General features: G+C 41.7%; 1 protein-coding gene across 1 annotated transcript; it reads left to right on the top strand.

The window, feature by feature from the left end:
- Positions 1–18,206: 18,206 nt before the first annotated feature.
- Positions 18,207–60,097, top strand: CHST9 (carbohydrate sulfotransferase 9). Its single transcript, XM_042961566.1, has 4 exons — positions 18,207–18,272; positions 18,826–18,979; positions 31,015–31,052; positions 57,381–60,097. Exons 1-4 carry the CDS (start codon positions 18,207–18,209, stop codon positions 58,470–58,472), a joined length of 1,350 nt encoding a protein of 449 aa, XP_042817500.1. The 3' UTR covers positions 58,473–60,097.
- The last annotated feature ends 11,992 nt before the right edge of the window (positions 60,098–72,089 follow it).

Here is a 72,089-nt window from a genome sequence, read left to right as displayed (position 1 = left end):
CAGATATGCGTGGCTATTTTTTGTGAATGGAATGAAGATGGGTACCTCCCCTTGAAGAATGTGCAGTGTATCTGCGCAGCTCATGCGCAAGATTGCGTTTATGAGTTGACGTTAAGTCGCCTGGTGATGCGCATTTAGGTTTTTGGCCCCGTAAAAAGGAACGTTTAAGCGTCTTCTTACCGATATTTTACGTCATGCTTTTTTTTTTCCCAAAACCAAAAGCCTTTACTTAACATGTAAAATTCAATCTGCAACTAACTCCAGTTTCTCAGCCCACTTCTTAATTTGGGAAACTAGAGGGAAAAAATGCAATATTCCAACTCTGCTATGTGGGTATGTGTAAAAACAGGGGGAAAAGGGATCCTCCTGTGGCCTTAATCCATTTCCATCAACATCACAGAATTCTCCTTGCATATTTAAGGTTTTTTTTTTTTTTAGCTGACAATTGATCAGCATTTTGAAGAAAAACCAAAGAAGGGAAAGGCAGTATCTGTATTCTTTAAGATCACTTCATTTTTACATATGCTTTCTGCACTGCGGTTTAAGCATAGAATATTCTGGTTTCTGTTGTAGCCAATGGGTTGCTATGAAATAATTCCATGGCCTCTTTCACATCACTTTGCTCATTTTCTGCCCTTGGTAAAATATTCATTATTAACTGTTATAAATTATAAAATCTATTTTTTTTTCCCAGGAAAAGTCTAGACTTTCTTTTTTAACAGATATGGAACTGATAGGGCTGCTTGCCTGAGGCAGCACTACCAGTAATTGAATCTGAATGCTGAAGCAGTAACCCTAGGACTCTTTAGAGGAAGGAATCCCTACGTATAAAACAGAGTAAAAGCGGGTTGATGGAAAAGTGGAAATCCATTGTTGTGAAACTTCCTGATTCCAGCGTGTGAATCATCGAATAACTGAACATTATAGCAGGTGTTGAGCATTAATTCTGTCAAGATTTCGAGAGCAAAGAATTCCACTAATTCTCTATCTCTGTGTTTGGTAAATAATAATCATCGCCATTAGTTTTCTTCGTGGATCAATTTAATTACATAGTTGGAATAAACACTAGCTACTTGCAGTCACCAAGTATGTCCTGAAAATCTGTTATACTTTTAGGCACTAAGGATTATAAAATTAGTGAGATTTGCCTCTTGCCTTAAAAGAGCTAATAGTCTTGGGGCACCTGGGTGGCTTAGTCGGTTAAGTGTTCGGCTTCAGCTCAGGTCATGATCTCGAAGTTCACGGGTTCGAGCCCCACATCAGGCTCTGTGCTGACAGCTTGGAGCCTGGAGCCTGTTTCAGATTCTGTGTCTCCCTCTCTTTCTCTGCCCTTCCCCGCTCATGCTCTGTCTCTCTTTCTCTCAAAAGTAAACAAACATTTTTTAAAAAGCGAATAATCTTGTCTGGAAGAGAGAGCAGTAAATATATAGCTGTAATAAAGCATCACAAATATATGGTGGAGGGTTATATGGAGGTACACTGGAGGCATACTCAAGCTTGCCAGGTGAGAAGTGGTAGGGGAACAGAGAATGCTTCCTGGAGGAGGAAACATCTGTGCTGTCTTAATGGAGTCTTGACCAATGCTGGGATATAGCCTGGAAATGATAAAAGTGGATGCACCTTCCTTAAAAGAAATTGGTCAATGTATGTCAAGAGTTATAAAAAAAAAATGTTTAGACCTAGAATTGCCTTTCTCTGAATCTCTTATTTTAAAAAATCTGAAATACAGAAAAAAATATTTAAGAGTGTTACATAGTTTTTCGTAGTAACAATATTGGAACCAGCAATAGAGAGATTGTTTAGGAAATTTTTGAGTGATTTTTGAGTCACTTAAAGGACTGTGGAGTCATGAAAGAACTCGTGAAAGGACTCATGAAAGAATTTATCACAACATTTGGTGGTTTATTCCACAAATATTTATTGAGCAATCTATCTCAGGCACTGATCTAGGCCTGTGTACACGGAGTTAAATAGACACAGTTCCCAGTTGGAGGAATGTATGGTGAAATGGGGAACACAGAGGATTCAGTTAACCTACCAAAAGAAGAGACATGGACCCCGATGGTAGCCTAGGCATCTTAGTAGAATGCGCCTGAGGCCCATGTGATCCTATCAGCAGGAGGACTTGAGTTTTGAATGATAAGAAAGGAGAAATGAGATGGAAACATTTAAATTGTTTTAATTTTATGATGTTATGTGGGAAATAAGAGCAGACTCTAACATTGGATATACAATTTGACCACAACTATACAAAACCAACCAGCCAAATATATATAAGCATATGAACATACGATATAAGCATATATATAAGGAGAGAGAGGGACAAAAAGAGAAAGAAGACAAATAAAGTATTAACAGTGGATGTCTGAGGACAGTGGTACTATGGGTAATATTTTTCTTGCTTCTTTTTGGCCTTGTTCAAATATTCTGTTATGAACATATTGCTTTTATTTATTTATTTTTTAATTTATTTACTTATTTTGAGAGAGAGAGTGCAGGTAGAGGAGTGGTAAAGAGCTAGAGAGAAAGAGAGATGGAGAGAGAGAGAATCCCAAGCAGGCTCTACCCTGTCAGTGCAGAACCTGACTTGGAGCTCAATTTCACAGACCATGAGATCATGACCTAAGCTGATACCAACAGTCAGATGCTCAACCGACTGAGCCATCCAGGCACACCTAACATTGCTTTTATCATGAAAAAAAAAAAAAAGATGCATGAGGTTGTCAGCAGGAAGGTAAAAGGCACAAAGTTTTTGCATTTTATAAGGGAACGACGCATGGTCAAACTCACAACAAAACAGGATGGGCACATTTTCCAGGACACAATAGCACAGGACAACATTGCATTCCCTAATATACCGTCCTGTTCCTAAAACACACACACTGATATAAGATGTGTCACATAAGTCACCTGGAAAACTCTTCCTGTCTGCTAAAGACACGACTCTTGGATTCATCCCTGTGTAGAGAGCCCACTCTGCCTAGCACTGAGCTAGCTAGGCACTGAATCTGTCATTTACTAAGTGCATCAGTGCCTTCCATGTACATAACACTGAAATTTATGAAGCATTTTCACCAAGGTTTTATTTTTATTTTCTCTACAGCCCTGTGAGGTAGGTAGAACAGGTATTATTTTTCTCATTTTACTGTTGAAGAAAGTAAGACTTAGATGAAGTTTCTTGCCCCCAGTTACAAGGCTGGAGAGCAACACGGGAACCCAGATCGCTTAGTGAACATAGCGCCTGTTCCTCTGTGTCACAAATACCAAACAGTAGGCAACTCCTCCAAAACTAGCAAAAGCAGACCAACACTGGGAGAGGGCAGATAATAAGGTGGCTTATTCTTAATCTATGCCGGCGCCAGTGTCTAGGAGAGTTCTAGCACATGATAGATGTTCTGTAGTTTTTGTTGTGGTTAGGGCAAAGAACAAAAGAATTATTAATACTCTGACTTAATACTTAGTAAACATACAGTTCTTAAGTAAGTCATCCAAATAGATATTGTCATTTTCCTTTAGGAATCTACTCTGAAGTTCAAAAAAAAAACAAAGGGTATACATATACATATATATATGTATATGTGTATATATATGTATATGTATATATATGTATATGTATGTATATGTATATGTATATATATGCATATGTATATATATGTATGTATATGTATATGTATATGTATATGTATATGTATATACACATACCACTATCAGGAATAGGGGAAAGAAAGAGGGGTCAGTGAGGAAGAGTGAAAAGTAAAACATGGAGACAAAGAGATTCCTAAATTAAATATAGCAGAATAGTTTGTTATTAATTTCTGTTTTACTCCAAGGAAAACAAGTTGATACTCCACATTAAACATCATTTTACACTGGAGGAAGGAAGGATGGGGGAAGATAATGTCTTTGAGAATCATCCAAGCACATCTTATTTCTTACACATGCACACACCTGCTCTTCTCCTACCTGTGTCTAAAAAGGGGACTCATTTAGCATTCACTGATGAACTGGGAGAGCATTTTGGCACTCCTGCTGAGCTCCTGAAATTTTTTTAAAACTGATTAAGGTGGCACATGCAATCACGCCCTAGTGACTTCGGCTATATATGCCCTTTGAAAAATTTCTAAGGGCATGTTGGACATCCTGCATATAAATGTCACCACTTGGAATGAGATTCAGGCTTTTGGCTCATTGCAATGTTCTCTGCTTGGCTTCAGTGTAATATTATCTCTGATCTGGTGAAAGCAAATGGTTCTTCGTAACTCCCTCCTAAGTAATATTGCATATTCTTTTTCTGCTATATGTGTGGTGGTGGGAAACAGCTTAGCAATACACACAGGAACAATTCTGCTGATAGATAAGGATAGAAAATGAAATTGCTATCGTATGACTGGCCCTAGACCTTTTAGGTTATCTTCAAAACTCATCACTGCAACAGTGATTTCCCCCATATTATTTTTGACTAGCGTTGCAGATTTGGCTTTCTTCATATATAGGAGGCATCTTTAAAATTTTTTTTTTTTCAACGTTTTTTATTTATTTTTGGGACAGAGAGAGACAGAGCATGAATGGGGGAGGGGCAGAGAGAGAGGGAGACACAGAATCGGAAACAGGCTCCAGGCTCCAAGCCATCAGTCCAGAGCCTGACGCGGGGCTCGAACTCACGGACCGCGAGATCGTGACCTGGCTGAAGTCGGACGCTTAACCGACTGCGCCACCCAGGCGCCCCTATAGGAGGCATCTTTAAATCCATATACTTTTTTTTTTTTTTTTTTTTTACAAATGACCTTTGGAAATGATTTCCAATAACCACAGCCGACTTGAAGCTCAAGGCTTGGTAGTGAAAGGTCACTCTACATTTAGACTAAATGCAGATAGATTTGTACTCCCTGTAGCAGACTATTGCTTTAGGACCCGCTATTGTATTTGACCCAATCTTCGGACCTGCTATTGTATTTGACCCAATCTTCTTTCTAACCCAAGCATTTAGACAGCTTCCATATGGGTTTTATTTAAACTTCTTTTTTTTTAACTTCAGTACAAATTAAATAGCTTTATGTATTATATGTAACATATTTTCTTTAGAGATGCACATTTTCCTTAGAAATTTAAGAAAATAGAATGAAGTGTGTGTTTGTTGGACTCCCCATAAGACAATTCTGTGACTTTATATAGGATTCTCCCGGCCCATGCCAGCCCTGCGTCCGTGGTAAGGGCCTGCAGAGTATGCTCTAAGGTACCTGGGGCTCCTCAGATCCCTTGTTTCCCTTTCATTCTTCCCTTCAAATAAGACCATTCCTTTTAAGTTAAGGAGAAGGGGTGGATACAGCCTCTAAACTCAGGCAGCTCTGCATAAACACAGAGTTTCATGGTGGAGAGATAAAAAAAAAAAAAATGTTTCACCTTCTAAACTCTGGGAGCAATGCTCATTCTTGTGTCCCCAGCTTCTTCCCCTCACAAGGGCCTGGTGGTTTCCATTCATGTGCTATGTGGTATGTTTGTGACCCTGTCACACCACAAAGCCTCTAGAAATGAGTTACAGGGCACTTTTCTTCTTGTCCTACAAGAGTCTGTCCACAGTAAAGAAAGACTTCAACAATATGCAGAAGACTCAAACTTCTCTCCACGTCTGGGCAAGTTCCAGGACTGCTGACTGTCAGAGGACCCTCCCCCTGCCCTTCTGTCCTCACCTCATCCTTACCCAGAAGAAAAGTAAAGTTCCCTCCTATTGCTTGGTTATGTAGGGCCCTGGAAAGGACCCTGGGTGGAGCATCAGAGGACTGGATTCACACTCAAGGCCTGCCATTTGCCAGTTATGTGACTTGGGTCTACATCACTTGTCCTCTATGAGTGACTTTTTGTCTGAACAGAATGAGTTAATAGAATTAATTGCTATAAATTCAGTGAAACAACACCCAGCCTCAACCATGCCCCCTTTTGATAAATGAATGTCTTTATAGCAGATTCCCCAGGAAGAGTCAGATTCCTGCAGCTCTGATTCTGATTTCAAAGAAGGTGTTCAGATGAGTCAGTCTGCCCTAAGAATTCACTAGCATAAAATCATTTCTTATATTCAAAAAAACATTTGAAAAAATCTAAGTTGCTTTCAATTATCCCACTTACAGTAGCTCATGTAATCCTCCTGACTAGCATAGATTTGGGGCACGCTGTTGGAGTCCCTTCAAGTATTCTTGGCACCCTTCTGAGGATTGCCTCAGAGCACTGGGTGCTCTTCTAAGGTGGTGGGAGACAGCCCTTGTTGATTGGCCAACACAGAAGTGTGCGCGAATACAAAAGGCCAACTCTTTTGCCTGGAGGTGGAACAAATTCTGAGATGTAATTTACGCTCTAAAGCACCCCTCCCTCAAAAATCAAGCTGAGTCTGGCACTTCTGAAATCTCCCTTGTTTGGCTCCCTCCTCTTCCACACCCCGCTCTGCCATCCCTTACTTGCTTCTCCTGGGAGCCCGTCCTTACTACATCACTTGCCTGGGTGGCTCAGTCTAAGTGTCTGATGGGCTCAGGTTCTGATCTCGCGGTTCATGAGTTCGAGCCCCGCATCTGGCTCTTTGCTGTCAACGCAGAGCCTGCTTCTGATCCTCTGTCCACCTGCCCCACTTGTGCTCTCTCTCTCTCAAAAATAAATAAAACCTTAAAAAAAAAAAAACAGCAGATTTAAATGGCAGAGTTGACAAGGCTTTGTTGGTGTGTTCTCAAAAGACGCCTGTCTCAGTATCTCTGCTACTTAACAGCCCCATGGCCTGGAGCAAGTTGCCTGAAGCTCAGAGCCTCTCTGTCCTCATTTGTAAAATGAAAATAATAATACCCACTCTGCCTACTGATGGGTTCTTGGGAGGATAGGACTGTGAAGGTGTTCGAAAGCTGCCAGGGGCGCCTGGGTGGCTCAGTCGGTTGAGCGTCCGACTTCAGCTCAGGTCACGATCTCACAGTTCGTGAGTTTGAGCCCCACGTCGGGCTCTGGGCTGATGGCTCAGAGCCTGGAGCCTGCTTCCGATTCTGTGTCTCCCTCTCTCTGCCCCTCCCCTGTTCATGCTCTGTCTCTCTCTGTCTCAAAAATAAATAAACGTTAAAAAAAAAATTTAAAAAAAAAAGAGAAAGCTGCCAAACATAAGGAAACTTAACTTTTTAACTTAATACTAAAATCACAGGTAGGCTTTCAGAGGAAACCAACTCAAAGCTGTTTTAAGGTAGAGAAAACATGGGGCGCCTGGGTGGTTCAGTCAGTTAAGCGTCCAGCTTTGGCTCAGGTCATGATCTCACAGTTCCTGAGTTCAAACCCCACATCAGGCTCTCTGCTGACAACACGGAGCCTGCTTCAGATTCTCTCTCTCTCTCTCTCTCTGCCCTCCTCCACTCACGCGTGCTCTCTCTCTCTCTCTCTCAAATAAATACACATTAAAAAAAAAAAATTCAGAAAACATACTTCACACCTTACTCTCCTCCTACGTTTTTCCCCCCACATTCCTCATGTCACTCTCATCTAAATGTTTGTTCTAAGTAGCCCATCAGTGTACCAGAGAGTCACAAGAGAAAATAGGAAGTGCAGCTTTCGCCTCTATGTCTTAGCTACTAACCATTCTCGATCTGGTCGGAGAACTTTGCTGTGCCTACTAATGCCTACCAGTGTGTGCTGCCTATATCTAAGCCCTGATTTTCATTTCGTCACTCCCTCATTTCTTTTATTTCAGAATGTATTAGGCTTTAAAACTTCAAGAGGGAAATAGACTTCTCAGGGAGATCTGGGTCATAGATCATAGTTCAAATCTTATACTTCACATTTTGTGATATGGACACAAATTGATGGAACACAATATAACAGAGCCAAAAAAACATGTGGCCCAGATGGTGACTTGACTAGAAACATCTCAATGTGTCTCAAAGATCATGGCATGTGTGCAAAGTTTCTTTCCACAGAGGCCCTACAAGATTCATGATAAGATTTTATTTTTAATAAGGACCTAATTAGAAGGCTCAGCATGACAGAGTTAGGAGACATGAGTAGCCAGTACTGTTTGGTACAAAAAGTATTTGTCAAGCATTTAGGCGCCAGGGATAAAAGGAAGAATAATACATAGCCCCTGGTGGAGGAAACAGATACAAAAACAGATCATTAAAATCGAATATGGTGAGCGCTGAACATGCCCAGAACGATGGCATCCAGTCTGGGGTTCAAAACACACTTCGCCGGGGTGCCTGAGTGGCTCATTCGGTTGAGCGTCGACTTTGGCTCGGGTCGTGATCTCGTGGTTTGTGGGTTCGAGCCCCACATCGGGCTCTGTGCTGACAGCTCAGAGCCTGGAGCCTGCTTCGGGTTCTGTGTCTCCCTCTCTCTCCCCATCCGCTGCTCACACTTTCTCTCTCATTCTCAAAAACAAACAATAAGAAAATTTTTTTTAATAATTTAAAATTTTTTTAAGTTTTTAAAAAATTTGCAAAAATCACTTTACCATGTAAAATGTCACCTTCTCTAGTTTTTATGAAATACTTGAAAATCTCCTTCAATTCCCACAGGGCCTTTTTTCCACTGATCGAAGTCTTTGCCTCTTTGATTCCAGCTTATCCTTTGGGACTTTTCATTCATTCATTTCTTTGGGCACACACAAGTCAGGTACCTAACACTGCCAGGCGCCATTGTAGAAACTGGGAATCCCACTTAAGACAGATCCAAGCCCAGCCGTTTTGTCAGGGAGTTGACATTCTAGTGGTCAGAAGCAGACAACTAACAGAGAATTTAAACTGTGATGGAATTAATCATTGGAACTGCAGATTGTAAACGGAGCCATGAGGGAAGTACACAGGGGGATGGGACCCTGAACAACCAAGCGAGGACCCCTTAAGCCACGCAATCAGGGAAGGCCTCCCTAGTGTGAGACATTTGAGCTGAGACATGAGAAGGGTGCCCTGGGTGAAGGGAATGCCATCAGCGAGGCTGGAAAGAACTTGAGGGTAATCAAGTGACAGAAAGGAGGCCAGTGTAGTTGAAGTTAGTGAACCGGGTGTCAGAAGTTGAGGCTGGAGGAAGGCAGAGGCCATGGTGGGGGCCGTGGGAAGAAAGCAGATTTCATTCTCAGTGCCATGCAGCGTTTGAAACTAAAACCTCATTTTAAAACATGCACACACCTGAAAGTTAATCTGCAATCAGAGCCCATGGCAAGGAAAAGTGCCATCGGCCTGTGTGAACTGCCATCCGCCCTCTCCTGGAATACTGCACCAGCAGCCCTCTCCTGGAATACTGAACCTTCCAGTGTTCATTATGAAAGAAGATCCTTCTTGAAGTTAAATAAAATATGTCACTTTGCTCATCAAAACTCTGCCATGGCTCTCTGCATCGTTCAGAATAAAAGCCAGAATCCTTCCAGTGGCTTCCAAGGCCCCACGTGGTCTGGCCTCATCTCCTAGGTCCCTACCCATCCCCACCTGGCCCAGCCACACTAGCTTCCTTGATGTTCGTCAAACACACACAGATGCTCTCATTGTGGGGTCCCTGCTGCCCCCTCCATCCAGAATCCCCTTTCCTGGGTAACCTCCACTAACTCCTTCCCTTCCTTCGAGTTCTTACTGAATGGCATTGCTTCGATGGACAACCCAGCATATCCTGCACCCCTGCCTTCATCTCAACTACAGCCCTTTTTCCTCACTCTACCTATTCTTTCTCCATAACTCTTATCATCTTCTAACGTATTCTGTGGTTTACTTAACTTATTGTCCTTGTCCCCTTCTAGAGTCTAGAATTAGCTCCAAAAGGCAGACATCTTTGTGTGTAGCCATGAGAGCCATCCACTGACAACAGTCTCTCCTTCCAAGTCTACTGTGGGTGCCTATTTTCCTGACTATTTGGTGTAGATAAGGCTCTGTGCCCTTCCTTGGCCAATAGAAGATGAACAGAAAGGGTATGTGCCATGCCTGGGCAGCACACTCTCTGCCACATCCCCTCCTCCCTCTGACACAGCATCCCACACCTTTTAACATGGAGGCTACTCTATTGGGCTGGATCCCCAAGTGAGTGAGTTGAGCAAAATCCCGCTGGCAGCTATTGAAAACCACACGGTATGATCAGGAAGATGAAAGATGAAAGATGGCTTTCATCTCAAGCCACTGTGACCTGGTGATCTTTTCTTACCACATCACCTGACCTGATCTCACTGAGTCTCGTTTGTTCACTGATGCTTCCCAGGGACTTAGAACAAAGCCTGGTGTCCGCTATATGCCCAGTAAGTGTTTGCTGAGTGAATTTCTCTGTCCTTGTTCATAAGTTTTTATGTGGCATGTTTTGAATTTAAACATACCGAAGTCAATAGTATCTGGATATAGGATTCCACTAAGTGTCCTATGACCGACCCCCCACAATAATCAACATTAGGCACCTACTTCAAAGTGCCTGGGTGGCTCAGTCGGTTAGGCGTCCTACTCTTGGTTTCAGCTCAGGTCATGATCTGAAGGTTCATGGGATGGAGCCCCATGTTGGGATCTGCGCTGACAATGGGGAACCTGCTTGAGATTCTCTCTCTCTCTCTCTCTCTCTCTCTCTCTCTCCCCCACTCCCACTCTCCCTTTCTGCCGTTCCCCCCCCCTCAAAATAAATAAACTTAAGGGAAAAAAACATTAACCACCTTACTACATGAGCTAAGTCTTTCTTAGAGCCCCAGAGGAACACGCTACTGCATCTGTCTTAATGTGGTTGGCAGTCTCATTGCAGAAATGCAACAGGACAAAATCCTGTGCGCCACTGTGCAGCAGCCGGTGATACATCACAAGATTGTCTGAGACTTCAGATGTGGGGGCAGCCATTGAGGGTGAGGCTGGTTAGAGATGGGAATGGGAGGCGACCTCAGCTGGACCTTGAGGACTTGGACAGGCAGGGGAGAGCCAGGGGGAGAGTATCACTGCCTAGAAGAGTAGCATCAATCACACACAAGCAGGAATAGATTTTGAAATATTAGAAGGTAGCATATACCACCCTGGTCAGAGGCCAGAGTGTAGAGCTAGACCAGCTCCATTAAAATCCTGGCTGTGTATGTGCTGGCTCCTTGACTTCAGACAAGTCAATTAACTTCTCTGTGCCTTGACATCTTCATCTGTAAGATGACAATCACCAGATACTACCTACATCAGAGTGTTGTTGCGAGGGCTAAATGAATTAATAACATGCAGTGTTTAGAACAGCACCTGGCAGAGAGTGAGTGTTGATCTGGAAAGAAGAGTTGAAAATCGCACAGACCTCAGAGTTCGCAGGATCTTGAATCGGAGTTGATGAAACGTAGTGTTTCGTTCTGAAAGCAAAAATATTTTCCACCAGCAGTTCAAAAGCTTTTTTATCAGAAAACTGTAGAAGGTTCAAGTTACAGCAGGGTGAGCAGGGGTTGCAAAGTGGAGGCAGAGAGACCGCTCTGCAGGCAGATGCCATCATCTCGTTGTGGGAAGCTGAAAGCTTGAGCTCCAGTAATGGCTCCAGCACAGAAGAGACAGATGTTGAAGATGTCCTCGAGAAGGTGCTGGAGACCAACCGATGGGCAGGCTAGGTAAGAAAAGAAAGAAGCAGAACTGACCCAAAGGCTTCAGGGTCTGGGTGACTTTGAGATCTAATGATAACACTGACCGAAATGATGAAGGCCAGAGGGGAACAGATTTTAAGAGAAAGATAACAAACTCTATTTTAAACACTGAAGTATCAAGGTCAAGCTATGGAAAAGGAAATCAGATATGAAGCTTAACTAACTTAGAGCTATACTCAGATGTCACTCGGAAACCTTCCCCAAATAGCTGATCTGAGACACCTCCCTCCTCCCTCTCACCAAGTGCCCCCACCATAACTTATTTTCTTCATTCCACTTCCTGGCACTATCCTCAGAGTCGAGGACAGCAGCTGGCCTGCAGTCTTTCAAAAACTATCTTGTGGAATAAAACCATTTTCATCTGCAGGCAAGATTGCCAGATATATACTACCAACCAGAGGTCCTCTTCTGCCTGCATAGAGGCTTCCACCCCTTACATTATTTAGGAATTAATGGAGTGAAGGCAAGGGGAGAGGAGTAAAGAAGGAAGATGAGATGGTAAGGCATTAACACACAAAGGTGCACAAATTCAAACAAGAATAGACGAATAGTGAACAGAGCAGAGAGGAGCCCGGACCCCTTTGCTCAAGCACTGCGCCAAAATGAATTTCAAGCATATCAAAGTTTAAAATAAGAAGTCAAAAATAATAACGTGTGTAAGTACTGGAAGGAAATCAACTTTTTTAAACAGCCATGGATTAAGAAACATCTTCTAAGAACGGCAGGAAATGCACGCAGCATAATGGAACATGTAATCAGTTTACTTCCCAAAGAGTAGAGATGTCCATACAAAATGTATTTCCCACCATCCAAGTCAAAGGACAGCAGAGAGTTAAAAATTCTTCAGAATTTGCACATAAATACCTAGTGCCTTTAATGTGCAGTGAGCTATTACAAATAAAAAGTAGCTGTGGGAGACACGGACAACTGTCAGAAAGGCAATCACCAGTGACTGGTAAACGTAAAAGCATCAACCTCACTCATAATATTTTTTGGCACTTTTTTCCTCTCTCATCATTTTTGAATTCCAGTTAAATCCATGAGTTAGCAACGGCAATGATTTCAAAGCTCGAGAATGCTAAAGGCCGGAGGATGTAGGGAAAACATACGCTCGTGCCTTGTTAGTGGGGATGTACATTTGTGTAACCATTTGTACGGTCATTTAACAACCAAAATTTTAGTTGTTTTTTAATTTTTTTTAACGTTTGTTCATTTTTGAGAGACAGACAGAGACAGAGTGCGAGTGGGGGAGAGGCAGAGAGAGAGGGAGACACAGAATCGGAAGCAGGCTCCAGGCTCTGAGCTGTCAGCACAGAGCCCGACGTGGGGCTCAAACCCACAAACCGCGAGATCATGACCCAAGCTGAAGTCGAACGCTTAACCGACGGAGCCACTCGGGCGCCCCTAACAGCCAAAATTTTAAAGTTCTAAGGATTTAACCTACAGACTATACTTGCAGTACATAAAGATAAAAGAAAGTTCATTGACAAATTGGTTGTAATTTAGAAATTTCTAAATGCATACAATAGCTAACTGCTAAAAAAAAAGTGACGGATACTTTTCAGTAGAATACAATGCAGTTATTAAAAACAACAGGGTGTAGCTATATAGACTGACAAAGAGAGGTTTAAAATACTGGTTAAATGAAAGAAAAAAAGGGAAGTAGCTAAACACCACATATAGCATGGGCACATTGGTGGTAAAAAGCAAAAGGACAAATCTAAAAGTCCTTGCATGTGCAACAAAAACGTTCAGAATGCTGTACAAGAAACCATTAACTATGGCTTCCCGTGGGGAGTAGGACTAGGGAGTCAGGTGAGGCTTTTAATTCTCACTTCATACTTTCTTAATATTGGAAATTTTTTCACAGGGAATGTGACTACTTTTAGAATTTCGTACGAGAAAGAATAAAGCCCTCAACATTTAGTTTACACTATCCTTTCAACCTGTTCCCCAAAAGAGTGTATCTATAGCATTTGCTTGATTATTCCTGAGATTAAAATTATGTGAATCCTCAGGCTAGCCCAAGATATCTGCCACCTAGAACATTAGATTATGTAGCCTTCCAGAATCTTTTAAACTTCTGTAGGAACTTCCATAAATCCTTCGTAGAGAGGAACAATTACAGTCTTGTTTTCTTATCATCAGTGATCACCAAAAAACTAACCAGGGAGAATCTCAAATCCTAAAATAATTCATGGGCCTCCAAATAGCCAACTGCCCTTCACCTGTTTAGTTGATACCAACTCAGGATCCTTTCCAGCATCTCCAAGGGAACCAGGAAATTGATGGGACAGCTGTGAAGACATCCTGCCATAACAGGAAGATCTATGTTTAATTCCTTTGGGAGGCCGGACAGTTAATAAACAACTATATATGTGTATGTGTGTATGCACATGCAGGTGCGTGCAAGCGGATGTATATGTGGGAGGCAGAGCCAGATTCTAAACCAGTACCAGCATTTTATCAAGGACTCAGTTTAAATCAAGAAATACTGAATACAATATTTCTATTCCCACCATGTTGTTTCAAAAGAATTTAAGGCAGAGAAATGAAATTCTTTGAATCACCAAAGTACTAGGTCACTATTCTTTCAATTTAAAATGGATCTATACGTCAGTTTTAGAGTGTAAGACAAGAACATACTTTTTCAAGGCTTTGACTCACTTTTGCTGGGCCTGATTTTTTCCAAGGGTTTAAAGGAGACTTCTTTAGGAAAACTGAAAGTGTCCTATCGGTTATAGTTTATCTTTGCTTTTTTTTACAGCAGTGGCCATAGAAATCATAGCTTATATAAAGTATTTCAGGGGCGCCTGGGTGGCTCAGTCGGTTAAGCAGCCGACTTCGGCTCAGGTCATGGTCTCACGGTCCGTGAGTTCAAGCCCCGCGTCGGGCTGTGTGCTGATAGCTCAGAGCCTGGAGCCTGTTTCCGATTCTGTGTCTCCCTCTCTCTGACCCTCCCCCGTTCATGCTCAGTCTCTCTCTGTCTCAAAAATAAATAAACGGTAAAAAAAAATTTTTTTTTAAAGTATTTTTCATCTTTTAAGCTTGCCAAAAAAATCCTTACTAGGAATGATTAACAATACTGAATTCTCCTTACACTTGCCACGTTAAATGATCAGTTGGGTCCATCAGCTGGGAATGCTGGAGCCTTCGGAAAGAACAAAACAATTATTTGAAAAGAATAAAAGCAGCATTATGAATAAATTACGTATTTTGCTAACAGCCCGAGATAGATCCTATACGGTTGTTGTGTTTTCATTGCCAATCTCATCTCACTGAGTGATAGATTCAGAATTGCAGAGGGTTTTTTCCCACAAGGTTCATTTCTTCAGGATCTTTCCTTGTCCTACTATGGAGATGTTTCCTACCTGAGTCTCTCACTAGGTCTACCAGTCGGCCACAAGCCTCTCTGATCCCTTTGCACATATTCAGCATCTGATGGTAAGAGCTTCTTGCCATTGACTTTCTAGGTGCTTAGTGTTGTTGCAGGAGGGGAAGAGAAGAGTGAACGCGTAGTAAGCTCTTCTAGGCACTTGGCACACATTATTCATTTTGTCTTCGTAGCAACACCCTGAAGTCAATCCCATTATTATCCACATCTCTCCAATTTGCAATCTGTGGCTTAGAGATGTTAAATAACTTGCCTAAGGCTGCCCAGCTAATGAGTGGCGGTGCTCAAACTTGAACTCAGGCCTGTGCGTGCCAAAGCCTATGCTACAGGCCAGGGTCAAATTAAAGGGCAAGCCAGATGGCCTGCTGCCCAGGGGTTCCGATCTATAAAAAGCATGGAATGTCACTGGAGTAAATGAATAATACGTTGTCAGTTCACTCAGGTTTCCACACACAACTCTTCACGTAGTTATCAATTGGTTGCACTCCCAGCAAACGGACTGCTCTTGCAAGTGGAAATAACACTCCCTGGGCACCAGTACACGTTTCCTCACACCAGTACGGGTTCATTTTTGTGCAACACAGGGCGAGGTGCACAGTGCAGCTTCCGGCCGTGACCCACCAACCAGGTGACCCTCCTCACCTGAGGCTCAGCGTCCAGTCACAGCTCAGATTTTGAACCCAAATAATGCCTGGCCCAGTGCTATTAGTTGGGAGTGGTTCCTCATATTAAGTTTTACATTGTTTTAATAAGCTTCTCAAGAAGTCGTTTACTTTGGACAAGTAATGAAGGGAAGCAACAGATAACTCTTCAGAACATGAAAAAGGAGGTGTGCCTCTTATTTCCCAGATAAAACCTCCTGCCATCTTGACTCAGCATTACCTCTGACCACTAGACAGAAAGACCTCCCATATTACTTTCCTTGCACATTTGTTGGACCTCCTCTTTCTCATCCTGGTTGCTTTGTGCTCCCTCCTTGTGCAATACCGTGAAATACAGGCTCATTTCCTTTGGCCGTGTTCTAAAAGGGCACCACTCAAAGCCGCTCCTTCTTTAAGACAGGGCTTCCATCATTTCTCACATCACCACACACATAGAAAATGGTGTTACTGGTGTGGAATGCACGTACATTTGTGCGGTAAGCAGACAAGGCTGCTGGAGGTGGGAGGGTGAAGGGCCTGGAGACTTGGGATTTGGCGGGGGGGGGGGGGGGGAGGAGGGCAGCGCGGGGATTGGTAACTTAGCACAGCTGTTTCTCTTCACTGTGCCCTCCTGAGAAGCTCTGCCATAAGGAACACTAGATTTTCCATTACTATGATGTGGACCTAGCTTTGATTTTTCTCACTTACAGATCGAGAAAAAGAAAACACATATAAGTTATGTGCACTAAATGGGAAAAAGAAATTTGAAGTTTGAAATGATCATATTTGTTTCTGGAGGTTAAAAAAAAAAAAAAACTTGAGTGCCTTCTTCCCTTCTCTGTCTGTACTTGCATGAATACGTGATTGTCCTTTGCTGAGGTGCTAACCACAAAACCCTCTCAGCCCCCTGTCTGGGACAGGTGCAAACAGACCAAAACAGACCAAAGCAGAGGCAGCCAGTCCTTTCTAGGCACCGGTCCAGGAACCAGATGGGTGGTTGAGAACAAATGTACATTTTATAGAACCAATATCTTAGGAAGGCGGTTAACTGAAACATACAAGACGCGAACTGCGTCTAAGTAAACCTATAAATTTTTGCACTAATTTCTTAGTGGCTAAGTTAAATGTGAGCAATGGAATAAAGTACATGATATGGATTTAGATTTGTTCTCCAATTTTTTCCTCCTATTAAGAAATAATTGACATATATCACTGTCTAGGTTAAAGTCGTACGGCATGATGGTTTGATTTACATATATTGTGAAAGGTATATGCAATTTATCGGTGAAACCTATATTGCAATAGGTTCAGCTCACATCCATCCTCTCATATGGATACAATAAAAAAAGAAAGAAGAAAAAAATACTGCTCTCGTAATGAGAACTCTTAGGATTTAGTCTTTTAACAGCTTTCCTGCATATCAGACAGCATGTTACCTATAGACATCGTGTTATACGTTACATCATAGTACTTATTAATCTAATAACTGGAAGTTTGTACCTTTTAACCACCTTCCTCCAATCCTCCTGCCCCAACCATCACCACCCTTCTTTGTCTCTGGTAACCACCTATCTGATCTCTTTGTCTATGATTTTTGTTTTTTGTTTTTTGTTTTTTAGATTTACATTTAAGTAAGATCATATAGTACTTGTCTTTCTCTCTTCTCCAATGTTTATAAAACTTTAGAGCTTTATTGATTGTCATCGTACTTGTGTTAGCTACATTAAGATCTCAGTTGTGCTTCAATTTTCTTATGCTAAGTGAACTTTATGATGTCTCTTTAAATTTATCTAAAATTTTCTTCTTATAAAACCAGGGTTTGGCTGCCCTGGCTATAAATATTTAGGTTGTGCAGTCATTTCCACTGGCCTTCCTCCAATTGTGATAAGCAATACTGTGCATAATAAAAGTGGCTACATTTATTGAGCACCTACTGTGTGCCAGGCACATTGTGCTAATTATGATACATGCATTATGTCATTCATGAAAGTCAACTCATGAAAGCCTCAAGAGGTAGGTATTATTCTGATAATCCCCATTGTTGAGAAACAAGGTTTAAAGATGCTAAGTAAATTGTCCGAGATCACACAGCTGGTAAATAGAAGAGTTGTGGTACTGGAGCCCATGTTTGTCTGATACCCAGGTCTGTGCCGTAATCACTACTTTCTACCATCACAGAATATTCTTTACGTTGCAATAAGTGCATACATTTGAAGAGACACATAAAGAATTGTTTCACTTATTGTTTTAATGCTCTTTAAAAATCCAAGCTTAAATCTGTGCCGCCCGGCACCCTAGGGCTCCATGAAGTTATTCCATTTGAACAGCTGGGGGAGCTTGAAGGCAGCTAATCTTTTCATTCTCTGAGTTCTCAGAAATATACCCAATGGCTTGGTACTAAGCCACCAGCATTAGCTTTTATGACCAGTCCCAGTGATGACTTACCAGGCACAGACTTCTAGAAGCTTGGAGATACTTCCAGGCCTAACTAAAAGTGTGTGTCTGGAGGAAGACAAGATGTAGAAATGGAGCCAGAGTCTGTGGTGTCCCAGGAGTGGATCTGTGGCAGACGAGTGGATCTTTTAAGTAATTTATTCGTAAAATGAGAGTTTATCAGATACTTGAAGAGAGGCACCATGAGGCAGCAGAAAGCACAGGGCGTGGAGAGGTACACTGGTTGTGCCATATTGTGGATATTTAAAGTATTTACATGGTTCAAAGCTCACAACTATATTTAAATGAGCCTGGGTGGCTCAGTCGGTTAAGGGTCCGACTTCGGCTCAGGTCATGATCTGGTGATCCATGAGTTCGAGCCCCTCCTGGAGCCTGCTTCAGGTTCTGTGTCTCCCTCTCTCTCTGCCCCTCCCCTGCTCACACTCTGTCTCTCTTTCTCAAAAATAAATATTTAAAAAAATGTATTCTCAGAGAGGTCTTATTCCCAAACATATTCTCTTCCACGCAGCCCACTCACACCCTTCCCCATAGGGAACTATTTCCATTAGTCTCTGGTTTGTTCCCTCTACCTTCTTTTACAAACATAACCATACAGATATATACACGTTCTTATGTCACAGAGATCTTCTCTACTGTCTTTTTATAACTAAGTAATTCTATATTGTGTGGATGTACATACAGTTGTTTCTAATGGGTTATTTGTTGTCTTTTTCATTACTTATAAGGGTGTAACGAGCAATCATGTGCACATATTCTTTATATTACAGAGGTGTATCTTCAAGGGCGAATCTAGGAGTAGGAGTCAAAAGGTTGATTCAAGAGGCAACTTATTAAGCATTTTGTTAGATGTTGACAGTTCTCCTCCTGAGGGGTTGTCACTGTGCCCCGACTGCCGGCAATGTAAGAGTGACCGGCAGCAACGTAAGAGTGGATCTTTCCTGACTTGTTCATGTCCTTGATACCACACCCTTGTTAAATTTCTTATACCTTCCTGGCCCCTCTCTTTATCTTTCTGAGCACCTTTTCCTCTGATCACACGTAGCCCCATTTCTTCTCATTCTAGACATCTCATCCCTAGATGTCCCATAGTTACTGAAATGATGTACAAATCAGAACAAGTATTATCTTACCTTCTGAACCTGCTCCTTGGATGCCCCCACCATCCAGATAGACACCAAACTTGGAACCTGCTAATTGTCCTGAGTTCTCCCTCTTACTAATCCATCGAGCAGTTGCTTTTACCTCCTGCGCATTCCAGGAACGCATCCCTCCTCTACATCTCAACACCGCTTGTCCTCCCCCAGGACCTCCTTGCCTCTCCCCAAGAGCCCTGATATGGTGTTCTCACTTGTCCTCTGCCTCTACCCAGTCCCTCTGAAAATCATCTCAACAGGGTGGCCATGATGAGAGTTTTATAGATTTCAAATTTCTGCCTTGTTTGCAGTCAAGGGCATTGAATTAACTTTCTATAATCATTGCTGAATAGCTAATTCTTAAAACATACCCAGACTTCAGAAATGCTCTAACGTATGTGGAAGAAATCTTGGGTAGCAATTTAAAATGAGTAACTCACGGATTGTTTTCTGAAAGGAACCCTTCACAGGGTCAGTGTTATTAGAGAAGAAATATAATGTATCCAGTTATTTCAGAACAGCATCATGCTAGTTTTTATTTAGCAAATATCCTCTAAAAGGCAAAAATCTCTATAAGTAGGGAACATAAACAAAGCCAAGAAGAAGAAATGTTCTAGTTACATGAGATTGTGACTGGTGATTCAAACCACCAAAATATTATTGACCTTAACTTGGTTAACAGAGAATGACAGAATTACAAGACAGTGAGAGGAAGTAAATGAGCATCTTAAGTTCTTATTTATGCTGTTTGGTGTTTTAAAGGTAAGGAGCATTATATATACATATAAATATTTTTTTTTAAGTTTTGAGAGCATGCGCAAGTGGGGAAGGGGAGAGAGAGAGGCAGAAAAAGAATCCCAAGCAGACTCTGCACTGACGGCACGGAGCCTGACGCGGGGCTCAAACCCACGAACCGTGAGATATGACCTGAGCCAAAACCAGGAGTGGGATGCTTAACCAACGGGGGCACCCAGGTGCCCCTGTGAGGAGAATTATATTGATAGCACTCACCATAGTACTCGAGCAGAATTAATATTTTATTTACCTGCATCATAGAACTCTAAAGATTTATGTTCTCTGTTCTTTCAAGAAAAAAAATAATGAGATATTTTAAAAGAAAAAATCATATAAAAATTCATGTACAAAATGGTTTAGGGATTTGTGAGTGTGAGTGCCTTGTTCAAATTATGACTTTCATAGTAACAGCCAAACCTAACCAGAGATACATATTTTCCAAAGGGAAGAAAAATAACAAAAGAAAATTATTCTGTCACCATTGAGAAACAGAATAATCAATGTTTTCCTGCTAAGTGAAAAAAAAAAAATGGTGAGCTTTAAAACCCAAAAATCTTTTCTTACAAAAAGCAGGAAGCCAGGAATCAATTTTTATTCAAATGAATATTAAATGATTTCCCCCTAATTAATTTAATTATGTAAGTATCTGATTAAAGAAGAGTTTGCTATGGTACAACCCTAGATCTTGTTCAGTTTTGTTATTCCTACCCTTTCCTGGGTATTAAAAAAGGATTCCCACCACAGAATTGATTCATGACACCCTCTCTATGCTATCCTACTGTTCTCCCCGTTCCCAACCCCCTCACTCTTGACCCCCACTCCTGGGCTAGGAGGGGTGACTGGATATACTTAGGAACTACGAAATGTACAACAAACTAACAAATGGCAAAATTCCCCAAACTGCCAAAAAATACAGAAAAAGTAAGGGGAATGAAATAAACGTATAAAAATCATGAGCCTCTCCTCCCCAGTGGTATTGTACAGGATAATATCACATCGGTTGATACTGGGAAAATGGTGCCACGTGGAGCCACGTAAGAGCTGCCTGTTTACACCTGGTCTCTGGTGGCTGAACCACAGACCCACCACATGCCACAGCGTGACCCCAGATCATACAGAGGGACCACCGAAGAAAGCGCAGCCTTCACTTTTTCTCTCCACAGAACTGTAACCTACACTACCCAAACAGACTCTCTGGAGGTATGTTTACATCATGTACAGAGAGCTGGGAGATTGACTAACAATTACAGCACATTAACAATCCTTTCAGCTACTTCTAGCCTTAAGTGAGTAAGTGTTGATGTATGGAAAAGAGGTAATTGAAAAAAAGATCCATAAATACTGTCCGTAGTCTCTAAGACTCTAAAAGTTAGCTAAGAATAACCAGCTCGGTTCAGTGTTGCCGTTCAGTGTTGCTCTTTTTGAAAAATCTTGTTTGACTTAAGCTCTGTTTTGAATTTGAAAGAAAACTTCTTTAAGGGCAGTCACCAGCGGTCGGTGATTTCATCAGTTATAGCTATGTAATGCGACCTCCATAAAAAACCTGGAAGGACAGAGTTCAGAGAAATTCTAGGTTGCTGAACATGTGCAGATTCAGGGAGAGTGATATGCCCAGAGAGCCTGGAAGCTTCTGTGCCCCTTCCCACATACCTTGCCCTATGCATCTTCCATCGGACTCTTCCTGGGTTATATCCTTTTATAATAAGCCAGTAATCCAGTAATCCAGTAAGTAAAATATTTCTTAGTTCTGTGAACCTCTCCAGCAAAGTAATCAAACCCGAGGCGGGGGTGTTGGCACTTTGCGTCTATAGCTGGTCAGACAGAAGCACAGAAGACTACCTAGACTAGCAACTGGCATTTGAAGTGGGGGTTGGGGGGCAGTCGTTTAGGGCTGAGCCCTTAATCTGTGGGATTTGTCACTCTTTCCAGGTAGATAGTGTCCAGACTGAGTTAAATTTGTGAGATACCCAGGCAGCATCCATGGAGAACTGAGTTCATTGTTTAGTGTGTTAAAGAAAAAACACACGTTGGACTAGTGTCAGAATTCGTAGCCTTTGACTCACATCCAGGACCAGTGGATATAAGCTCTGAAACCAGACTTCTAACTTGCTAGTGCCTGATAGTAAATCCTTCTTTTGGCTTAGCTTAGTTTAGCTTAGAGATGGCGTCTCTTCGTGTTCATTGTGAACGATGTAAACTTTGAATTCCATTACCCGAGGAGGCACAAATCATTCAAATATAAATAAGTTACAGGGGCTCCTGGGTGGCTGAGTCGGTTGAGCGTCCGACTTCGGCTCACGTCACGATCCTGCGGTTTGTGTGTTCGAGCCCCGTGTCGGGCTCTGTGCCGACAGCTCAGACCCTGGAGCCTGCTTCCGATTCTGTGTCTCCTTCTCTCCCTGCCCCTCCCCTACTTGTGCTCTGTCTCTCTCTGTCTGTCAAAAATAAATAAATATATTTAAAAAATTTTTTTAATATAAATAAAATACAGTGTTTCCCAAAGTTCTGATTTGGTGTTTGTTTCCCTTTCTCTACTTGTAAAATGAGTCTTGCATCCTGGGCTCGCCCTGTCATCTCTCTACAGAAGATTGCCTGATACTGACCTCTTTCCTGAGCTCACTTTCTTCATCCTCTAGAATGTCTTACTGGTATTTTAAACTTAACCGATGAAGAACTGAGCTGATGATCCCACCTCCACCATTACTCACCAAATTTACTGCTTTAAACTGGCTCGATGTCCTTATTTCCACCTTTGCATGAAGCACGTCTTCTCCCAAGGAGCTAAACTTAAGATCTTGGCCATCTCTGGAAACTGACTAGTGTACAGAATTGTTGAATCATTATCAGTGTAGACCTGAAACCAGCATAACGCTATGTGCTAGTTATACTTGAATAAAAAAATTGAAAACAAAAAAATACACACAAAACAAGAATAGAAAAAAGATCTTGGCCGTCTTTAATTCCTTTCTTTCCACTCTCCCACTGCCCCAGAGCCCCCATCTGAATTGTTAAGGCTGCTCCACTCACCCAGTAAGTCACCTTCTACTTCTATTCTTGTCTGTGTCTCCTCCTCCTCCAGCCAAAGCACTGTTAGATTAATCTTTAAACAGGTTTGACCAATTTCTGGCTCAAAAATCTTCTTGAGCTCCCTTAGCAAACAAATGTCAAAATTTCTCCCTAAGTATTTAGGGCCCTCCATGATACTGGTTTATCATACAGGTTTTGCCTTGCCTCTTATTACTCACTAATATACATATAGACTCCCCTGAAGTCAAGTGCAACTGTTGGCTACTCTCTGTACATGCCCCATGCACCTCCTAGTTCTGTGTTTTTGTTCATGCTCTTCCTTCTGTGTGAAATACCTTTCCCCCAATCTGCTTCTGCTACTAACCTACCCAGATCAAATACTATTGCCCTATGAGGCATTCCCAGTTTTCCCCACCAAACATTACCTCTTCTCTTTTTTTTTAAAGTTTATTTATTTATTTTGAGAGGGAGAGCACGAGCAGGGGAGGGGCAGAGAGAGAGAGGGAGAGAGAGAGAGAATCCCAAGCAGGCTCTGCACTGTCAGCGCAGAGCCCGATGCAGGGCTTAAACTCACAAAACACGAGATCATGACCTGAGCCGAAACCAAGAGTCAGATGCTTAACCGACTGAGCCACCCAGGAGCCCCACCTCTTCTCTTTTTATTTGTGCCACTTCTATGGGAATGTTCGATCTCCCTCATTCTTTCTAGGGCCAAAGAATTTAAGTAACTAGAAACAAACTTAGAAACCATCTGTACCTAAAACATTGTCATTATGCACCAAAGACAAAGCAAAGACCAGAGGAGTGAAGTTATGTGCTAAATACTGTACAGCTGGACCAGAAAGACAAAGCCAAGACCTGAAAAGTCTGAAAGCGAATCCTTCCCCATTTCTACAGTATCAAGATTTAAATACCTTCTAATCTGAGTGCTTATACACTTTACTAATAATCCCTTACAGCTCCGTGATTTCATGGTGTTGCCTTTTTGTTTGGTCATCTTGTTTCCCCTACTTTACTTCTGGGTCTCCAGCACACAAACATATTGTCCAGAGTAGATGCTCATTAAAATATTGCTATAGGATCAAATGAATGAATTTTGCTAGAGTCAAAGCATCTCCAGGCTTGGGGATAATCTGAAAATCCTTTGGCCTGAAGCCTGTGGCTGTTGAGGGCTCATCCATTCTTGACTTACCCAACATTTTTTGAGCTTAGTTCAAATTACATCTTTAACTCATAAAATTTGAAAATGTAATTGAGTACCCCAAATATATTTAGAGACAAGGAAAGGAAACCAACATTAATGCATTCATCTCTTAGGCTGGATTAAATTCACTTTGATACTAGATTGTCAACTCAGACTCAAATTATTTAACTGTTATGGAGCCCTCACTCTAGCCATGTCAGACACTTTCTAAAATGAACTAAGAAGTAAGTAATAGCAATCTAATGTTTCGGCTTATACCAGAAAAGGTATCTGGGTACTTTTCTGCCTCTCATACAGGTGTGCGTGTATACACGTATGTGTGCCCACATTGACACAGCTCACACATACACACGCAATCCACTTGCACCACAGTTATCTTTGAAAAATGGATTACTGCAGCTCCAGAGGGAAATTCTCTGATGGTGGTGCAGAATTAAGTCATTCATTATTATGACAATTAAATTGTTATCACCATTGTCATTGTTATTGAAAGCCCTGATTGGGTGCCGCCTGCCTTTTTCTGAAGTAGAATTATAAACAATGAGTACCGATTTTTCAAGTGTCAAGAGATCAAGGTAGTAACTGTAATATGACTACCTGACGATCCGTCTTTCCAGATAGTTCTCAGTGGGGGGTAAAAAAAAAAGCAGTTAATAGCACTCTTTGGGACAAAGTGGAGAGAAACATGTCTACACTATATATATTGGTACATGGTCTTAGTAGGCATTTGTCACAGAAGCAGACTGACTTCAACCAACAGATTACATCAAACTCATTTTCTAGACAAAGAAACTGAGGCTTGACAGGGAAGGAAGTATTGGCCCAGGGAGAGGGGATCATGAGCTCCTGTAATTCACTTAGCCCCTAGGTTCCTGCACCCCTCATCCTTTTTCCTCTCAGTGTTTCAGGGCATTGTTCCTTCAGTTTGCACTAAGTTGGTTGGAGGTAGGCACCATAGGTTTGATTGATACAGCAATTTGCATCTCAAGGCATCGCTCGATAAATACAGTGCAATGAAAGGCCACTCTCTCACAAACCAATTTCCCCCTCTGGGCTGACTTTAGAAGCTCATTGATGTCACTTCCTTCCTCAGTCAGCAAGTGAATTTTCTTTAATTCTCAAGACCAGCTGTCCATGCTGTCAACAGAAAGTTATTAAAATTCCTTTAAAGTGAATAAAAATAGCCTAAAAGCAAATGTAGTTGGAAACAGGAAAGAATCAGTATGCAAAGTCCACAAACCTCTGAGCAAAATAATGTTGATCCAACCAGAGATTTCAAACATTGTATATTCAAGATGCTAGAAAAAATAATTAAAAGATGCTAAACCACATACTTCTTAATCTTTTATTAGCAAAGGCTTAGGCAGTTACAATTTATCCCCTAAATTCCATTCCTCTTTTTCAGATATGATTTGAATAAACTTGGGAATGACTTAGGTTTTCCTTAAGTGGGATTCCCTCCTTTTTTCTTGCCTTGGCCGGAGAACATTTACATCTCCACCAGCCTAAGACTATCCGTAAGCAAGAGAAAAAAAATTATCATTAGCCGCAATCATAATCACCAGGGCCACAAAATAATTATATATTTTAATTCATTAGAGTTTTAATAGCTCAAGGGAGAAGATGATTTTTCTTACATTTAAATAACTGTAACTCACAGAAATATCTGGCTTCTGAGCCCCTGTGATCCTCAGCCGACTACATGACCTCAGTAACTAGAAGCCTGCCCTGTTATCATCTGAATCAGCCCTTACCTTACCCCTCAATCTCCCAGCATAGCACCTGCCTTGTTGTCTGAACTGGACACGGCCTGGCCACTTCTCCCACCAACAGTCCCCTGCCTCTTCCTCATTCGGACAGAGGACACAAATCCTGGACTCAGTCTGACCCTTTGCCAAGGAGACTTGTGCCCAGCCTGTCTTGTCATCCCACGACACAGCCCAGGTTTGTGTCTTGGGTTCCTACGTGTAGCTGTAGCTGGGGCTTTCACAGATGTATTACTCCTAAACTTCTGGAAGTCAGACGCTCCAAAATGGTCTCACTAGACCAGAATAAAAGTACGGCAAGACTGCATACCTTCAGGAGGCTCGAGGGGAGAATCCACTTCCTTCCCTTTGCCCAGTCTGGAGGCTGCCCACATTCCTGGCTCGTGGCCCGTTTCCTCACTGCACCACTCCAGCCCCTGCCTCCCCTTCCCTCTCCCTTTGATTCTCCGTCCTCTCTCTTAGAACGACCCTTGTGATTATATTGGGTGCATCCCAATAATCCCAGATAATCTTCCCATCTCAAGACCCTTAACTTAATCATATCTGCAAAGACCCTTTGCCATGGAAGGTACCATATTCACAGGTTTCAGAGATTAGGATGTGGACATTTGGGGGGGGGTGGGGCGTTATTCTGTTTACCATAATTGCCATGTCAGTTTTCATAACATACAGATATCTTCACTTTAATCACGGGGACAAGCCCAGAGGGCTCCTCTTATAACTTCTCTTTACATTCTGTTCCTTTTCCCACTGTATGTTTGGTAATACCATTATCCACCAGCTCCCCTAGCTGAAAACCTAGGGATGCTCTTGCTCCCTGCTCCCATACTTCCCACATCCATTCTCCAGAATCCACCTCAGAAAGGCCACCAGCTCCAGGCATCCCTCCATCTCTGTTCTCCCTCCCGGGCTGAGACCCTCGTCACTCCTGCCTGCACTCTGGGCATGCCTGTTGCTCTCTCTGCCACCTGTCTGCCCCTCACCGTCACCCCATCCTCCACACCACCACCAAAACCATCTTTCTCAAGCACAGCTTTGGTCTCATCACCCCCTGCTGAAAAGCGTCTGCTGGCATCCCACGGCCTGAACACCCCTTCTCAGCCTCACGTCGTGCCAACAACATCCCGTGGCTGTTTTCTTACCTTCCTCCCACACTCTATACTTCCCACCTGCTGTGCTATATGCTTTCACTCCATTAGCTACTCAGAACACCTCGAGAGTCATCCAGATACACCCTCTTCTTGCCTCTGAGACTGTTCTTCCTGTCACAGTCCTGGGAATGCCCTTCGAATGCCCTTCACTTATCCTTTGCCTGCAAAATTTATTTTAGTCCTCACAAATCTGGAAAGGGGTAGGTATTATGAACTCTTTGTTACAGATGGCCAAACAGGCAGGGCATCAGTTAATGGGCCCCAAATCAGACATCTAGTAAATGGGAGGGCTCTAATTAGATAGGAGGTTGTTGTCTCCCCATTTGCTGGAGTCCAGTGGGCTGCTATATTATTACACGAAGATGATCTGATTGTTTGAGCTCTCATTCTTCTCTCAAATTCCTTCAGATTTCCCTTCGTTCCTAAGGAAACAAAACTAAGATTTTGTAGTGCGGCTGCCATCCCCAGGATCCCTGCCAGTCTATTCTGCAGTCAGCAACAAGAGTTGAGTGGTCTTGGAAAAATGCAGATTTGACCCTGCGATTCCAATGTCCCTACCTGGCCCAAATTTCCTTAATGGCTGACTTCCCACTGCTCTTGTAATGATCATAAATCTCCTCAAGGCGTCTACATCACTAGCTGCCCAGCGTCATCTGACATCACACACCCCGGCCCTTATTTCTCTACTCTGGCCTTATTGGCTTCCTTTCCAGGCCTTGGACCCCCTAGACTCCCCCTTGTCACATGGCTTTGCACATGCTGTTCCTTCTGCATGGATGTTCTCCTCCCTCTTCTTGGCAATACTGTTGATCTGATTCAAAAGGCCAAGCTTTTCTCACAAACCATGTTGCCTCTTCTCTAAACATTCGGCATATAATCCAACAAAGAATCTATTAACACATATCAGCAATATCTTATTGGGCAATGCCATTAAAAAATGAAGGAAATTGGTTCTTATTATCTAAGGACTCCAAGATTGGCCCCTGGCATTTTGTGACAGTGACATGATTAAATAGTCCACTCTTAACACCGTCATTCCATTTTGGATGCTCCTTATACTTATACTGTATCTCATGTACCACCTTGCCAGATACAGAGCACTTAGTAAACTTTTCAAATATACTTATTTTTGGTTGATTAATTGATGGGTAAATGTCGATTATTCATTACATGTCTTTAAAAAAAAAAAAGTCTGGCGTGTTTTCTTAAACAACTAAACATGCAGCTACCATAAAATCCAGCAACTGCACTCCTGGGCATTTACCCCAGAGGAGTAAGGACTTGCACTAACCAAAAAACCTGTACACAAATGTTGATAGAAGTTTTATTCATAATGGCTAGAAACTACCCAGATATCCTTCAATGCGTGAATGGTTAAACACACTTTGATGTTCCTCCACTGGTGAACGGATAAAGAAGATGTGGTACACACACACACACACACACACACACACACACACACACACACTGGAATCCTACTTGGCCATCAAAAAGAATGAAATCTTACCATGAGCAACAACATGGATAGAGCTAGAGTGTATTACGCTAAGTGAAACAAGTCAGGCAGAGAAAGACAGTTCTCATGATTTCACTCATAATGTGGAATTTAAGAAACACAACAGGTGAACATAGGGGTAGGGAAGGGAAAAAAAGATAAAAACAGAGAGGGAGGCAAACCATAAGAGACTCTTAAATACAGAGAGCAAACTGGGGGTTGTAGGAGGGGAGATGAGTAGGGGGATGGGCTAAGTGGGTGATGGGCATTAAGGAGGGCACTTGTTGGGATGAGCACAGCGTGTTATATGTAAGTGATGAATCACTGGGTTTTACTCCCGAAACCAGGATTACACTGTATGTTAACTAATTTGAATTTTAAAAAAAAATAAATTTTAAATAAATAAATGCATACATCCATAACATATGTTTGTACATCCATACTATGGAATACTACTCCTCAGTGAAAAGGAATGAATGTACAGGAATACACACAGCAACGTGGTTCTCTGGAGAACCCTGCTGAGAGAGAAAAACCTATCTGAAAGGTTATAAAATGTATGATTCCATTTCTATAATATTCTTGAAATGGCAAAACGATAGAAATGGAGAACAGATTAGTGAGTGCCTGGGGCTAAGAGGGAGGAGGTGGGAGGAAATAGGTGTGGCTATAAAAGGACACCTTGAACTATCTCTGTGGTGTCTGAAATGCTCTATCCTGGGGCGCCTGGGTGGCTCGGTTGGTTAAGCGTCCGACTTCGGCTCAGGTCATGATCTCACGGTCCGTGAATTCGAGCCCCGCGTCGGGCTCTGTGCAGACAGCTCAGAGCCTGGAGCCTGTTTCACATTCTGTGTCTCCCTCTCTCTCTGCCCCTCCCCTGTTCATGCTCTGTCTCTCTCTGTCTCAAAAATAAATAAACGTTAAAAAAAAAATGAAATGCTCTATCCTGACTGCCTCAATGCCAGCATCTTGGTTGTGATACTGTGCTATCTATCACTCTTCCAGATGTCACCACTGGGGGAATCTGGGTAAAGGGACACAGGATCTGTCTGCCTTATTTCCTGCAAATGCAAGTGACTGAACAATTATCTTAATTAAAATTTTAAAAGAATCTGTTTAATAAAGTATGTATCCTACCAAGATGTTCACAAGCCCAGAATACCATAGTGCCATAAAATTTCTTCTCTTTATTTTTTTTTTAAGTTTTCTTCACATTTATTCATTTTTGAGAGACAGAAAGAGACAGAGTGTGAGTGGGGGAGGGGCAGAGAGAGAGGGAGACACAGAAGCTGAAGCAGGCTCCAGGCTCTGAGCTGTCAGCACAGAGCCCCACGCGGGACTCGAACTCATGAATCGCGAGATCATGACCTAAGCCAAAGTCAGATGCTTAACTGACTGAGCCACCCAGGTGCCCCTCTTCTCTCTTTCTTGATGGTTGTTTGTTATTTATTATTACTAAGGATTTTTCTTCCCTTTTATTTAAGACATGTACAACACTGATCACGTTCAGGCTGTTTTCAACATGGAGGTTTATTATTTTATTTATTTTAATTTTTTTAAGTTTATTTCTTTATTTTGAGAGAGAGAGCATGAGCTGGGGAGGGGCAGAGAGAGGGGGATAGAGGATCCAAAGCAGGCTCTGCACTGACAGCAGCGAGCGTAATGCAGGGCTTGAACCCACGAACCCTAAGATTAAGACCTGAGCCAAAGTCAGACACTTACCTGACTGAGCCAGCCAAGCACCCTGGAGGTTTATTATTTTAACGTCTTTATTCTTTACACTCCCTGTTGCCTTTCATACATTACTCTGTGTTTTGTTTTCTTGTCCTGACCAAGATACTTTTATAAACTGTGGGTTTTCACTTTATTCTCTGCAGTACTGTAACAACAAAGTATAATAATGTCTTTATTATATTCACAGGTGAGGGAAAAGTTTTTAAAAGTAGCACCTCTGCCACCTGCCACATTAGATGTCCTTGTCTAGTCTTCAAGGTTCCATGAGCTCAGTGTTAGTATTATACTTGAACAAGTTGTCATTGTTTGAAAACCTTGGACTGGCTGTTGTTCAAATTTTTATTCGGTCCTTTTCATCTCTTCACTTCTCCGCCAAAGTTTAATACATTCTTCTGGTATCACCCTTACCGGATTTCCACTCTGTTTTCTATTACCTTTGCCTCATGTGGTTTATGTAGGATTTGGCTTTTTTTTTTTTTTCTTTCTTTCCAATTATGGGAGTGATTGTAAAAGTCCATATTGTAATACAAATGTTTTTTCAGAGAGCCCGTGACTGCTTTGGAATTTTGAGGGAGAATAGAGCAGGATCAGTACTGCATTTAATTCCTTTTCACACTTTAATGGGACATTTATTTTTGCTTTCTCTTTCAGTGACTAGAGAACAAATCCGGGGACATATCACCAACCAGGTATTTCCTCACTTCTCATAAATTATAATGGAGAATTATGTTTTGGATGTTAATAATCAAGCATTTGTAAATATGGGGGGAAAAGGCTTTGCTAATTATTGGATATGAGCAATACACACGCTCTTGGTTCTGAAAACAAACAAATTGGTCATACATGGATGACCATGTACTTTCTTTGTCCCCCATTTCATTCCTTCCCTCTGCACATCCACCAGAGGAAACAGTAGAGAAATGAGACTCTGCGAATTCTGATTCGTAAGCTTCCCTCTGAACATAACATGACCTCTGCATTGATAATATCATGGCTGCAAATAGATACTTTTATCTACTTTTCCCTTAGCTGAAGTGACTCTCCTGTGTGATTTTCCCAAGTTTTAATTTGCCCCGCTGAAAGTCACTCCCTCCCAAACAGTTCAGAACAGAACCCCTAGCAGTAGAAACATACAAGTTGCTTTCCATTATGGTCTTTGATTTCTAAGCTCAATGAGCCAATGTCTTCCTGGGTGCGTCCCTGTTTTCTTATCCAATCTTGTTACTTTTCATTTACGAGTAAATGAAATCACTCCTCTAACTGTTTTAGGGAGTTGAATAAAGCCACCCCTGAAACCAAGGGAGGCCTTCCCAAACCCTATCTTGCCCCACCCCGCCTCCTCTTTACATAGGCCAAGAGGGCTGTCAATCTCTGAAGGCTTCCTGTTCCACCAGACTCCAGGAAAGCAGACAGCAGTTTGCTCAGGCTCCACTCACAAACCCAAATCTCCATGTCTTTTGTTTTGTTTGGTTTTCGTAGTTCTCCTCTGGCATAAATTATGACTCACCCTTGCCAAGGAGAAGAGTGGTAAGTCTACTTTTATACCAGTCAAGGGTACATTTTCCAAAGGCTTCTAGTGCCCTCCCAAATAAGTTCCAATTCTAGTCCCCATTGTCATTCCACCCAAATTAAGTTCTAGCTTTACCTAATCTGTGCCAGATGCCCAGTAGCTCATCAAGCTCTAAAAATAGTGAACTCATTTGGCTAATGTACTATTGTGCAAGTTCAACCGGCAACATTTAATGCTGAGCAGGTACCATTTTGCTTTTCATGTAATTGGAAATGTTGATTCACAGTAACAGCCATCTTAATACTTGAAAATGCTGTCATTGTGCAATGGCAAGACCAGTTAGCTATTTCAAATAGTTTATTTGCTTTTCGAGCTTCATTTCTTTATCATTGTATTTTCAATTATTTGTATGTGCTCAAGTGGTTTGGTAAGGCTGACAGCAGTTAACTGGTAAGGTTTATTGCTACCATTTTTATTTATGTAAGTCACACAGGGAATACTTTTTCTTATAAAGAGACCTGTTTATTTTATTAAGTTAACAAGTTAGAGCAATTGATCAAGAAATATATGAAGGCCCCTTTTATGGGCAGATTTACATTTCCTACACTTTCCTTCATTTTACATGTGGCTAAACTGATAGAATATATAGACACCAAAATAGAACACCAAATATTTACTTGTAATCTGAAACACTGATTAGTTGCCAGATGAAATCACAATGATTTCCAGGCCCAATAAGAGTGAAATTCTTTGGACTGACCATAATAAGGAAGAGTCTTAAGTATATTCGTTATACAGTCATTCTTAAAACAGATAGCTGTATTGTTCAATCAGTGTCTGCCAGCTGGTATTTCTAATTTTACCATAGAATTTCTATTCTTTCTTCTCCCGAGTACAGAAGAGCTTTCCACTCTCAAGAACGCACTGGCAAAACAACTCAAAGAGACATCTCACACCTCTAATTTATCTAATTTTGGCAAAGAACCAAGAAATGAAGTCACACCCCTTCTTTAATCCCTCCGCTACTCCCAGAATCTGGCTTTTAAAAAACAAGTTTGAAAACTCATTTTGGACAATCAATACGGTGTTCTTCATCAGAAAAGAATGTGAAATGGAGCACTGTTGAGCATTAATCTTTGCCCCTAAATCCTTCCCACTAGGCACTATAGATTGTGTAATTAAATTGAAATTGAAAATCAAGTCCTTTTTTTTCCCCCCATTAAGCAAGCTCTGAGTTGCACACCAATGTGAGAAATCAGGGCTGGAGTGGATGGAGAGCTCCAGCCTACTGGCCAATCGCCAGCGTGCGTTTTTAGCCCACAGCTATTTTACCACACCTGAGCTCTGAGAACAAACAACTATTTGAGTTCTCTGGAGGGAACGCTGGATTCTTTCCTGTGTAATTCACTGGGGAAATTAGTATGCTTTTTTAAAGTAACTTGTTAACGCAGCTTGTTTACGAGAAGAGGACAAAAATGAGCAGTGATCCGTTTGGCAGCTCCTGTCCCAGAATGGGATGAAAGCATGACCCATTTTTTCAGCTGTCTTTTTGGCAGTTCAGTGCTGCAACAATTTCCTCTCTGAAAAATGCTCCTTCTAGAGATGAAAATCTCCTGTAGGTTTTCTGAATAATTTTTACTATGGGAGATTAAAGATAATGCTTTAAAATGCTACCTCAAATACCTTCAAAAGCCAGATCACAATATGGCCGGTACCAAATGGGAATACTGTACGTGAAACCTTTTAACTGAATTGGAAACGGCCTTCTTATATGGTGGGCAGTTGAAAACCGCAGTAAATTAATACCTTGTGTGTATGCCTTTTTGTATAGGAGATCATTGAAACCCATTGGGAATTAATACACAGCTAGGTGACAAAGAGGGGCTCCGTTTCTTGTGGAGAGGACGTGCATGTTGGAGAGAACACGCACACTCGGGTGCTGGCTGGGACAAAGGCTCACCTTCGCTGAATGCCTGGTTCAGAGAGAGCCACCACCCATAGGTGTGCCGTCAAAGCTGTGCGTTAGCTCCCAGGGCTGTTGTAACAAACTACCACACACTGGGTGCTTTCAAACAACGGAAATGTATTGTCTCACAGTTCTGGAGGCTAGGAGTCCAAAAGCCAGTGATCAGCAGGGCCACATTCCACAAGAAACCTACAGGAGAGGATCCCTCCTTGCCTCCTTCCGGCTGCTGGTGGCAGCCAGTGGTCCTTGGCGATGCTCGGCTAGTAGCTCCATCACTCTCTGCCCCTTTGTCATGTGGCTTCCTTCCTGCGTGTCTCTTCTTTTCTTCTAAGGACACCAGCCGTATGGGGTTGAGGCCCACCCTAATGACCTCATCTTAACTTGATAACATCTACAAATGCCCTCTTTTTAAATGAGGTCACACTGACAGGCACCAGGAGTCAGGACGTCCACGTACCTGTCTGGGGGGACACGGGTCAGCCACAAAAAGCTGGGGACCTCAGACTGATCCTCAACCCCATCTCTCCCTGTGACCACTGAGCACTTCCGATGTGGTCTCCCATCGCCCCTCCATCCAGCTCCTCCAGTGCCCAGCCCACAGCCCCTGCTTCGGCCAGACCCTCATGGAGGCGCTTGTTCGGCGAGGCTCTCCTGCTCCTGTCCACATTTTCCATTCGTCCTCCATTCTGCTCCTCTTTGCTTCCTAAAATCCCAACCATCCGCATCCCTCCTCTGCTGCAAAACAAAAATCAAACAGAAAGACTTTCCCCACGTTTAGTGGTGATTACAACCCCTGCCTGTGCATCATACTCACCCTTGGAACTTTATTAGCACAAACCCTGAGGCTGCACTCCTACGCCAGCCCAAGAAGCACTGGATCCCTGGTTGAGTTCAGACACAGCAGAACCCTTAGACCAGACCAAGAGGGGTCATGTGCTTTAGAAGACCCCAAACATCGCAAACACAGAAATACAGAGACTTTTCTTTCCTTCTCAGCGTCATATTTTAAAGTTTGACAATCAATGGAGCACACACAAAATATGGGAGCACAACAGGGGAGTACGACAGAGCGGCTGAATCGGGCCGGGTCGTCAGATGCGGTGGGGTTGGGCTGGGGGATAAAAAGCACCCTGTGCCCTTTGAAACCAGAGAAGGAGGGGATGCGGTAGCCTCAAAGTAGCCACCCCACATCCTCTCGGGGCGGGGGTGGGGGAGGATGTGGAGGCAGACAGTGCTCCTGAGGTAAGTGTCCTTCTGCCCTTCCCTCTGCTTAGGACACAGGTGGAGTCAGGGGTACGGTTTCGGGTGGTACTTAGAACTGCCTGGCAATCCCAAGGTCAGAGAAGTGGGGCGTGAGGTACGCGACCCATTCCTGCCATCCCTTCCACACCCCACCAAGGAATCTGAAGAGCCTGAGTCATCTGCCTCCTTCATGGCAACGGGTCCAGTCTCCCGCCTGAGTACCACTTCTGCCCTGCCTTCCTCCTGAGGGTCCACGAGCCACTCAGGCCTCTGGTGGCAGGTTGGCTCTCAGGGAGAAGGGAGGGCTCCTGTTACCGCCAGGCCCAGAACAGTCCCTCTGGAGAGGCTGCAGACCCTGGGTGGAAACAAGGGTCACGTATCGAGTCCTGCTTACCTTGAAACTTCTAAATATTTAGACGCACAGTATGTGGGCCTCCATGCCTACACTTGCTCTGGGCAACACAAATGTTGGGAATGATTCTTCTCAGATATCTGCGGCTTTACAACTCAGTATGTGATTCTCATAAAAAGCCAAGATTGAACCCTGTGGTCTACGGGATAAAACCCCAACCTTTGAATATGAAATCCAAGACCCTGTGACCCCCACAGTCCTTTGGACAGCACGCTCCCCACCTCCCTAGATTTATTTCCCATTCTGCTCCTTTATGCAAAAATGTTGTGTGCTATATAAAACTGTTCTACCAGCATACTAACCCCTCTTCCTGCACATGCAAAATTTACTCATATTCCAAGACATAACTCAAATGCCTTCCACCAAGCTTTCCTTCGTCACGTAGTGAAGAATAATCTCTCCCTCGTCTATGGTCCCATATTATTTTCCAGCTCCTTTGCTACAGATCCTTGCATTTTCTACTCTATTTGTCCCTATGATGTTTGGTTCATTTCAGTATCCACTGCTAGACCTTGCACATCATAGGCACCCAACCAAATGTTGGTCAGTTTAAACCTTCCAAGTCAGTAAATTGTTACCCTGGTAGTCAGAGGGACTGCTAAATGTGGGCGGTCCACTCCCCATACACTGGACTGCTCTAAACTGTTGTGTCATTGATTTTTACAAGGCAGGACCCAAGTGTTGTCCTTTGACCTCCCCAGCAAGGAATCTCAGCCAAAAACAGAAGGGACAAGCTAAGAATGCACATGGTCTCTACGAATAATGGTCACACTGTCAGAGGAATGACAGAATTGAAGGGCAAGGAGACCTACACCTCTATTTTATCTTTATGTCCACATTCCATAACAGCCTGTAGAATGTTAAATGATTTGCTTGAGTCAAGACATGAGCACCTGACTTTTTTCTCGAATGGAAGAATGGCAGCGCCATTCACTGTCACCTTTTCAGTGTAGCATGAACTTTATAACTTCTAAATTTAAAGTGGGATTGCATTACCTCGCACTATTCTTATCAAAATGGCCATGCACTCAAGGAGACAACTTTGACCTAAAGAGAGTTTCTCACCGCAAGTTCAGCACTAATGGTACTAGTGAAGATCCCATGCCCCTAATTCCCTTTTAGGAGTACCTTCCAGAACCGGAAGTTGTGCTTTGTAAAAGCTATCCAATTTATGAGTCTTTCTAAAGAATGCTTGAAAGCAGGACTGAAATGCTCCAAAGTGGTAGCATGAATAGTGGCTAAAAAGAAGGATTTCTAAAAGATGGTTTTTATCAAAGGTCAGATGGCTTCCTATCTAGAAAATACTCAGGTATAAATGTCACAAAGCTGGGGCTCGCCTCTTTAATTGGAAACCAAGAAAATCAAAATATTGTGTAAGGGTTTCTGAGGAAATAGACAAGACAATGGTCCGTGGAAATCTACCGTAAAGACAAAGGGAGAATGAGAAAATGGCCCTCGGGTACTTTAAAAGCCTGAACACTAAGAAGAAAATAATGATTGAGATCAAGAAAATGGCTTATTAGCAACACTGCACGATTTATTAGCAATCAAATATGCAGATAGTTCTCCGTTCACTCAAAATGCCTCTGAATAATTGTGACCAATAATTGTGCTACTCACTTAGTGTTCCGTGTCTCTTATTTGTCACAGCAAACCTATGAGGATACATATTTTAATCTCCTTATTATACAGGTGGAAACTCAAGCTTGAAAGATTTAGTAATTTTTCAGGTTCTGCTATGCTTAGCACTAAATTAATAATAATAATAATGGTTAGCATCGTTCTTAGGTGCTTAACGAGCTTTCTGTGTGTAGGCACTGGGCTAAATTTTACATAAAATTATCTCATTTAAACCTCATAGCAGTAATCTTGTGTGATAGTTACAAACCCAGGGATTCATGGTCCATTAAGGGAAGTAGCTTGCCCGAGATTGCCCGACACCAGGATGGAAGTAATACGACTCTACCCTGTAAGCACCAGCCACGAGTCTATACAGGCACACAGCTGGTGAGTGGCAGAGCTGGAATCAGAATCCAGGTAGAGGGGCACCTGGGTGGCTCAGTCGGTTAATCGTCCGACTCTTGGTTTTGGCTCAGGTCATGATCTCATGGTTTGTGACATCGACCCCCACATCGGGCTCTGCCTGCTTGGGATTTTCTCTATCTCCCTCTGCCTCTCTCTCTCTCTCTCTCTCTCTCTCTCTCTTTCTCTCTCTCTCTCTCTTTCTCTCTCTCAAAATAAATAGGGGCACCTGGGTGGCTTAGTCAGTTAAGTGTCTGACTTCGGCTCAGGTCAAGATCTTACAGTCCGTGAGTTTGAGCCCCATGTTAGGCTCTGTGTTGATAGCTCAGAGCCTGGAGACTGCTTCGGATTCTGTGTCTCCCTCTCTCTCTGCCGCTCTCCTACTCATGCTCTCTCTCTCTCTCTCTCTCAAAAATAAATTAAAATTTTAAAAAATTAAAAATAAATAAATAAACATTAAACAAAAAATTCAGGTATATATCATTCCAAAATCCTTCCTCTTTGCTGTTGCTCTATACCGATGCCTGTCCTGGAAGGTTTTCTATTAACTAAATGATCCCACTCATGACCACCCTAATCAGCACCCCAATTTTGACACTAATGCTGAAGCAACTGGTTATAAGACCCTAGAATACAGATATTTATGATGTAATTTGTTTTCCCAAAGCATTTCAACAATCAAGATAGGCATATACTCACTCTGGGGTTCCTGTTAAGCACTAAATTACTTTTTTAATTACATAAGTGAAAAATCAAGAGAATCTAGTCTAAGAGAAAAACTATCTTTCACCTGAAAAGAGATTATAAACTGAAAAAAGAAAAGTATACACGGGATAGTCTGCTGCCCCTGGCAATATTCCTCAGCAGAGCCCAAGCAAATACCATGGACATAAAACAAGAAAGGAAGTAGAAACCTTTATTCTCACCAACTATAAAATGTTCTTTTATTCCTTTATTTTCCAGAAAAGTACCTTACTTCTAAACACTTGTTTATAAGTTCTTCATTCTTAGTAACAACTGCATCATTGTATATGTGCTCGTGGGAGAAAATGTGTGATATTGAAGCTCTGTGCTGAAAATGTAGCATCTCTTGCACAAAAATAGCTAATTTACCATCTAGTGGTTTTATTTTTATTTTATTTTTGTGTTTTAAGAGAGAGAGCACATAAGCAGGGGTGAGGGACAGAGAGAGAGAGACAGAGAGAGAGAGAGAGAGAGGGAGAGAATCTCAAGCAGGCCCCACGCTTAGCACAGAGCCCAACATAGGGCTTGATCTCACAACACTGGGATCATGACCTGAGCTGAAATATCGGGATGGACCTTTATCCGAGTGAGCCACCCAGGTGCCCCTTAAATTTTTTTAAAGCTCTATGCCCAACATGGGACTCAAACTCAGGACCCCAAGATCAAGAGTCACATCTTCTAACAACTGAGCCACCCAGGCGCCCCTTTACCGTATAGTCTAAATGAGTCCCACTACCTAAGATGCCAGTGAAATATATTCCACGGATGATTTTCTAGTCAATCTGTTCCCCTTCCTTTTCTTCCCCTCTTTGGAGTTTTTCTAATCCTAACCCTCCCTGCTTGCTAACACTTGTACCTAAAGATGAGTTAACTGGGGTCACTGAAGTTTTTCAACCAAGCAGATTGTATGAGCAAATTGGTTAGCATCATTATAGCAACAGGTGTCAGTGGCCAAGTTCTAGTGGCCGGGAGCACAATTAGCAGAGTTCCCCAACTCAAACACCTCCTCCGGGTGGAATGTCTGTTTTGCACTTCTAGAGTTAAAGCTTTGATCAAAATGGGCCACAGAGCCAATTTGTTGTCGTATTTTAATGTATACTTGAAAACACAGGGGGGTTTTTTGGTCTACCTTTAAACTATTTTATCCGTATTATTCCTTCTCCTCATGATAAGGAACTAAGGAATCAAGTGAAAACTTGAGACCTTGTGGTAGACAGCCGTAGACCTTAAGTAGTCAGCATTTTGAGTAAAAAGTTGCTGGTTGACATTAAAAGTTGTGTTTTAAGTAGTGATCAGGGATCAGAAATATGTTTATAAATTTAAACATGTTTATAAAATTTAAATATGTCTATCTTTATCAGTTTGAATTTCACTATTTCCAATATTTGGCCATAATACATATTTCTAAAAGCCCAAAAAAGAAACAAATAACAAGAAACGGTCATTAATACTAGGCCAATTCTGCAGCATCTATGTTACATATATGGTTTAGATCCCTCAGGGCAGATCACCTGGGTATCCATCAAGAGATTTCTGGAGTGCCTGGGTGGCTCAGTCAGTTAAGCATCTGGCTCTTGATTTCAGCTTAGGTCATGATCTCATGGTTCGTGAGTTCGAGCCCCGTGTCGGGCTCTGCACTAACTGTGCAGAGCATGCTTGGGATCCTCTCTCTGCCCCTCCCCTGCTTGCTTTGTCTTTCTCTCTCTCAAAATAAATAAATAAATTTAAAAAGAGAGAGAGAGAGGTTTCACTTTTATTTTGTATAAAATTTTGTGTGTAACTGTATTTTGCTGAGGAAATACTCCTTGGTCCTTGTCAGAATCTCAGGAGTGAAAGAAAGTGTCTTGGAGAGTTTTTCTACCTCTCAGTAGAGAGAGAGAGTTATACCACTTATTTCCTTTATTATGCATAAATTGAAACCAATTTTGTTTCAACTTTATTTGTAAAGTAGCACTTACCAGAGAACCAATTTCTGGGAAAGAAAAGATATAACAGACAAGTAGTGAAAATTCAGAGTACTGGTAAGGATCGTAGTGAAAGCTACCTTGTCTTTATTATCCTCAATGTGGAAAAAGTTATTATCCACAGAATTGTTATGTTTCATTCCATGGTCAGTCATCAAACAAGGAAGGAATAAACAAGATTCTTCACTGTTTCATCACGAGTATGCGCCTTGCTCAAAATGTATTAAAGGAGAGTATTTTCATGATGCTATTACTGAATAATTAAATTAGGCCAATGTTCTGTGGATGTGGAATAATGTAATTTACTATGTTGAATGATTAGCCAATCAGATTTCTCTCATTTTCTAAGGCAATGGATTGACTAAAATGTGACCATAAACAAAATAGATTTTATTAGGCATAATCTACTTTGTAAACAAATGAAATTAATTCTTTGCCTGACCTAAAGCTTTGAAAATGAAAGACCAAAATTGAACACATGCTTCCAATTTTGGTTCTGTTACTAAGATGACACTTAATATAAAAGTTACAATTTAACTTCCCCTCAAGTATTCCATACTTGATACTAAATGACTCTTAGAAATATGTTCATCAACAGATGGGAGCCACTTATGGCCTCATAAACTCCAAAGCAAGTGAAATTATCTCCGCCAAATAGAAAGATTACAAGAAAGCCTCATCTGGTTATCTCAGAGATGATTAATGCATTGCATGTTGGTTCAATGGTACAATGAATATTGACACATAATCACCCTTCCTATGAGAGAAATACGGAAGAGACGAATGCCAGTGGTCTATGTTTTTAATCAATCACTAAGCAATTTCAGCACGTGCCCTGTGTTTGGAGCTGAGCTCAGTGTGACAGAGGATGTGGAGGTAAGTGCCAGCACAGACCCTGTTCTAAAGGGATTGTCTCTCTTGAAAGAGAAGACTAGCATCCCTCAAGTGCTATGTGTGGATAACAGAGTGTATTATTACTTACTTGCATATTAACTGAACCAGTATAGATACTGTTGGAGTTCGGAGAAGCCGATGATCGATGAAAAGTGGTCAGGGAAGGATCATGGAGGACTTGAAACCAAAGTTATTTAGATTTGATTCAGCAGGAAATAGAATGTGCTGGCAATGAAGCTTTTGGAATTGAGAAATGACCTCAAGAAAATTAGTGTGGAATTTTCTTAAAACCATATCCTGTATTTTCCTTTTTGCTCTGTCTCCAGTGGTACCAGCCACCAATCTGTCTCCAGGCTATTCTGCTTCCACTCCTACCAGGCCCCCAGTCCATGCTCCACTTAGTCGGGAGAGTTTTATAAAACGTCAGTTCACATCATGTTATCACCCTGTCCGAGACCTCCGGTGGCTAATATTACACCTCTGATGAGACCCAAAGTCCTTCCTGTGATTTCCACGATCTGATTTTCCTACAAGATATGGTCCCACGCTCCCCTTTGATTTTATCTTAAGTCACTGTGTCCTTCTTGCGACAACCACACAGGTTCCCCCTGCATCCTTCCACCTGGCCAGGTGCATCCCCAGGCGAGGACTTTGCACTCGCTGCCCCTGCCTGAGATGTTTGTCTTAATGACCTCTGCTCCAGCAGCTTCTCCACAAATAGATCTTCTCTAGACGTCTATTTAGTGTAGTTTCTCCGTTCTTCCCACAACTCACTCTATGTCACATGGCTCTGCTTCAGCAATTGTTTTCTGGTTTATTTATTTGTTTATTGTTCATATCTACCTTCACCCAAAGAACATAAGTACCATGAGAGCAAGACCCTTGTCAGAGTTGTTTGCCCCAACACGTTTAAGAGTTCGCATATTAGATGCTCAATAAATACTTCAAATGAATGCCTTGCTTAATTAATTCTACTAGCAGGCAATGGCAGTAGTCTAGGCATGAAAAAAATGTGTATAAGTGTTCTATTGATAGTGAGAATAAACACTTTAGATGGAAAAAAATGAATAGAATTTGGTACCTGAGTACGGGAAGTGAAATAACAAATTAAGACAAGATCCCCAAGGTTACTGCAGAAGGGTGAGACTCTCGGCAGAAATAAAAAAGTGGTGGTTAAAAGCCACATTTCATGAGTATACACCACCTATAAAGCATGATGTATTTATTCCATTTGATTTCCACAACTCTATTAGGTAGGCCTCAGATGGGAGGTTGAGTCGGCTACCACCGAGTTGCTCAGTTAGATGTCCTATTCCAGTGAGTGACATTGATTTGGCAGAAAAGTATTGGTCTGATAGCCATTGACAATTGCAAGTAAAGCAGTGTGTGTATATTCATCCAAAACCCACTCTCACTAGTCAGCCTCTCCCTATGGCCTTGGTCCACGTTTCCTTTCACTAAAGCAGACTGAATTCCTGGCAGGGGTCAAGACAGGCAAACTGACCTTCTGTGCCAATTAGTATAAATATATCTCTCCTCGCACAGGAGGGAGCATGCTCTGAACTGGGGAATCTCAATGGATGGAGCCTGAGTCACAGATGAGGCAAGAGAGTCTTCCCATTGATCTGAGAACTGGTCTAGAAGTACAAGTCTTGTCTCTGGTGTTCACAGATGAATGATGCTCGGAACTATCCACTTTCAGTTATCATACTGGCTACAGGCTAGTAACTAGTGGCCTTCAGTTATGGGAGACCTTCAGAAAATTCCCCGTGTGGAGCCTGAGACTTCCCCTGTTGGGTACATTTTTTCCCCTGTTTGGAGAGTAGGTGGAATGAATAAGCTGTGATATTATTTCTGAGCAAGGTACACCAAGATGTGTTTGTTCCTTTCAAGGAGAAGATTACAGAATTGTATTCAGGAAAGGGAGGTGATGATGCCATCTCTGAAGGACCTTCAGAGAATTATGCTTGCTTGCTTTATGATATCAGTGTCTCTATAAATAGGTTAGACAGAAAATCCTGTTCATCAGTGTCTGGATGAGATTTGTGGTTGGATATCAACAGCAGCCCTGTTCCCCCCCTTGGCATCGCTGTTCCTAGGGCTCAAGTAGCTTTGGGCTAGTAGGGAATGGGTGGAGGAAGAAGCATTTCCCCAGGTATATGCCGCTTCCCGGGACTTGGACTCTGCCTAAAAACAGCAACAGAAAGCGTTGGACGGCCCCCAGCACCACCACCCCCCTTGGCCAGTGTCACAGTTGCACTTACCCAGGCTGGGCTGCAGATGGCAGGCGCCTCTCTGTGATCCTCCCATGTCCTGTAGGAGCTCAATCTGTACCAGCTCTGGGGAATGAGGTTGTATTGATACTGAAGACTCCCAGCCTCAGGCCAAGGGATCAGGATCAGTGCCGCTCCTACCGGCCTCATGAAGAAAGGGTGACCAAAAGAAAAACCCATGGCCATGACCATTGATGCCTCTTAGTATCCATTTCAGTGACATCTTGAATCAAGTACAGTCATCTTCAGGAGAAACAACTCATTTTGGAAACCCCAAAAGGCTTCAAAATTTAGATTGAAATAATATTCTTAAGATAAAACTGATAAAATTTATCTTAGTGCACGAAGAGATAAGACCTACACATATTCATTTTGATCAACACTTTGTTTTGACAGAGATCCGCTCATTCTGACCCCCTCATATGGTAACTCACTCTACTGCCCCTCGCCTCTCTGTTCTCCTGCTTTGCTATGAGTTTATGTCTTACATTCTTCCTTTGCATTCCTCCTCAGACTGAAATCCCAAAAAGAAATCCGTGTCGGCGTGGCCTCAAGATCACCATGGCATGATCTGGTGCCCATGGCAACTCTCTGTTCCTAGTACAGGGCCCAGGTAACCCATGGTAGCACCAACGTGTGAGGTGCCTGCTCTAGACTGAGAGGGTTGGGCCAGGCTTTGGGGAGGCAGTCTTGAGGAAAGCTGAGTTGTCAAATATGCAGGCAAGTAAGCCAGAGGGGCCTGTGTGTCACTTGAAGGTGCTGACCCAGGCAAATCTGATCTGGGGCTGGCAGATGCTTAACCAAATAAGACAAATGGAATGTGTTCCTGCCAGTGTCACTGTTGCTCGCACAGTGTGGCCGTTCCCAGAACTCAAGTAGCTTTGGACTGGTAGGCAATGGGTGGGGAAGAAACGGGCCCTTGCGTGTACACGGCTTCCTGGGACTGAGTTCTCACCATGCTGACACCCTCTACTCCACCATTACCTTGACTCAGTCATTCTCTTGGACTCTGCTTCTCTTTAAGGCTGATGTTATTTTTTTTTTTCTCTTTGCCAATAACGAGCCAAACCTCTCCATGTTTTCCAGTCTAGAGGCAGAGGGAAGATGGATAAATAGATTTAGCTAGTCACTGTCCACACCTGAGCAGAGGCTGTTGCTGCACACTTTTTCACTGGTGGCCAGCTAGCCTATGGATAAGCTGTCCTTAAAAAGCAGGTGCTCACTCCTAATTGGTGCCTATCCCCACCACTTCTTAGAGGAATAGGGCCTGTTGCTGTGGTCATTTCACTCTGAAGTTGGGAAGGCCGGCATTCTGGATGAGCTGTCCGATGTCAAGGGAAAATCAAGAAAGACACAGAGACAGGATGCATTAACATTTTGGAGGAACCAACTATGTGGTCAGGAACTGTACTAGGTACTTTAAAACTGCATTTATCTCATTCTCAAAAAGACTCCTTTCCTCTTGCCATCAGAGTGTCAGAATCAGAGGGCTGAGATTTTAGGATACATCTTGGGTAAATGGGTCCAAAGAGAACTTTTGTTCAAAGTTGGTTCTAGGTCACGGGGCTGCCTGCCCCGGGCAAGAGAACTCTTACAGAGTTCTCTTACAGAACTCTGCGTAGCCTAGTTCGGCTCCATAGGACTAGGTTCCATCTGGTCATAAGGTGCTCCTTTTCTCAGCCTTATTTTATGCGTATATACACAAACTCATTGTGAACACTTCCAAAGGGCAAGTGACACTTCCAAAGAACAAGGTGTTGGGATCCTGGACCCCAGCCCATGCCATCACTTCTATTTCAACATGTCTAAGAACAAATATTAGGATTCTCACTTTAAAAATGGGAAAACAGAGAACCAGAATGTTAATTGACTTCCTGTCACAACACTGGCTGTGCCTTTGTATATTCTCTCGTCTCTTAATATCTCCTTGCATTTTGGCCAGACTTCCAGAGACTGCCAACACCTGTGACTCTGCCTGAAGTTGTCTACCCTGGCCTCCCATAGAGCAGGCGAGAGTTGCCAGACCTCTTCCCTTTAGGAGCCATCAACCAAGGCTGATGGGATTTGATGGGATAACTCTGGAGCTTTGAAAGTTCCCCCAGTGGAACAGAAATCCAGTTCCTACTGTGCTAACTTGCTTAAAAATTCACCCTATGCTCTCTGCCTTCTCTTCCCTACCTTACTTCCCTACTGTCCTACAAGTATTTGTTAGAACGAACTCTAAATTAGCAACTTACACTCACATCCTTGACTCAAGGTCTGCTTCTAGGGAAACACAAATAAAGACACTGCCCTAAAAGGTGGGGAACCTGGTGCATCTGGCTCAAAATTCTTTATATACTTTATACTTTATGCTTTCGTGATCTATCCAACTACCGTGTTCCTGGCTTCACAAAAGCTTTCTTCTCTCTTGCACTTCCCTCGCCATCCCATGGAAGCACCCCACCCCTCTCCTCCACTGATCACCCATGTCTCTGACCCTCCCTGGTCCACCCCAAGTCAGTTTCCAATTCTAGTGTCGCCTCATGGACTCATTTCCTTTGCTTTCTAACCCATACCTGTAACACCACCACCTGCTCCCATGGAAGGAATGAAAGAGGGAAGGAAGGAAGGGAAGAAAAGAGAGAGAAAAAGAAAAGACAACACAAAAGCATTCCAACCCAGGGCAGCGGGCTCCTTCTCCCCATCATACTCCCCAAAACCAGAGCAAGAACTGTCTAGCAACTGCATTCTCTAGAAGAAGGTATTGGAGTCAAGGTTGCCTCCCCCCATGTCTCCTCCAGAACTCTCTCATACATACACATCTTTGTTGTTATCTTCAACTCAAGGGGATGAGAAGCTGGTTGACAATTATTAATTTTTAGAAAACTAAACATTAACATATTGGAGATATTAAGGAGCCATACTTCAAATCTATTAGATATCGAAAATTCCAGTGAAATATCAAAATCCTTGCAATGAAACATCCAATTATTCTACCTCTTTTATTGCAAATTGACTTTATTTGTGACTCTCATCCACACTTGACATGTGCAGGCGCACCAAAAGAAAAATTGTGAGGACCAAACATTCTGAATGCACATTATCATGTTGCAGCTCCTCATTAAAGTTTTGAGTTTCTTTAAAAAGCAAAATGTTTTGCCATTTCTTCCTGGGATGGACATAAAGAACTGGAATGTGTTCCTGACTTCTCCAAACTCACTCCACAGAGTGACTTTGGGCAAGTTATTGCACAAGTATTTTTATTTATCCATAAATTTAAAAACAATAGCCTCATTCTCTCAAGATAACTTAGAAGACAGATAAAATGATTAATCTATAAAAGCACAATTGTCTCTTTGTAGAGAAGCCTTATCTACTTACATACATTGAGGTTATGTCTGTTTTCAGCTTCGGATGGTCTTGCCAAACGAGTGAGCAGCCCTGTTCTTGGGAGAAACTTCCCCGCTGATGACATTTCACTACATCCTCAGTGCTCATATCTTAATTTTTCTTAGCTTTAACAGGAAAGAGAGAGAGAGAGAGAGGAATTAAATCCAAAATTGAAAGAACTGGCAAGTGCAATTATAATTTTAGTCCTTGCATGCAAGGTGACTATAGAAATTAGCTTGTTGGCTCAGCTGAAATAGCCTCACTGCTGAAACTATTGTTTTGTGTTCAAGCAGCTTAAATGATTTGAAGGTTGCAGCTTAGAGAGAGCTAGAATTCGCTAGTTTCTCTACCCTCTAGCTCCAAGTGTTCATTATTTCTTCCTGTGACTGTAGTTGTGATTTCTTTTCCTCTGTTTTCTTTCGCTGGCTTTGCCACCACTTCCATTGATCTTTTTTCCTTCCCATTTCTGTCTCTCAATTGTCCTCTGCCCTCTTTCTTCCACTCAGCTTTATCCCCATTGAACATTTATCATAGACTCTTAACTTTGTTGTGTTTTAAGTGAGAGAGAAGAGGAGAAAAGGATGTCAAAAGCAGAGGAAAACCAGTGATATTCACCTAGAAAATACTTGTCACATAGAGATGCTCATAAATAAACATTTAAGGAATAAATCCATAAAATATCTATCATTTATAGAGAACATACTTTGTGTTAAGCACTCTACACATATTTCTTATAATTCTACACTGCAAGGGAATGCTGTTTTTCTCTCCATTTTAGAGACAAGGAAACTGAAGCTTAGAAGAACTAAAATAGGTTAGGCAAGGTTGCTGTGATAGAAAATGAGAGAAAAGGGGCACGAAACCAGGTCCTCATGATTCAGAAATTCTGGTTCTCAACTGCCGTGCTCTCTTGTGACAGACATATGCTTGGTGCTTTACTTACATCAATTCATTTAATGGGAATTAAACAAGGAGTAAATTACTTGATATATTGTGCAGCTGAAAAAAACCACAAATGAGTGAGACTGAGGTCGGAAGCACAGCATTAGCAATAGCTTTGTCAAGTTGGGCCTGTTATGTCATCTCCCTGAGCTTCGAGTCCTTCATCTGTAGAATAAACATATCCGTGTCTTGTCTTTGGGTTGATGCAGCAGTTAAATGAGCTTGCTCCATTCCCCCTGGCTTTTATACTGGGCAAAGAAAATGAAGAAGAATATTCTGGAGAGAGAAAATAAGTCACAGAGACAGGAAACAAATGATTTTGCACAGTCCACACTTTCTCCAAGAAACCCTCCCTGCCCTCCAAGCTGGATTGAATGCCCCTTTTTAATGCTCTCCTGGCATCACCTTCTTCCTGTCTTGCCACCTGCCATAAGTGTGGTAATTCTTGATTGTCTTTTCTGTATCTCCCTTCCCCTCCCCTGCCCCTGCCCCTGCCCCTGCCCCTGCCCCTGCCCCTGAGGCCGCCCCATACTAGCAGGGACCAGCTGAGACTTAGCTGGCTATTCCTCCAAAATGCAGCCCAGAGCCTGGCACACAGTTAGTGCTCAGGAGACATTTGATCAGTGAATAACTGAAGCTGAAGAGTAGGAGATGAGGATAAGAAGGAGACAGGGCGGATGGTGCTGGATACTAGGATTGCATGATCACACCGTTCCCAACTGTCCCGGTGTCCTAGTAGAAACGCAGTCAGTCTTCACCCCTCATATAACTGAGCCATTAGTTTCCGAAGCCCTTGGCCTACGACTTGAGAGAAACAGCTCTGGGACAGAGGGGCCGGGCAGAGACACGCTGGTTTGCATCCTCAGAAAGCACCAGCTTTCAGGCATCCCACCCACTGCTTTCCTTGCCCTTATTAACCACTAGAAATAACTAGATCTTCACGATGGTATGAAGACATCTAACTGCATTCATATCTAGATCGAAAATAAATCACAAAAGATGCATTCTTAAAAGTAATACTGTGCAATTAAACTAGAAAACTATCAAAACGAATGACAGGAAGGGACACATCTAATTACCAATATTATCATCATCAACTTTATCTGTTAATTGCCCATCAAGGTCCCCCCACAATGGACACAGGCACCGTGGATACTTTTTGAGCCCAGAAAAAAAAAACTGGGCTCATGAGTTGTCCTTCTTCCCAAGCTGTGTGCCTTAAACAACTTGCTTAATGTTTTTGAGGCTCCGTACCTTCATCTAGGAAATGGAAGTGGAAGATTATCCTAGCAGTAGGTGATAGTGTGTTACGGGTCTGACACATAGCATAGCAGGCACTCAAAACTGGCAGATGTGTGATCACCATGACAGCTCTAACTAACGCCTTCTAAGGCCCATAAACTCGGGTGGCACCTCTACCAGCCAACAACTTCCAAATCTGTATACTCCGCGTCGGAGTCCTGCTACTGAGACCCCTATCTCTCAAGGGCACCTCAAACTCAAAGGGTCTGAAATTGAAAGTAGTGAATACTTAAACCACCCCATAGCCTTCCATGATATCTGCTACTCCTATTTCCCCGGTCTGGGAAATGGGGGGGCAGAATTCCTTATGCTTTTTTTGCCCCCACTCGTCCACTCTTCCAGTCTGATTAATTTCCTGAATTTGCCCCAGATAATTCCCTTTTCCTGCATTCTTACCTCATTGTCTTGGCTCCTCTCCTAAGGGACAGTCACAGTTGTCTTCTCGATGACCCCCTTCCCCCCAGCTCCACCTGCCCACTGCTGCTAGAATGTTCGTTCCAAACCCCTGCCTTGTCGAAAATCCCTGCCATCTACATGGTAAAGTCTAGACTCTTTATATGTCATGTACATGTCATCTAGACTATATGGGCACAAGGATTCACCCCACCTGCCTCTCCCTCTAATCTCCATCTGTCCCCCAAGTGTCTTCTCCATGTCAGCCTGTACTGTCTTTCCTATCCGTGACTTGTTGACCTGTCAACTCCCCAGTATCCTCCTAGATTCATCTCAGACATCACTTCTCTTTGAAATTTGCCCCAAAATATTTCCTCAGAAAACCTAAGTATTCTTGTCTCTGTTCCCTGATACCTTATGTATCCTTTCACTATGGCAATTATCACATTTTTTCATAAACTGCTTATTTTTGTAATGTTTATTTATTTGGGGGGGTTCAGAGACAGAGGGAGAGAGAGAGAATCCCAAGTAGGCTTTGTACTGTCAGCTCAGAGGCCAGCATGGGGCTCGATCTCACAAACCACGAGATCATCACCTGAGCCAAAATCAAGAGTCAGACCCTTAACTGACTAAGCCCTACCCAGGCGTCCCCATAATGTGCTTATTTTTATCAATACATTTAAATTTCGACTTCCTCAAGAGGCCATACAATTTATCTATTTTGCCTTTGTTTGTACAATGCCAAACACAGCATAGAGCGGTAGCTCAATACATGCATTATGAACGAATGATCAAAGTCCTTGAGTTACATGATAGCACAATAGCAGATGAAGTCGTACCGAACGAAGTACACTTGTCAATTGCATAAAGCCAGTGTGTGTCAATTGCCCGAGTACAGGGAACTACAGGAATGATCATTGTTCTTCAATTAAATTCAAAACATATGTTTATTCGAGAGACTATTCTAGATACTAGTGGAAGTTCCATAGACTTACAACACTGCACACTGACCTTTAATAAGTTTAAAATGTATGGGAGAGGGGCGCCTGGGTGGCTTGGTCGGTTAAGCGTCCGACTTCGGCTCAGGTCACGATCTCGCGGTCCGTGAGTTCGAGCCCCGCGTCAGGCTCTGTGCCGACAGCTCAGAGCCTGGAGCCTGTTTCAGATTCCGTGTCTCCCTCTCTCTGTGACCCTCCCCCGTTCATGCTCTGTCTCTCTCTGTCTCAAAAATAAACGTTAAAAAGAAAAATTAAAAAATAAAAATAAAAAAAAATGTATGGGAGAGATAGTCACCTAAACAACCGACTCTAACAACTAACCAGGGTAAAATGAAAGGTGCTAAACAAAAGGCTTTAACACCAAACCAGGTCAGACTTGTTACCCCCTGCTGTCGCACTTCTGCTCCCCAGGCCTCCATTAGCATGCTGCTGAGCCTTTGCCGCTATGGTAACCGATTCATTATGTAATTCATTATGTAATTATGTGCTTAATGTATTTTTCCCTGTAAGAATATTAGCTCCATGTGGGCAAGGATCACACTCATCTTATCCACCCCTCCATCCCTGGCATCTACCCCGCTACCTAATATGTAGTAGACCCTCAATGACTTCAGGGGGAGAGAGGAAGAGCAATTAATGTCAATGTTGAGGAGCAGAGAAGACTTCACAGAGGATGTATATGGACACAGAGGCCTTAAAAACTAACAACAGGGCCCTCAAATTTACTGCACGGTTCATGAAAAGTCCGTATTTTTTCCCATTAGGTTTCTTTGAACACTCATTGTTCTCATCTGTAGTGATAATATCTTTTAACTAACTTGGCAAGCATGTCCATTCTTCAAAGGTATTTATGGAAAACTATAGCTCTCTGCCATAGTTTACAATTTGGCTATGCCTAAAAGAGTTTCCCCAGTGAGAAAATAAAATAATGATGTGAGCTGGAATAAATCACTTTTTTCACAGGTGGCACAGACTAAGTGCTAATGCTGCTGTGAAGAGAGCAGAATCCCTCGCTGGAGTCCTGGGCGGTTTTCAAGGAGACAGCAGGATTTTTCTGTCAACAGGATTTCTATAAAATCTAAGAGATTTGGAAAGTTCTAGCAAGGGGAAGAACATGAGTGAAGGGTGTTGAGAGCCCGATGGAAGCAAGTAGAAGACAGCATGTGTCGAGATGGGAGCAGAGCACAAAGTGACAAGCCCAGTGGTGACACAGTACCGATGCCAGCTAAGGAATCCGGTCTTTGGTTTATATATAGTTGAGCCAGTTCCAGATTTTAAAGGGATGAAAAGTTAAAATGTTTTAGGAAGACTATTTTGGCAATAATCTTCAGAGAAACCAATTAGTAGGATACTAAAGAATATCCAGTTAAGAGGTAATAAATAAAAAAGATTTTTAAAGACATTATGAGATGTAAATTAACCAATTTACTTTCTGATTGTTAAGGCATCTCTCAGATTTTGTGAGTGGGTGGCCAGAATGTAATAGAACCATTTCAGAAATAGAAAAAAGCGCAGGAGGAGCCACTTTGAGAAGGAACAGGAGACGTTTGGCTTTATAGACATTCACTTTGAGGACAAGCAGAATGAGGTGTCCTGAAGGAAAATGAAGACGTAAAAGTCTACTCTTTTTATATTATCATCGGCATTATGATGATGGTGGTAGAATTTCATTAGTATAACCTGCAAATTTAAAATACCATCAACCTCATAGCCAAATTATGGAAGTGGTCCAAGTACCCATCGACTGACGAATGAATAAAGAAAATGTGTGTGTGTGTGTGTGTGTGTGTGTGTGTGGTGGAATATTACTGAGCCATCAAAAATCAAAAAGAATGAAATCTTGCCATTTGCAAAGACGTGGATGGACCTAGAGAGTATTAAACTAGGTGAAATAAGTCAGAGAAAGACAAATACCACATGATTTCATTCATATGTGGGATTTAAGAAACAAAAAAAAAAAAATGAACAAAGGAAAAAAAATAAAGACAAACCAAAAAATGGATGCTTAGCTACAGAAAACACTCTGATGTTTACCAGAGGGGAGGGGGGTGGGGAGATGAGTGAAACAAGTGATGGGGATTAAGAGTATACTTACCATGTTGAACACTGAGTAACGTATAGAACTGTTGAATCACTATATTATACACCTGAAATTAAGATAATACAGTATGTCAATTATATTGGAATTAAAATTGAAAACTTAATTAAAAATAATAATTTAATACAATATAATACAGTTCATCTTGATTTTAGTAATCCAAACCCTTCCATCATGGAAAGTCTTTTCTGTGATTGAAGAAAATGGAATGGGGATGGGGTGGGGAGGGAGGGAGGCCACCACACCCTATAATGGTTTTCATAATGTGAGTGATGGTGGACTAAAACATGCTAGAGGAAGGTCTAGTGACCATTCAACAAGAAGCCTCCTGGGGTGTCACTACTTAGAATGAACCCTTAGCCCATCTCTTGATTTAATCATAGCTGAGGAAACGGACTAGTACTAAATACACTATCAGGAGATTGAAGTCTCATTTATGAGCAATGAAACTTTCCCTCATGTAGTTATCTCCCTAGCTGAACTAGTCATTAGAAAGTAGCTTGAAGAACATGGACTTCCAGCAAAGGGAAGTGGATAAACGTGTAGGGTATCTCATCAGGTGTGTTGTGAGGGCTCATGTGACATCCCTACCCATAGCAGAGTATTTGTCTCTACTTACTAAAATATTCACACCCGCCATATTTGATGTCCTTCTCCCCTAGATGGTATGAGATGAGCTTGTATTTTTTTACTTTCGTTTGCAATACTCTCTTGAGTGGTACCCCAAATGCCATTACTGCCTGCAGAGTGCCTGGGGAGCTTGTTTAAGGTAGAGTCAAGAGCCCCACTCCCAAAGATTCTGCTCCCGAGTGTCCACAGTGAGGCCTGGGAGGCCTGGGAAGCAGATTGCTGGCAAGCCTCCAGAGGTTCCCAGGCAGCCTTGAGTGACTTTGAACCAATCTGATTTGGCAGGCAGGTAAGGCTCCGAGCCCTCCTTGCCTACTTTAGCATGAGCAGCTCTACGTGTACCTATTTTATTTGTGTTCTCTTCTGCCAAAGATTTGTTTGAATACAGATTTTCAGCACCTTGACAAGAATTGGTAAATTATTTATCTGAATTAACCTTGACCTTTTGATTAACACTTTTTCTTTGACAAGGTTATAAAACAATTATTTGGAAGCCCATCATTTAGTTAAAAGCACATTTACTGCAAGAAATAAAGCAGAAGAAACTTCTATTTCCATGAAAAGCTTTTTCCTCAGTCATTGCTCTCCAATATAAATGAAAATATAAAATTTCTGAATACCATATTGTCTGAGGCACTAGCTGATGTTTAAATGTGTACTGGTCATGAAAAAGATGCTGAATTTCTCCTTCCACTTGGTATTTGAAGAAAATCTAAAATATTCCGAGTAAAAATGATTGTATTTTAAAGTGACTATTTGTGCATGTAAAACTCCGATTTTGTGTGCGTGAGAAGGATGTCCTGGTTATGTGCAAGGAGTCGTCTTACACACACTGTTTTTCCTATTTGCAATGACAAACAAGCTGACACTAGTCCCTTCTATTTAAAAAAGAAGAAATTATAATCTTGATACAGTCAAGGTATAACCACTATGAATGTTTAGGAGGAGCTTAAAAAAAAACCATAAGGTGACACGGGAAAGAACACCATGCTAGACAGTTTTGTGAATTTATTTTTTTTATTTCATTACATATGGCACGAAGGCTGGTGAAATGTAGTACAATTGTGTAAGTAAATCCTGTTAATAGATACACAGATTCATTTTGTGCTGTATCTTGAAATAAACAATCCACCTGTGGTCTTTAAAAATTGCACTTAATCAACAATTATTGGTTGACTGTTTTCTATGTGCCAGGCAACATGTTACGTACCAGAGATCCAAAAGAGAACAAAAAAGATAAGACCTCTGTGGTCATGTTCTAGTGCAAGAGGTGGGAGTGGGGTGGGGGGTGGGGGGGAGACAACACAGAAGTAAGTAAATAAAATCCTTTCGCATTGCAATAAATGCAATGAGGAAAGTAAGCAGAGTTCTTATTTGGGAACCTTACATGGGAGAGAATCTCAGAAGAGAACATAATTTAGACAAGGTGGACAGGGAAAACCTCCCTGCAGAAGTGACTTTCTAAGAGCAAATAGAAGAACCAGGCATTCTGGCTACTAAGAGCTTGAATAACATGGTGAGAAGTGGTCAAAGAACTGAAAAAATGGAAGTTGCAATGAGCTGGAAGGTTAAAGGATGGTGGTCAGAGAGATGATGGAGGTGGCACAGGCACTGGTGATGACACGGTCTATGAGAAATGAATAACACCTCTATTAAAGGCGAGGTGGTCAAGGAACTGAGAGTTTATTGGGTGTCAGAGTCACCACACACAATGACAAGAAGGGGTATGAGAAGCAAAGTCTGAGCTAGAAGCTAAAGTCTTCAGTGCATGAAGCAGAAAGGACAAGGGTACAGGCAGACGACAGCATGCGGAGGGAGAAGGGAGGCTCAGTAGGACACGTGTGCTTGACAGAAGCAGAAGCTTTTGCCAAGGGACATGTCCTGGAAGCAGCAGTGAATTGCAGGGAAATAGTGCCCTGACTTCTGGCTGGAGGGACAAGTGGTTCAAGGAAATAAACTTTTGTCTACTTGAGAAAGTGCAAGGGCAGCAGAATCTTGGGGGCCAGCCAGGTTCCATGTAGAGAAAGTCCTGGGAAACAAACATTCCAGAAGTCTCCAGAGTTTAAAGGGGAATTTGATGACCACAAACAGAAGGTCCAGAGGGCACAGTGGAAAGCTGATTTTGTTTTTGTTCTTGTCAATGGGGCAGGGAGGGAACTAATTAAGGTACATCTAGAGACACACAAATTATAGTCTGGATAATAATGGACAACTGGGGAACCTTGAAATTCACTAGGTCAATGGGATAAAACATTATTACTACACCATAAAATATTAATAATAGCAATTATTATTTACAGTTGTAATAGTAGAAGAAGTAGCTGCAAAAATATATTGGCAATTTTATTTCAGGCCTGTACTAAGTACTTCCCATGCAGTCAACCAATAACCCCATGATCTTCCAAAGCTCAAGTCAAATTTCAGATCATCTGTGAAAATTTAATGGACTACAGGTAATTGATCAGAGTAAAGATGGATTCAGGGCTTTGAAGTCATCCTGGCAGTCTCCAGTATGACAGAAGACAAATGGTTTTAGACTTGAAACACCAAACAGTTGGCTCAATGCTATGGAAGATTTGGGCAGCTGTTTTATGGGGCTACCCAAGTTGATGTATGGTGATCAGGGGTTACTCACACAATCTTCTTGCACTAGAAAGAAGCAATTCCCACCCCCACCCCACTTAAAGCCTAGCTAGTAGAAGGACCATGATGCTTTGAGGTGGCTTCCATCCACAGTGCAAACTGTTTCTCTGCTCTTTTGCTCAATTTGCTAGAATATTACTAATCAACTTGGAAGATTTCATTCCATTTATTCATTTGTTCACTCAATAAATATGTGAGAGCAATTACTATAGGCTCCAGGCCATTCTAGACACTGGGGATACAGTGGATGGACGGATGGATGGATGTCAGATAGATGGATAGATAGATATCCTCCTCTAGGGAACTTCTCCCACCACTTCTTCCAGCACTAGGCTGGTGGCCCCATTTATTATTCCCACAGCACACCATTTGTTGATTGGTTTTTCCAATAACATGCTGACAATTCTGTATGTATATTTTCAGGCCAGTCTTCTCCTCAACCATCCTTTTCAAGTGTAAGTGAGATCATGTTACTTCCCTGCTACTTCCCTAGTTTACCCACAGTAAAAGCCAAAGTCCTTACAATTTTATCTCTAGGAGAGGATTCCATCTTGGAAGTCCTGTCTTCCATGTATTCCCTTCTGCAGTCATTGCAAGAGCTGTAGGAAGACGTAGTCGGATGAACAGTAGATGGTTGGTAGGCTGATTCATCCCACTGACATGAGAACTAAATTCTTATTCTACTTTCCATACAATTTTATGTAGCAGGACATCAATTAGACTTTTGAAAAAGACAAAGTTTTCATACACGAATGAAATTGTATGGTTATAATTACTAAATTATTATGATAAATGAATATTCTGAAATAAAACATTGTCCGAGGGAAAAAATATCTCCTTTTGCAAGTGCTTGAAAAACTGAAATGGTCATGAGGATTTTATAATTTGCCTTGCTGCAATTTTAAGTTGTAATTTGTAACTTTAAACTCTTCCGTGCATCACAGAATACCCCAAAAGCAGCTACATTTTGTATCTACATTCAGATGCACTAATTAATTAATGCTTGAAGGTAACACATTCCTGAATAGCTCAAGAATCATTGACCTACAGGATGATGAAGTACATTCTAATGTGTTACAGACAAAGCTAAAATGAAAATTCAGGACACCCTCCTTTCCATCTTGTGGCCAGTGTGTGCGTGTGTGCGTGTGTGTGTGTGTGTGTGTGTGTGTGTACCTTGTAAGGTTGTGTAATTGATAACCATAGTTAACAAAGATAGCACAGAAAACAATAACCAACTTACTATGATCATACTCAAATCAATACTAGTAGGTTTAGCCAAATAATACTCAAGGTAATTTAGCTTGAGAAAATCTATTAATATAATGCAGCACATTAACACTAAATAAATGATAACATGTAAGTAACAAAATATGTATAATATAAAATGTGAAACTTTGGCTCAAAATGATGCTTGGATACCATTTTTCATTGTTATATTTTCTCTGAAGAAACTTACTACAAAATGTGTATTCAGCATGCTTTGCTAAATTGTTCTGGCAGCTTATATGAAATGTGCTCTCCTCAATAGTATTGTAAAACAAATATGTTCAGATCCTTGTATACTCACGTTTGTGAATGCGCTTTCAACATTTCTCCTTCTCTATTTTAACAGAACCTCAAGTTCCACATCACTGAGGATCCCAAGGGAAAAAAGGAAAATCTTCTGCTCAACTCTGAGAGGCCAATGAGGGTCTTAACAAAGACCAGCCACTCACAAGGAGAGGATCGAGTTTTGGGGAAGACCACAGGGCCACCAACAATTAAGCTGATTGCAAAACATCAAGGAACTAGGACTGTTTTCAAGAAGTTCAGTGAAATGAAGTGGCCATTGGACATACACCCTTTAAATAAAAGTTTAATCAAAGACAACAAATGGAAGGAAACAGATGTGGCCCAAGAGAAACGCAGGTCTTTCCTTCAGGAGTCTTGCAAAAAATATGGCGGGGTGAGTCGTCCTCAATCACATCTTTTTCATATGGTGTCCAGGATCTATGTGGAAGATAAACACAAAATCTTATATTGTGAAGTACCCAAGGCTGGCTGCTCCAACTGGAAGAGAATTCTGATGGTGCTAAGTGGGTTGGCTTCCTCTGCGTACAACATCTCCCATGATGCTGTTCACTATGGGAAGCATTTGAAAAAACTAGATAGCTTTGACTTAAAAGGGATATATACTCGTTTGAATACCTACACCAAAGCTGTTTTTGTTCGTGATCCCATGGAAAGATTAGTGTCAGCATTTAGGGACAAATTTGAACACCCCAATAGCTATTACCATCCAGTATTTGGGAAGGCAATTATAAAGAAATATCGGCCAAATGCCTGTGAAGAAGCATTAAATAATGGATCTGGGGTCAAATTCAAAGAGTTCGTCCACTATTTGCTGGATTCCCACCGTCCAGTAGGAATGGACATTCACTGGGAAAAGGTCAGCAAACTCTGCTATCCATGTTTAATCAACTATGATTTTGTAGGGAAATTCGAAACTTTGGAAGAAGATGCCAATTACTTTTTGCAGCTGATTGGTGCTCCAAAAGAGCTGAAATTTCCAAACTTTAAGGATAGGCATTCTTCTGATGAAAGAACCAATGCTCAGGTCGTGAGACAATATTTAAAGGATCTGACTCGAACTGAGAGACAATTAATCTATGACTTTTATGACTTGGACTATTTGATGTTTAATTATACAACTCCATTTTTGTAGTTTGCATTAATCTTCTAAAACCCTGTATTTACTTCATGATGATGGCCTCAAATCAGCTAACTGTAATTTTCCTGCAGTTCTCTGTATGAGAGAGAATTTAACCAAGTGTAGTTGTCTTGATTTAATGAAGATTTTTACCAAATAGTATGACACCAATTCGCACAAAGTTATAGGAAAATTACCTTACAGAGACATGTAAACAAGTTGAGTTGCTTTAGAATGTTTGGAAAATAGCTGCTTTTGCATTATGGATTATATTATAGAAGCAATAACCTAGCCAGCTGCTACATTAGCTTCAACAGCCTCTTGCAATGATAGAAAAAGGGATCTAAAATAGCATGAGTGTATGTCTACATCCTGGAATTTGTTGTCTAAAGTGCATGGATATATTTTTAGCAGTCTGTGACATATTACTCGAACCTTGGAGAGTTTTCTTACACCCTGGAAATCTTTCTATCAACTGCAATGATAAATCCATTTTGAAATAATATTTTGGACCTAGGCATTTAAGTTTAGATTGGAAGGCATTATGTGATTTACAATATGAGAATATAGCAGAAAAACCAGATGAGGCTATGGCTTTTTATATTCAACAGCCAATAAAAAATACACAACATGCTAAGATCAAAGCAACAAAAACAACCTTCCTCTTCCAGAAAAAGTTAGGGGAATTGATTCTGTTTTCTTCTGAGCCCTCTGTGCAGAGACAAAATGAACATAACCACTAAAGGTCCTCGCTTCTGAAGCAGGCAGTTGAGAAGTTTAAGTCTCATCAGATATAAATGTGCTCCTAATTTCTGGTTTAATTGGGCAGGGGGGAAATTGTTTCAGGATGGAATAATCATCAAAAACAAAAGTTGCCACTCTGAATATGGGCCTCAAACAATAACAAAGTTTTATAAGAGTATTATTTGAATCAAAGCATCGTGTGCATAGCTTTATATGTGGAATGTACTCTAAGAATAACTTTTGTTTCCAGTCTAATTACTTAGCTTAGGAATGACTTTTTAAAAATGCCTATACCACTTCAAAGATAGGTTATATTCTAGAGAATAAACAAAACAAGAGCCCCTAGAAATATTTTTAATAGGCTTATGCATAAACAAATTCAGGAGTTTTCTTTTTAAGTTCAAATATTCTATCCTAACACAGTCAAATACCATTGCATTCAAATATTAAATCCAAGTTTTGGGAAAACAGGACCATGTGTCACCCCTATCGAAAGTTGTAATGCATTTTGGAAATTTTTTCCAGCGGACCCTAAATTTGAAGACACGTTTGGATGGGAACTTATTTTAATTGGTTGACTATTTGAGTTAAGAAGACCACATGTCATTGAAACTCTGTTTAAATGCAGTTCTCGAACATGTTCTTCTTCCCAAACTCTCATTTTTTTCCTCGTCGATAAATATTCAGTAACGTCTCGCAAAGAAAAGTAGGTATTAATATTTAAATATTAATAGACCAAGATAGTTACCGTGGTCCTTATTTCATTTGGATTTTCCATTTCATGGCTGAGTATTCATGAATTGCTTCACTCAACACACGCCTGCCTTGTCCCATCGGTGTCTCCCAAGGAGTAGGTACCTGCAACGGCCTGCCAGATCCTAAGTGTTAAGCCTTCTAACCCAACCTTTTACTACTTTCCACTCCATTTACTCTTGCCTCTAGACCATACACTTAAGCTGTGCTCTCTGTTTTTAAGGAGTTTTACTCTAGAGTAATCCCAATTGTATAAATTTTGCTGTACCATGTAGAGTGGATTCCTTGTAACTTGGAGACAATGAAATTATCTTTTTATGGAGAAAGAGACAGAATGGAAACTATGCCAAGAAGCCTGAAATTTTATTCCTAAACCACACACACACAAAAACTAATTTTAGATGGAATCTGCTATAAAGTATAGGAGCAGTTTTCTCAACGTTATTCCTAAAATCTTATCGGGAACAAACAAAAAACCCTTCTTTTCATAACTTTGGAAGAAAAAAATGGAAAAAAGTGCCTTAACTCTCTCTTTTTAACATTTCTAACGCACTTGAGAGAATGGAATATATATGTATATATATACATATATATGCACATATATGCACACATAAACATGTGTTTGATGTGTATGCATATATATATATATATATATATATATATATATATGTACAAACAGACACATAACTCTGGCACTGGTGGGAGAGAAGAGAGCTGAGAAAATGATACACGATACTCTCTATCAAAGCTATTCTATGCCTTTCGCCATATATCCTCCTTCTCAGACCCTTTCCACTGAGCCTGTGTAACCAGAGGTTGGTCTTTCAGTCATTCTTTTCCTAAAAGACTGATACCAGCAGGAATCCTGTGTGACATGAGTCCCAGAGGCCATGTGTTCATAAGGTTTTATGAAGGAAGAACATATTTTTCAGGTGCCTCCTCTTCCTTTTAAATCACTTCTGTTCATGGTAGGGCTGAAGAAGCCAGTCATCATTTTGGATTCCTTGTGATTTTGAATAATTTTTTATTTATCTTTTCTGAATTATTCTGCTTTGCAGACCAACTCACAGTCACCTTTGTCGTTTCTGCCTGTGCACAAGCCCCAGGTGTGAGCATCACTGCTTCTTTGGACGCTCACAGTTTCATGGATTTAGATTCCTAAAGGCAAGTGACCAAATCCAGACTCATCTTCCAGATGTCCAGTGTTCATATTTTAACACTAGCATGCTTCGGGTATAATTATGAGTCCTCTAATTAAACCCTAAGGATCTTACTTGTTTTATAGGCAGTGGTAACAACCTGGGCAGGTCCCTTCACTCTGTTATTCCCGTCTGGAATTACTATTAGAGTAAAAGTTGGCAATTAAATCCAAAACCACAGTTAGTTAACATGGTAAACTATCTATGGATATGTGTTGATGTGATTATGCCCTGGAACTGCCATAAATTTCAATGGAAATCCATATACAGGGCACCCAACTTTCCGATTTTCTCACATGTGTTTGGAAATACCCAATGGAAATGTGTGGCTACTTGCTAAATTCTCTAACTTTGCGGTCTATAAAATATTATCTAGCAATTCAAAAGCCACTTGGATACCATTTGTAATCAGGAAGAGGAAAAAAACTTATCCGCTTTACTTATGAATAATTATTCTTCAAAAAAGTATTATCTCCTAAAACATACAGTGTTTCGCTGAAAAGACTATATGAGCAGATGCAGGAAATTTTCAATATGAGTTCTCTTTGAAAAGATCACCTGCGGAATTAGAACTTGGAATTCGTAGGCTAAGACTACCATAAACATCTCTGTACTATCAGTCATCACTTGGACTCTTGGGACCTCCTTAGCCTCTAGGCTTTCATGGAATATGGCAAAGCAGAAACTCTGCCCATGGCTAACATCCCCAGCGTGCTCTGAAATTTGAAGGATAGTTGCCCATAAGCCCATAGCTCAATACCTGAGGACCTCAGACCAAGGCTAACTCAATCATAAGCATTATAATAATATTCATGATCATAGTCATAATCAAACACTTATTCCTTTACTACTTAAGTGCTTTACATGCATTTATTTAATCTCCATAGTCAATGTAAGATGCTATGTAAGCCCACCCCATACAAACACACACTAAATATATATAGAGAGAGAGAGAAGAGTGGTTGAGTAATTTGCCTGAAAAGTCACAGCTGGAAATTAGGTCAGGAGCCAGGATGAATCCAAACAGCAAATACCACTACCAAACTCTCTTCTTAGTTTAAAGACAACTAAAGGCAAGAAATATATTTGCATCTTGAAACTTTTTTGATACAAATATAGATCTATATACGTGTATGTGTTTAGCTGGTTATCCCATTTCAGATCAGCTTATCCCTTTCTTCCTGCTGAGTTGACAGATTCAAAGACTTTGTAAGAAGTTAAGCTTTCTTCCTAACCCCTTTTTTAAAACTCCCAGTTGATCATGGAGCACAATGTAAGAGCAAAAAAGTCCCTGGACCAAGTTTAGCATAACAAAAACAAAATATCATTTTGACAAGAAAGTCCAGACCGCTACAGGAGTGGGCAAGGTCACAGAGAATATGGTCCAAACTGGGAGAGAGTCTGGCCAACTTACCCCAAATCGGCACTTGAAGATGGCAGTGGTTCACCAGGTCAGCCCAAGAGAAAGCTCCTTAAATACTGCTAGAAAGTAAGCAATTGTATATGGTCTCTTTTTTACTGAGCTCCTGTCCCCAGGGCTAGTTTAGTTGTCAGATAACCCTAAACAGACTCAGGAAGATTATAGAAAAGATCAGAGGAGCAGGTTGACTCAAACTAACTGAAAACACCTTGAAAAATTCAAGATAAACAAGTGCTCAGATACCAGAGGGAAGACTTTTCCTAGACCTTTGAGATACCCTCCATGAGGAAGGCCAACTCTAGAGAGTTCAGCAAAAGGGCATTGCCTCACACCATTTTACTTCTCAGAACTGCCTAGTCCCACACATCTTATCTACCACAATCCTATCCTTCCAGGCATATTCAAGTCCATTTAGGACAATCATTTCTTCCTTCTCCTCTGTTCAACTCTTCACTCTATTTTGAAATACTCACCTCTCTCATATCTAGACATTCACTTCATGTTAAGTCACCAAGGAATCTCTTTAGATTATTCAGTTTGACAATCTCATCTCTTCAAGAGCTCTCTGATCAACAGAAAAAGGCAAAATGATTTTCCCCTGATGTGACATGCATCTGATACTTCTTTTACCAATAAATGCAGGCATTCCTTCCTCTTTTTTTTTTTTTTTTTGCTTCATTTATTCATTTGCTATAGCCCTCTTCATATGAATAAAAAATCTCTGCTGTCATTGGAATATGTTCTAGGTCTTCCAAGAGGAAAGGAATTGTGTCTGTTTAATTCACTTTGCACTGTTTCTAGCAAAGCATGGAAAGAAAGAGTTATTGATATATTTTTGATATATAGTTTAACGGTTCCTCTATATCTTCTCCTCTTGTATAATATGTTTTATTATTGCCTTTGACTTTCAGACATCTATATGATCAGTGGGTCTAAACAGAAGGTCCTAAAGCAAGGCAATTGGGGAAGTCATCTAAAGGCACATGGCTTCTCTATACTGACTATCACACCTTAACCTAAAGTATAGCTGTAGACACAGAAACATTTTACACTTCCAAGATGACATATTTGTTTATTAGATTGGGGGAGGAAATGTTGAAAGAACGCATGATTCTGATCAATAGGAAAGCCATTTACAGAGCAGGGAGCAGACACTGGAAACCTACCTGATATTCATTTAATGACGTGAAGAATATGTCTAATCCTTCCCCCCAAAAACGTAAAAGTTAGGTATTATTCCACCCATCGCTTTGTGAGGGAGAAAACCGAGGGTCAGAGAGGTTTAATGGCTAGAAGCCGAGCCAGCTTCCTGCCAAGGTCTCTCTCGCTCCAAAGCGGAGACCACACACGACAGCCTATGGGCCAGATCTGGCCACAGATATGTTTGGTTTGGCCTATGACACATTTTACTTAATATCTGAATTAGCATTTTAAAATTGGAAAGCTTTCATCAGTAATAAGGAATTTCTGTTACGCAGCACCATTTGTGCTCACCTGAAGACAGTTGGGCATTGTCAAGGTCAGCCCCCTTAGAGAAGCCAGAGAGCTCTTGTTGTTCATGCTCTCCATCTAGGCATCATCACCCACTTACCCTACCTGGCTGGCCCCTAAGGTGCCCCACCTTTTCATCCCTGCTTTGAAGTGTGTGTTCTTGAGTCTAGCACGCTTCCAAAGGAAAAGCAATTCCTGAACATTTTCTTTGACCATATTTGTGTCATGCAATCCAGGGTCCCTTATCCTCATTCAAAATGCTGCTTGGCCTTTGGTCGTATACCCAGTGGGATCGCCAAACAATATTTCATTGTATGAGAAAATCTCTTTTGACCAACAAAAAAAGATGTTGGGAGAAATCCAGTACCTTCCTTTGGCATCTTTTTTTCTTGGTCACTGGGTCCCCCTGGCAACAACATTCCTTCCCATCCCCTTCAGCGGAGATGAATCATTCTCCCATGCCCTTGGAACCTCAGGGTCTAGGACAAAAACTGGTTCCCACCAATGCATCCAGACTGCTATTCCATAACTTTTCTTCAAAAACTCCTTCTCTTTTAAAGGTGTACCCACCCTTCCTCTGAAAATTACCTATTTCCCAGCTTTCCCTGAGGATTTCCCCATCAGGCTCATAACATGCCTCTCCACCCCATTCCTGCTATTATCCTGGGTGACTTTTGCCATCCCAGTGACATTCAACTGTCTTTGCTTCTTAGGGCTCTAACCTCCTCCTTCTTCTGCTTCAACACTTGGAGAGCTAGAGAAAACAGAAGCCCAGCCATGGAAAGAGATAACCATGACTCTTGTCCCTAAAGAGCAGAAAACCTGTGGCAAATTATGTAGTACTTCATTTTATCCATTCATTTCCTTAACCAATCCTGAAGTTTAGAAAAATGTTCTTCAAAAATATTATGAACTGAAATGTACTCCAAACGCTAGTATAATCACCAACTTCAAGATGACAATATTAGTTTGACTGTAATTATCATTAGGCAAAAATAAACCCTGATTTAGTCTATCAAGTGCTCAAAAAATAGTGCATAGGCCACCACCACTTATCAGAGTTATCTACATTTTTGTAAAAAACAGATTCCTGTACGCCACCCAATATGCGCTGAATTAGAATCTCTGCGAAAGCCACTTGAGAATTTTCTCTTTTAACAATCTCCCTGGGATGAGTCTTATATACAACATGGTTTCAGCACTGCTTATGTGTGTGTGTGTGATTTTTTTTTTAATCCTGGTGGATTATAGGTACTAATAAAGCCTGCGCCCTTCGTTCTGTTACTTTGTTAAAAAGTTAATGGCTCTTGGCTCAGAGAAGGTCAGCGGGTATTGGTACTGAAGTCCTCTGTGGGATTTTGAGCCGCACTGAAACAGAAACTTGGCATCTGAGGTCTGCCAACAACAAGAAGTAGAGCTGAAATGATGAAGTGAGTTATGGGAACAGCACTAGTCACTGCCCAAACTTTGTGAAAGCTTTCAGGATGAAATGGAGAAATGGAAACTTTCCTCTTTGAAACACAAAAGACAAATGTGGACTGAAGGCAATTTTGGCAACTCAACTTCACACTGAATGAAGTGAAGACAGTATGAGTTTTCCAATAAAAAATAAAAAAGCTATTTTCCAATTGACCTAAGATGATTGAAAGTGGAAAATATTTGCTATTTGGGTTATTAGTTTGAAAGCAAGTGCCCCAGGAAATATTTTGCAATTTAACTTAAATGGTAAGAATGTACATTTTCTTGGACTTCATTAAGGAACGTGTCTCCCTTTGCCTTTCTGTTGGGTTGAACCATATGACATTGCCAACATTTGACCATCTCTGATGTACGAACGAACACAGCCCTTTCATACAGTTGCACTGACAGCTCCACCGATACCTACCCAATTCTAGCCGCATTAGCACTCATCTGGGCTAAGAAATAGCCTCCAAAAAGAAGCCCTGCTCCTCATCACTCTCCCCCTTTTTCTTCTTTTTTTTTCCTTTTTAGGTTTGCAATTGTGGTAAAAGACACATAACATAAAAATGTACCTTCTTAACCATTTTTAGGTGGCATTAAGGATATTCATGTAGTTACACGGCCATCACCACCATCCATATCCAGGACTCTTTTCATCCTGCAAAACTGAAACTCCATACCCATTACATAGTAACTCCTCCAGCCCCTGCAAAACGCTATTCTTTCTGTCTCTATGAATCTGACAATGCTAGGCACCTCATATAAGTGGAATCATATAGCATTTATCCTTCTGTGACTGGCTTATTTCATTTAGCATTGTGTCCTCAGAGCTCATTTGTGTTGCAGTGTCAGAATTTTCTTCCGTTCTAAGGCTGAATAGTATTCCATTATACATATAATTCCTCCCTTTGATCCACTCTACGCTCTTTGAAAATAAACTTCCTACAGCATCATTCTGCTCCCAGCTTCTCATTTCCTGGATTCAATGGTCACAATAATATAACCCTTACCCAATATCATCAATTAACTACATAAAGCCCATTATTATCCAGCCCCTCCCCCAAACTTTATTACATTCACTAAAAACATACTTATTTCCCCCTATTTTATTGTATTTCACACTGCCTGAAGTGCCTATTTCTCTTCTCCCTCTTTATTTTGCATTATTTTTTTTAGAGAAAGAGAAAGCATGAGCAATGGAAGGGCAGAGAGGGAGAGAGAGAGAGAGGGAGAGAGAGAGGGAGAAAATCCCAAGCAGACTCCACACTCAGCATGGATCCCCATGCAGGACTAGATCCCACAACCATGGGATCATGACCTGAGCTGAAATCAAGAGTCAGACGCTCAACTGGGTGGCTCAAGGAGCCACCCAGGCACCTTCTCCTCTACCCTCTAACCATCTCCTCACATGACCCCTCCAACCTACTCCTCGCCCACCCCACTCCTCTCCTCCCTTCCCATAACCATCCCTCACTCAGCTTGCTTCACCCACTCTGCCTGGGACACACTTCCACTCTTCTTGCCTTAACTTTATCCATAGGCTGATGGTACCAAATCTCTTTCTCCAGCTTGTATGTCTATTGTGGACTTTGCCCCATATTTGCAACTTCCTGATGGAGTTCTTCGCCTGGATAATCCATTGGCACTTCCAACTCAACATGACTAAAGTTGAACTCATTGTCTAACCCAAAGCCTGATTTCTGTTTATTTAATGGCATCACCATCCATCTACTCTGTCTCCCACATCAGGAACCAAGGAGCCAAATCAGATTTCCCCCAGTGCTGACTCCCCACAGCCAGAGGAAAGCCCACTAACTTCACCACCTACATTTTACTCAAGCTTCTCCTCTCCCTCCGTCCATTCTGCTACTATCCTAGTTCAAACCCTCCTCACCCTCTCTCTGAAACACTGCAACAATTTTTAACTGTCCTCCCATTTTGTTCCCTTCTACACCATGCCCCATACGACTGCAACAACCTAGAATGGCCATGGTCCCTGACATTGGGTAATTTCCTGCCTCCTGGGCCTTTATTCACTTTGCCCCATCTTTTGAGCACCCACCTACCCCCATCACCCCACCCATATCTCTTAATTGCTACACTCAGCTCAAGAAGGCATCTTCACCTCTGTGAACCTATGTGTTACTAGGAAGCAGTATGTTATGGTGGCTAAGAGCCTGGAAAATCCTTATATGGATTTGAATTCCATATCTTCAACTTTCAAACTTTGGGAACTCTCCAGTTTATTTAACTTCTCTGAGTGCTGGTTTTCTCATCTCAGAAATGAGGACAGCAATACCTACCTCATAAAGTTACTGAGAGAAATAAATGGGGAAATGTGTAAAGTTTTCAAAAGTATCCCATGAATTATTTTCATTATCTCACTAGAGCCTGTGCATATCTCTATCTTTGCACACATAGGATTCTGATGATTTATGTATGTGTCTGGCTTCTCCAATAAACGGAATTCACCTTGTTCATCTTTGTAACCCCAGACAAGGTACTTGGTAAATATCTCTTGAAGAAATGAATGCAAGAATGAATCCCATACACCTACCCCTATGTTCACACAGCACTATGCCTTTCCCTTAAGGCACATTCTGACTTAGAACAATGTGAAAATATGTCGTAACTTTTCTGTTAGATTCAAAGTTACCTGAGGGTGAAACCAGGTCTTGCTCAATAAATGCACATCTAATTGAATTTCAAGCTTTCAAATGTGGATTCTTTTTAATAAGATAATGGCTTAAAACAGTGGGCTCCATTACTACAATATAGAAACAAATAAATACACTAAAAAGCTTTATTTCATTCATCGTCAGCCCCTTTTTTTCCATTAGCTCTACTCCCTGACCAGGCTGAACTTTGATCTTCTCAGATAGGGCACCCTTTTCCCTGCCTTGAAGCCTCTCTGAAGGCAGCTCCCTGTTCCTGCACACTAGGGACCAATCTAATATCTCATCAGTCTTCAGAAAAGACTTTCCTGACCCCCAAGCCAGGTTCAGCGATTTGCAGTTACTTTTCCAAAGTACATGTTCCCACTGGAAAATGAGAAGATTCTTTGTGTCCAGGTAAGTCTCTGTCACATTTCTAACTTTTTATTCATCACCAAGTATATAGTCAACACTCAGCAAACTCATGCTGACCAACTGAATGGACAAAGCTCTGGGTTTTGGTCTTTCTCCATCATAAGACATTGGCAAATGCTAGACTGAAAAGGATTACACAGAAGTTACTTTATGACTAAATTCTTAAAGACTGCATCCAGAAGGCAGAAGTCTGTTCTACGACAGAAAAGACTGGGGAGAATTAAAAGGTGACCACTGTGTTGGCCAAAAGTGGGGTTTCAGAATGATAGAAGCCAGGTATGTATTTGGCTTTCTGAGACTAGGTAGATATGATTACATGATGGGGAAGAAGGCTGCAGTAGTTGTCAGGAGGCTTGATCTGCAGTGTCTGTGGCAATGATTAATAGATCATTTGTATCAAGAGATGAAATATCTGATCAGCTGACCCTGAAGTTGCTCAATTTGTGTAATCAAAAAAAATTATTTTTTTAATGTTTATTAATTTTTGATAGAGAGAGACAGAGAGCAAGTGGGGGAGAGGCAGAGAGAGAGAGGCAGACGCAGAATCTAAAGCAGGTTCTAGGCTCTGAGCTGTTGGCTCAGAACCCACGAACCATGAGATCATGACCTGAGCCGAATTTGGACGCTCAACTGATTGAACCACCCAAGTGCCCTCCCCCCAAATGTTTTAAGCGTACTTTATTTTTTTAGTCTATTTACTTATTTTGAGAGAGAGAGAGAGAGAGAGAGAATGAGTGGGGGAGGGTCAGAGAGAGGGAAAGAGAGAGGGAGAGAAAGAATGCCAAGCAGACTATCTGCTATCAGCACAGAGTCCCATGTGGGGCTCAATCTCATGAACTGAGACATCATAACCTGAGCCAAAATGAAGAGTCAGACACATTTAACTGGCTGAGCCACCTAGATGCCCCATAATCAAAAAACTTGAGAGCAAAAGAACACATGGTGAATATAGCCTCCATGGAAAATCATAGACGCTCACATATTTTCTAGACCTATGTTGGTTTATAGACAGAGCCCTTTGGTTGAAAAGAAGATCATATTTCCTTGAGGAAGGACCTTGCAAAACTACTGCAAGAATATATGGTAGATATTCATCAATCTTTCGAAAAGGACTTGCCATCATACGTTAGAGTAACTGTGCATTGAGGCAATACCCAACCTTTTCTAGGTCTGTAAGATACAGAGCCTGAACTGACATTGACACCTTTGGATGCAAAGCACCATTGTGATCCTCCAGTTAGAGTGGAAGCATATGTGGTCCTGATGGTAAATAAAATTCCAATATATGTCTGTTTTTTAGTGAGTCCAGTGGATTCACAAACCGATGCTGTGTTTATTTCCTCTGTCTCTGAGTTTGTAATCAGGATAGATATATTTAGAAATGGCATAATTCTCACATTGGTCCACTTAGCTGTGGAATAAGAGCCATGATGACAGAAAAAGACAAGCAGAATCCCCTAAAACTGCTTCTAGCCCTGGCCAAGAGGCTAAATCAGAAGCAATACCACATCCTGATGGTAGTTTTCGATTAGTCTTCAAAGACTTAAAGGATGCAGGGGTGATACTCTTCATCACATCTCTATTCAAGGGCTACTGTAATCTGAACCAAGCGATGGCTGGCCATACTTGGTATCTTCATTGCAACAAAATAACACAGTTTTGGACATCTAGCTTGTGGATTTTGATCTAGTGAAAGCATTCTTCTTAGTCAAAAGAAAAGAACAAACAGAGATCACTTTTATACAGAAGAGATAGAATATTCACTGTCTTGCTCCACGGCTATGTTAATTCTGTTGCCTTTTGTTACAATATGGTCCATAGGGACCTTGACCATCTTGACATCCCTCAAATTATTACATTCACTCACTAAAGTGATAACATCAGGTTAATTTGCCCTATAAAACTGGAAATGACAAGTTCCCTGATGTTCTAGGAAGATACAGGTGTGCAACAGAGTGGGAGTTAAACCCCATGAAAATTTAGGATTCTGCTGTATCAGTGAAGATTTTAAGGGTATGGAAGTCTGGAAGAGGTGGGGCATTCCCTACATTATGGAAAATGACAGAGTCTTCATTCTTGGGGGCCCTCTTAGGATTTTGGAGGTAGCCAATACTGTGGTTGGGAATACTTGTCTTACTCATGTTGGGAGCCACCCAGAAGATTGGCAGTTCAGCTGGGGCTCAGATCAAGAGAGGACTCTGAAGCAAGCCCAGGCTGTGGTACCAGCTTATCTGCCCCTTGGCCATATGACCGAGAATGTCTGATGATACCAAATGTCTTTATGGTAGATAAAGATGCTGTGTGGAATTACTGACAAGTCCCAACAGGAGAGCTACAACACATACCTTTTGGGTTCTGAAGCAAAGACATGCCTTCAGCAGTATGAGTAGTCTCTACTTGCAAAATAGTTATTGGCACCTAGCAGAAACTCAACTTGTCTGTGGGACACCAAGTGCCTCTGTAACTGGAGCTTCCTGTTAAGAATGGAGTATTATCAGATCCACACACTTATAAGGGCAGATGTGAACAGTAGCAATCCATTATACAAGAGAAGTGTTATATTTAGAATCAGGGCTGGCAGTTCTTGAAGTTATGAGTAAATCACAGAAATAGGTGATGAATAAGTGGCCCATATTCCCATGTCACCTGCCTCTATTGCATGGATGTCTCTTCATCAGCTCACACGCCTATGGTCTGAAAGTGTGTTCTCTCTGATCAACTGAGGAAGGAGAAAATAACCGAGGCCTGAATCACAGATGGGTTGGTGTGATATGTGGTTTTAGACAAAAATATTCTACGGCTCCATTCCAGCCCCTCAGGGTGGTTCTAAAGGACAGTGGTAAAGGGAATTTCTCACAGATGACAAAGCTGCAAGAAAATACACTTGTCCATTCACTTTACATGAAGGAGTAGCCTGAGAGGTAGATATGCAAGGGTCCCTGGGTAGAAACCAATGGCTTGGCTTTGTTCAAGGAAAAGCCTATAAACAAATGAGATTGAAAGACTGAGGAAAATGAGATCTGTGGAGGAGGTATGTGGATGGAGGGACTTATGGGAACAGGCACAAACAGTGCAAGCAGATCTTTGTGTCTCAGGATTATCCACCCCAGGGGAGGTTCTCAACAGTCACATGAGCAGGATGGCTGTCAGTTTGCCTCTTGGCCCTCCTTCCTCGGTGCTGATACAGTGGGCCCACTAGCAGAGGGTTGATGATAGCAGGGAGGAAGGCAATGCATGAGTCTGACAGCATGACTCCCCGTTTCCAAAACAGATCTAGCTACTTCTACTACTGAATGCCTCGTATGCTTGCAGCAGAGACTAGACAGCTACTTGGCATCAGACGATTGCGCCAGGCCTCTTCCACTACGGAGGGAACAGCAGTTTGTCCTACTGTAATCTACATCTGTTCCAAATGTTGGTTTGCCTTTAGCACCGTCATCAACACCACCATCCAGGACACTCAAAAAGACTGATC

Source organism: Panthera tigris, chromosome D3, assembly GCF_018350195.1.
Source record: "Panthera tigris isolate Pti1 chromosome D3, P.tigris_Pti1_mat1.1, whole genome shotgun sequence".
NCBI lineage: Eukaryota > Metazoa > Chordata > Mammalia > Carnivora > Felidae > Panthera > Panthera tigris.
This window is presented reverse-complemented; position numbering and strand designations above follow the sequence as displayed.

Bases quoted from the DNA above. Each gene is read 5' to 3' on its own strand.
- CHST9 (XM_042961566.1), top strand. From the start codon at position 18,207: ATGAGAGTTTATCAGATACTTGAAGAGAGGCACCATGAGGCAGCAGAA. The intron at 18,980-31,014 runs GTAAGAGTGGAT...TTTCTCTTTCAG, and splicing joins TAAGAGTGACCGGCAGCAAC to TGACTAGAGAACAAATCCGG. The intron at 31,053-57,380 runs GTATTTCCTCAC...CTATTTTAACAG, and splicing joins GGGGACATATCACCAACCAG to AACCTCAAGTTCCACATCAC.